This window comes from Echeneis naucrates, chromosome 14 (genome assembly GCF_900963305.1).
Source record: "Echeneis naucrates chromosome 14, fEcheNa1.1, whole genome shotgun sequence".
NCBI lineage: Eukaryota > Metazoa > Chordata > Actinopteri > Carangiformes > Echeneidae > Echeneis > Echeneis naucrates.
Window position 1 is genome coordinate 21,498,910 of NC_042524.1, and position 60,948 is coordinate 21,559,857.

Below are 60,948 nucleotides of genomic sequence, written 5' to 3' on the forward strand. Positions count from 1 at the left end.
ATGGTACAGAAATCCTGCTGATTGCAGGTCTATAATCTGGGGAGGGTTGGTCAACAGCCAAGAGAATGACAGCAAAGAGACGCTGGATCACAAAATTACAAACTCTTGTGCCGGACGGCTTGAATGAAGCTACATAAATCATGTGAATCTTTAAAATCTGAGTTCTAATGTTTCTAATTCCTGCTATGGTGAGAGATTTCTCTAATTTCTGCTGACTCTGGACTGGAGACCATGTGTTGCGGATAGTTGTGTGGACCTGGCCCAGTCTACCATTGATGGTATTCTGGGCCACTTAAAGTTTTTTTACTGTAGATATTTGTGGGAATGAAAGTAAACGAAAAATGTTTAAGCTTTGGGTGCCTGTGCTTTTGTGGTTGATCTGACAGGATAACAGTTTTTAAGAAGTCTCCCATTTTCCCCTTACCTAAACACTGACCATTATATTTTATTACAGAGACTGGAACATGAAATTGGGATTAAACGAACTGCACAACAATGGTTCAAATCCCATTTATCAGATAGACATCAGTTTATCCATGTTAACAATAGCTCTTCCTCATACACTACAGCCAACTATGGCTCAATACTTGGACCAATCCTCTTCACCCAATATCTGCTTGCTTAGGCAACATTATTGGGAAGCACAGCATCAATTTTCACTACTATGCAGATGATTCTTGCGTGATTGCATTTAACAATGAAGCCAAATGAAGTTAGTCAGATAGTCAGACTGCAGATGTGTTTGAAGACATACAAGTCTGGATGACTGTAACTTTTACTTTTAAGGTCAGACAAAACTGTTATTGTACTTGCCCCTAAGCACCTCAGAGAAACCCTATCTGATCATCTAATCAGTCTGGACAACATTACTTTGGCTTCCAGTTCCACTGTAAGAAATGTTGGAGTAACCTTTGACCTGAGAAACATTAGGAAAATCAGAAACATCCTTTCTCAAGATAATGCAGAAAAAGTAGTCCATGTATTTGTTACTCCTAGATTGGACCACTGTAACTCATTACTATATGGATGTCCAAACAAATCTCTGAAAGGCCTTCAGATGATTCCTAATGATTCAGAAACAGTAGAAAAAGGGATCACATTTCTCCTGCTCTTAGCTGCTCTTCATTGGCTGCCGGTAAAATTCAGAATACCATTTAAAATCCTTCTGTCAACATATAAAGCTCTTAATATCAGAGAGCTCATAGTTCCTTACTGTCCTAGTAGGCCTTCACTTTCTAGATGAACGTTTATTTGTGGTTCCTAGATTCTCCAAGGGTAAATCGGTTAAAAAGTTAAAGTTCATGTACTCTTTAGCTATGCTGTTATAGGCCTAGACTGCTTGGGGAAGCACTGAGCACCCTACCAGCCTGCACTGATATACTACTAACCATGTTTCCCCAAAGTCATTGTTTCTCCCAGCTTCCTGTCCTCATCCTGCGGGTAGTGAATCAGCGCTATCCCATGTCCCTCCAATGCCTGCTGCTCCCATATTTTTATGTACTTCATGCATTATCATATGTTCCTGCTTGCATCCGTGTTGAGTATCCCACCCCTCCTCATTCTCATTCTCTACCTACTCTACTTGAAACTTGAAATTGCTCCACAACTTTTGAAATTGCTGACCTTTTGGTTTATATTTATGCAAAAGGAATGGTTTATGAGTCTAAGAAAGTTAAATGTGCCTGCCAATGCTTCTTCCTAGGTGGGTCTAGAGAGCATTTGCATGACCAATTTAGCAACATTAAAACAAATGATTTCACTACTACCAGAATCAGACAGGTGAGACAACTAAATAAAGAGTATAGACAAGTATAAAGACAAGTGTACCTGGTAGGCGTTGCTTCCCCTTCCTCCTTGAACTGCAGTCTCCTCCAGCTGAGAATCTAATTGATTTAGAATGGTGCTCACACTGCAAACAAAAACACAACACATTTTGCTTCATTTTGGATGAATTCGTTGAATTAATTAATTATTTTCAGCTGTGCAGAATCTCACAATACCTTATTTTCCATAGATTTAGCTATAAAATTGAAGCTATAAAAATCTATCTGGTGAATCATATTTATGATCCATGACTCATGAATCATAGTTATGATTCATAAAGGTTTATTCATAAAAATACAACTAAGGAACAAACTAAATAGACGAGTCAAAATTCACTTACACTAAATTATGAACACTTTTGCTTAATATAGGGAATTGGAATGCAGATCATTCAGCAGATTTTTCCAAAGAAAATATTTACCACAGTGTTTTTCTCCAGCACACATAATCATCCCTAAGGGTTACTGGGATTGAATTAGGTCAAGGTCTGAGGTCTGATGGTGAAGGTTCCTTGCAGTTTAGAATGAGATCAAAACTTAATGTGTGCAGAGCTGGTTCAACAATGAAGGAGTTTGTTCCTTCTTATTTAACTTTGATGTGTTAAAACAGAAAAGTGAGGTTTAGGGATAAGAAGGGAGCAAGTGAAGTAAGACATTTTCTTGATTTCTTAATCTGCAGGTACAGGCACTTAAAGACATAAGAGGCTTTACAATAAGTGATTCTTTCAAAGAGAGGGGAAGGGTGACTAAAGGTGCAAAAGATTTGAGATTGGACAATTATGAAGACACTGAGGGAATGCTTATCCACTTGAAGTAAAGCTTATTGTGCAGGTAATAACTGGTAACATGATAACAATATGCCAAACCTTATAATTATGTATAGGCGCATATCAATGAGTGTACAGTATTGTATCTACACACTGAGCTCTTTTGTTTGTAATTTTGTTTGTATTCGATTGTCTTTTGTTACCATTACTTAACTGGGCCTATAGTAGATGTTAAACTGCTGAAACTTGGGCAATAGCAATTGTAATGAAAAGTCCTAATGTATTTTCAAGTATAACAGGCCTTTTAAATACTTTATCCAGTGGAATGTTTGTTGCATTCATTTTTTTACAGTGGTATTTGAGATTATTCTATGACACAGTTACTCTGTAGCTGTGGATGTTTCGAGAGGCAGTTGTATCATTTAAAATATATTTTTAAAGTCTTTAAAGTTTTTTTAGTACTGTAGCTTATCTGTGTGACAAGGACTTCCAAATGCCTTCATTTACATAAATTACTGAACCTGGATTACTCCATCTGAAACCTGGCCACTCTGTGCTGTCAGTCACACGTTCAGCCTCCTTAAGCCTCCAAACCCAAAACCAAATACTCCCTCAGTCCAGGAAAGGACCCTAACCCTAACCCTGCAAGAAGAAAGACAACAAGGAAAGCAGGGCAGAGAGGGTCACAGTCACAATTACCCTCCACAACCTGCCAATCTGCAGGTCACTGCCACAGGAACCACTGAATCTATAGGGAGCACATTTAAGTGAATGCTAAGGTAAAGGGGTAACAAGACAGAAACATACAGGTAACATTAAACTGGAGCCCTCGACAATGCATCCGCCACCACATTACCATGGCCTTTAATGTGTCGGACTGAAGACTGAAGGAACAATAACCACCTAATCAGCCTCTGGTTGGGGAATCACAGGCTGTGCAGAAAGGTCAGTGGATTGTGATCTGTATAGACCACCACTGGTATAGACCCCACATAGACTGCAAAATGCTGCAGGGGTCAGATCAAAGCAAGGGCTTCCTTTTCAATCACTGAGTAATTTCACTGATATCACTGATGTTAGCTTCTCTTCATTGGCTGCCAGTAAAATATAGAGTAGAATTCAAAATCCTTCTTTTAACGTATAAAGCTCTTAATGGCCAAGCTCCATCGTATCTCAGAGAGCTCATAGTTCCTTACTGTCCTAGCAGGCCACTCCGCTCTCTAGATGGAGGTTTACTTGTGGTACCTAGAGTCTCCAAGAGTAAATCTGGAGGCAGATTGTTCAGTTATCAGGCTCCTCTTCTATGGAACCAACTCCCAGCATCGGTCCGGGGGGCGGACTCTTTAGTAACTTTCAAGACCAGGCTTAAAACTTTCCTGTATGACAGAGCTTATAGTTAAAAAGTCCTGTACTCTTTAGGTATGCTGCTATAGGCCTAGGCTTCTGGGGGAAGGACTGAGCTTCTCTCTCTCTCTCTCTCTCTCTGTCTCTCCCTGTCACCCTCTCTCCCCCTCTCCCTCTTTCTCTCTAACTCCCTCCTTGCATGTGCTGATAAAAACCATCCTTCTTAAAAAAAAAAAAAACAGTTTCACCCAGTTCTAAGCATTTATACTGCATTTACTAACCATGTTCTGCCAAAGTCTCTGTCTCTCCCAGTTCCTCTCCTCTCTCCCTGTCCTCATCCTGCAGGTGGTGACTCATCTCCATCCCATGTTCCTGCAACACCTGCTGGTCCCATATAGCATGCATTCTGTATTACAGCTCAACTCCATGAACTTCATGCAACAACATGTTCCTGCCTACACCCCCCCCCTCCAATGCCTGTCTCTCTCTCTCTCTCTCTCTCTCTCTCTCTCCCACTCTCAACCCAACCGGTCGAGGCAGATGGCCGCCCCCCCGAGCCTGGTTCTGCTCGAGGTTTCTGCCTCTTAAAGGAAGTTTTTCCTTGCCACTGTTGCCAAGTGCTTGCTCATTGGGGGATCTGTTGGGTCTCTTTAAATAAATTTATAAAGAGTTTGGTCTAGACCTGCTCTATATGTAAAGTGCCTTGATGTAACTTTGTTATGATTTGGCGCTATACAAATAAATCTGATTTGATTTGATTTGATTCGTCTTGGTTTTATTGTCTTGTCATTTCCTGTTTTATTTTGAAAGTCCTAACTCTCCTCTCGTTTCAGAACGCTTGCCCTTCCTCATGTATCCTGTGTGTCGCCCTGATTACCATTGTTTCCACCTGTTCCCCATTTCCCCTCCACATCTCAAATAGTCTGTCTTCCCCTTGTCTTGTGCCATCGATTCATGTCCCACACCAGCACTACGTCCATGCCACAGTCCTCGATTCCTTGTGTTCTCGATTGAGTGAATTTTGTTTGTAATTTCTATATATCAGTTTAGCCTTTTTCCATAGCCTTTGACTAGCCTTTATATGAGTGACCTTTTGATTGTAGATCTTTTTTTATAGATTAATGTTCATAGCTTTTGTGTTTTTGAGTTTCAGTAACTTTTTATAGAAGTACCTTTTGATCCTCCGCTTAGTAGCGTGAGTGAGTTTTCTTTTGTTCTATTAGTCAGGGTTTTCCTCCTTACGGAGTGTTTTTGTTTCCCCCTTTTGGGTTTTTCTAGTGTAGGATTATCAACCTCCTTCGGGAGCGATTTTTATTTTGTAATATTAACATTTCATAGCCCTGTTTGTTTATCACTTGGTTCTGAGATCTTTACTGCCAAGAATAAAGTCTGTGTCTTGCAAAGCCTCTGCATCTGAGTCTCGGCCTGACAGCAAGGGGGAAACCAATTGGCAAAGACAACCAAACGAAACAAACATAAATAAAGAAAACTAGTCTGCCCCACAGGCAATACCCAGTTCTTTTTGTCCAACACCAGCTCAAGTGTGTGTGTGTGTGTGTGTGTGTGTGTGTGTGTCCCACAGTAATGTATGAACAAAGTAAACAGGATGGACTGTAATCCAGTTTGTGTGTGTGTGTTCTATCTCCAAAAGACATATCTGGACAAAGTGAACAAACTTGATTTTACCTGTGTACGTGGGTCTGTGTGAATATATGCCTGTTGGGGTCTGTGTCTGTTTGTTTGTTTGTGTGAGAGTGTGTGTGTGTGTGTGTCCCACAGTAATGTATGAACAAAGTAAGCAGGATGGACTGTAATCCAGTTTGTGTGTGTGTGTTCTATCTCCAAAAGACATATCTGGACAAAGTGAACAAACTTGATTTTACCTGTGTACGTGGGTCTGTGTGAATATATGCCTGTTGGGGTCTGTGTCTGTTTGTTTGTTTGTGTGAGAGTGTGTGTGTGTGTGTGTCCCACAGTAATGTATGAACAAAGTAAGCAGGATGGACTGTAATCCAGTTTGTGTGTGTGTGTTCTATCTCCAAAAGACATATCTGGACAAAGTGAACAAACTTGATTTTACCTGTGTACGTGGGTCTGTGTGAATATATGCCTGTTGGGGTCTGTGTCTGTTTGTTTGTTTGTGTGAGAGTGTGTGTGTGTGTGTGAATATCTGTCTTTTATTTTATGTCTGGCTTCGGTGCAGTCAGAGCAGTTTGTCATTAAGTCATGGCTTGACCCTGCAGCTCTCACCTGCAGCTCCAGGTTTGCTAGGACAACTGCCTGAGAGCAAAGTAGAGAGCCCAAAACAAGCTGATATCCTGGTTTACAAAGAACGAGTACAGACACTGAATAATTTTCAATCCTTCATTTTTACTTTGTGTTAGTAAACAGCAGAAAACATTAAACTATGAGTCAATGGATATAAGAGTAGTGTTGGTAAAAAAACAAAACAAAAGAGCACAAGCGTAGAAACTCAAGGTAACTAATAAACCCTATTTTCATTTATGAAAAGCTTCTGGTATCTCCAACATACAGTATGGGCCTTACATACAGTATCCAGGGTTTGAGTACAGCAAGTAGGGATTTATTTTATGGTCTGCTGATACAAAGCTCCTGTTCTCATGGGCCTGTCGGCGATAGTACCTGCGCAGAGCAGGACTGCCTGGATGGCATTGTCTCACATGGTAGAAATACTCATCTGGGCGGCTTGAAGTGTAACCGCAGTCTTCACATACAAAGATCTTAGAGCGTCTCTGACGGTAGGCATACTGTTGGTGAATGCCATGAATCTTCCTCATATGAGACTCCAGAGAGCAGCGCTGTGTGAACGCTTTCTCACAAAGCTCACATTTGTAGGGGCGGATGCCTGAAGTAGGCAGAGACAGAAGGTAAGTTATTTTGCAGATGTAGATTCAGATTAGCATTAGTGTCTTTGCAGTTGTGTGACAAAGATTATCTTTTAACAGTGGTGGAAAGTAACAATGCTACTTTACTTAATTGCAATTTTTAGGCATTCTGTACAAACGCTGTAAAGTTTTTTTTTCACTGTATTTCTTTTAAAAGTTACAATTCTACTTAATTTGCATGTTCAATTTATCCAGTAGTTTTAAAGAATGGAGATTCTTTTTTATGGCTCTGTCAACAGCCAGAACCAGGATTTTTTCAGGTTATTCATTCATCTGTCAGTAACACCTTAAGGGAACTTTTTTGTACAGCACAATCATTGGGGCTCAAGGATGATGAGAATTTTAGTGGGCAAAAGTTCAAGGCCATTGTAACCTCTCAAAGCCTATTTTTGGATATAACTCCAAACTCATACACAATTTAACTCTAATGTGTATATATACAGCAAACAGGGAAATGCATGTGAGTGAGAGAGACACAGTGTGTGTGTGATAGTGTGTCTGTAAAAAGTTGGTTCATGACCTGTGTGTGTTCGCATATGCCTTTTGAGGTCGAAGGTATCGTTGAATCCTTTTCCACAGAATTGACAGGGGTGTCTCTTCACCAAGCTGTGACACTTCAGGTGACGGGTCAACATGCGCTGCAGAGGGAATATTTTGTGGCACACTGAGCACACAAAATCACCTGAGCCTGGGGAGGTATGGGGACGGGCCTGGAGAAATTATATGATGTTAAAACAGACTGAAAACTATTTACAAATTAATGTGATGAGGAAAGGGATGGGAATTATATGTACAGAAGAACAGAAGCATTTCTGGCAGCATGAGGCAGCCCAACATCTTGATAAGTAAGTTTTTATTGTTTTTTACTTTGTCATTTGAGTTTAAGGAAGCATAATGGACGCGTATGCTTCCACACAGCATCTGCTCCTCATACAATTAAGCAATTTATATTTAATAATGCACTGTGTCCTTTCCAAATTTTAAAAGATGACATCGTCTAAGAGGCTTTGAACGAGGGTTTTTTGTTGATGCATGGATGCCATTAGTTTGAATTACAAAGATTTTCAATGGCCCAGGGCTTCCACAGGAACAATCACTGACTGAATTTCAACACAAGAACAACCTGTCAGTTAGAACAATGAATTGGAAGTGATCCAGCTCCTGACATCAGGGTACAGTGTATTGTCCCACCCTGCAGTGGTCCCCAACCTTTTTTGTGCCACAGACCGATTTCTCATAAAAACACAATTTTCACGGACTGGAATGGAAACAAATAAATGCAAATCATATGAAAATACATCTCACCATTAAGCTGAATGTATGAAGGGTGAATAAAGTGCTGATAAAACCTATGTCTCCATGAACCAAAGCAGTTTTGAAGGCTTAATTGCCTCATTTGCTAACCTGTTGCAACATATTATGCAGAGCGGGCTTGGTGTGTGAAAATCACCTGTAGCGATAAATCTGTATTTTAAGTAAAACTCCTTATATTGTCTTTGAAATGCAGTTTTCTTTTTCTTGAAATTCTTAGGCTTTTCTTTTTTGTCTCTGTTCTCTTTTGTGCCCAGAAGCACAGATGGAGGTATCTTTTTTTTTTTTTAAATGAAACATTTTTCAGCCTCTGATGATCAATAAAAAATGTTTTATTAATTTTTTTTGTGCAGTCTGGAGCCAAATGACCCATGGACTGTTACCGGTCTGTGACCTGGTGGTTGGGGACCGCTGTCATACAGGATTGGATATTGTTGATTTGGGTAAAAGTAAGAGTATTTGTGTTTCACGAGTTCCAGGAGAACTCTCTTCCCATGCATCCACATACTCAGCAACATGGCATATTTAATTAACTTTTGATGCTTACCACATGCTCAGCGAGCAAACTACACCATGGTGTAGTCAGAGATGTCCAAATCCGGTCCTGGAGGACCACTGTCCTGCATGTTTTAGATGTTACCCTGCTCCAACACACCTGATTCCAATCACTGGCTTCTGATCAGACTTCAGCAGAGCTTGATGGTGAGCTGTGTGTTAGAGCAGGGTAACATCTAAAACATGCAGGACAGTGGCACTCCAGGACCGGATTTGGACATCTCTGGTTTAAGTTAAGCAACATTACCAAACTGAACCAAAAAAATTTTGGTAAACCAAATGTTAAACTAGAACATGTTACTCATGGGTCAGACTGCATCATTTTTCTGTTGGCCTTCATTTTGATCTCCGTTACACAAGAGAAAAAAATAGTTACTGTTGAGTATCTCTTGACTGTGATTACATGGTTTTATGTTGTTGTTATTGCCTCTGCACATGTCGAGAGGTTGAAATTCATTACAGTCATGAAAATGAAGTATTGAAAGTTAACCAACCATTTTTAATTAGCACAGGAAACAATTGTGTGAGTCTTAGATAATTTGAGGTCAGAGTTAAATAAATACTCTTTTGCAGGTTAATGTTAATAATAGCTGTCTTTAAGTGCCACAAGTTACATTGTTGTAAAAAAGTAAAATGTCCTCCTGTTCTTTTCTGGCTGCTATAAATAACTCCTTCAATTTCAAGCCATGTTCCTTCTGCAGTGCTGCTTATAATGTCTTATTATAAGAGACACTATTCTTGACAAGAAATGTCTGATCTTACCTTTGCTCTGCTGACCAGAGCCAGTGTACTGGGATGGTAGAAAGAGCCTGGCAGCATCAGTGTGGACCAGTCCAGTCTACCATCAGCTCCTCGTCCCCCTAATGATTCCAAGGGCACTGGCACACACATTCTAGCTGCTGGCCCATATCCTGAGGTGGCCGTTCCTCGAGGCTCAATGACAGACTGCTGTGTGTCAGGACTGCAAGATATTGGCTCATTGGTGTTTGCACTCTCTAAAAAGGGAAAAAACATGTGTTGACAGTGAGTAACTCAGGTCAAAGTCAGATTAACCACCAGATATAAATTTACAGTTTAACAGGGCGATATCAACTTAAATGCCACTGCTCACTTTTGACACATAAAAGTAAATATAAAGGTGCATACCTACTGTATTATCTTCCCTCCACTCATGCTGTTGTGGTTCTTTCCATTGCCAAGCTCCACATGCCCCTCTTTTCTTTTTAACAAGGAAAGACCTTGGCATACTTCAACTTTGCCCTTTTTCTTCTACTAATCTACTTCTACTCATCAGCTCTGTGCCTCTCTAAGAGGTAGTCTGTGTTTTGAGTACACCTGTGTTGACTGTGCGTGTATGCCATTTTAACTGGTTGACCACTAGTTTTGCATGTCAGGCAGTGAGAATCCGGGGCGCTTCACATTCAAGTAGCCCTTGACATGCAAAATCTGGCCCTAGACAAAGGGCGTGGTCTGAGTAACAGGAGCAAGAACAGAGGACCCACAGCTTTAACTGCTAGGTAAATCAAGTCATTCGTGTTGTTTTTTCTTTTCTTTCATCTTCAATTGTATAGTCTGAGTTCATTGCTTCAAAAATACAAAGGCCTTCCACACAATCTGAAAAGACATCAAAGCACTTTTCTACTGACTGTGTTGTTTACATTATTGCACATAGATGATGGTACTTTCTATTGTGGTGTTTTTCTATGACATGCTAAGCAGAGAAAGATGGTACAAAGAATTAATCGATATTTTAAGATGTGCAAAAAAGTCAAATGTCAAGTGTGTTTCACAATATATTCCTTATTGAGGTATCACTTTCATGTTGAGGATTTTTATTCATGAGCAACAAAAAATTGTAACAGTAATTGCTCAAACTTACCTAATTTTCAGTAATGTCAGTGTAAATTGAAGAGGAAAAGGAAATGCCTCCATCTTCATCTTATTTCACTGGACTCTGCATAGCAAATACAAATTTAGCCTGAGACTAAATCCCATTATGCAAATAGCAATAAAGGTCGTTCCAAGAACATCAGGAGGATAACGTAGTACTACATGGAGTTTGTGCATTTTTGTAGACCATTATTTCACCAGAACCTTTTGAGCATTCAAAAAAACTCCTGATGTTGGCCAACTGAAGAAGAAGGTACAGCAAGGTTGTCACTTTCATATAATTTTAACTCAAATATCTGCACACTTAACTCATCAGTGACTATAATGACATGGTAGAAGTAGAAACAATATATAGAGTTTATTTTTAAAATTCTGATAAGGCTCACTAAAAACCAAAAAAATTTCTTAAATGCTTAGATATTGTCTTATTAGACAGAAATTAAAAGTAATGACTATCTCCTATATGTGGTTCCATTGAAAATTATTTGTTTGTTGATTTACTGGGGGTAGCATGTGGATCAAAATATTCATTACACTTTAATTACTTTGATTTACTATCAATATGAACTCAGTGTCTAGAGACCAGTGGTGTTATACATAAAAATGCCTTAACAGTGATATGGGCTAAAATGTAGTGTTAGCATTTCCAAAAGAGCCTGCCAGAGACTGTTGACTGTACTGTGTGTTGTGGCCCTTCGGAGCTGCTCTCTAACTGTATGCAAATTACCAGTCAGTGTGCTGCAGCATGAAAATCAAATGGTGAGACTCCAACTCCACTCTGTAAAAGACAAAAAAAAACCCTCACATGACTTCTGTCACAGATTTTATTCTTCTCACCAGACACAGTGACCTATGGCTTTAGAAGAGAAGCTTGGCCTTGATTTGGCACTATACACATGAATTTGATTTTTATTTTGATAAATTATCTCAGGTTTTTTATGTTAACACTGACAAATGGAATATTACCTGCTAATGTTCATGTTTCAATTGATATGTAAAGTTTCTTTTTTCAGTCTTAAGAGTATGGTTTTGCTAAACTCTTTAAGCTACCAAGTGCTTTACAGAACCTAGTCCTGTACTTAACCTTGCTTATCAGCAAGGTAAACATCACAGCAGAGGGGATGAGGCCCAAATTTGATCATGAAAAATTACAAATCCCAGAAGCCTTGCCAGATCTGCAGGTGAGAACTCAGGTGGTTCAAATAATCAATCAAATAATGATTCAAATTATTGATCAAATTTTGTATTGATCAGTGTAGCTAGTGTCTTACATTGAAAGACACATAATATTTAGGCAGATGTTATTATGAAATATTTGATGTTATTCTGACAGCAATGTATTTAAACTTTGAATGAGGCTGACAATGTAAACAACCAAGATCTAAAATCTATTCAGATCCTTCAAATAAGATATTATTGTTGAAGTTGGTGGAGGCTTATCTAGTCTGAATTCCTTCAAATAGAGTTTTATATAGAGGAACACCAGATAGGGGTCATCAGGTGATTAATGGGAGAGAGTGTTGGGATCCATACGTTAAATTTGTATGTATTTCCTGTTTTATTTTGTAGTTTGTGTTCTGTTATGTTGCTGTTCTTTACTTCCTGTTTTTCCAGCCTCTGTTACACATGTGTCTCATTGTCTTCCCTCTCCTAGTGTAGTTAAACCATGTTCCCCTTCCCTCCTGTGCCAGATTGTTTTAGTTACCACCGTGTACAAGCTCTCTCACGTTTTGATCTCTGTTTGCTTCCTGTGCATGACTGGTTTTGGTATTTTCAACTTTTTGGATTTTTGCTCGTTCCCTGTTTGATTTTCTGTCTGATTCTGCCTGCCTTTTTGGATCTTGACCATTTGTTACCTCCTAGATTAAAGAGCTCACTGGGAGAGGGAATAACAAGAGAAGAAACAATGTTGTGTTTCACAAATGTTTCCCATTTTTGTATTTTTCTTCAATCTAATACTGAATAGTTTACACTTATGGTGAAGTATTGAAAAAAAAAAAACTGTTTTAGGTGCAGCTTTTAGGGGTCGAAAATCTTTAAAATGTATTGCATTTGTTACAAACTGGTCTTAGGGTTTAGAATATGAAATGATGAGCTTGATGTATGAGTAATCCTATTAACTTGAAGGGTCAAAATGACAAGAAAATTAGGTCTTTACGACATGGCCCAAACAAGGAATAAAACTGGAGGATGGAAAGTACTGAGACAAACTGTGATACTGTAATCAAAATGGCAGATAAATTCAACCCATGTGTATCATATCATTCATCTTCTACCTCTTATCTGTTTCTGGGTTGCAGGAGCCAATTCCAAGCCACAGGCCTGGGAACCGAACCCGTGACCTCCTTATTGTGGGGCAACAGAGCTAACTACTCTGCGGCCGTTCTACCCATTGTACCGTATCATGGGAAGTAATGGCACAGGCAGGAACATGAGAAGGTAGTTGTCTGAATCAAGACAAGAGGTTAGTCTCTTCAAAATAAAACAAGAAATATGTGAAAAGTCTCAAACCACTGATATGACCTTAGACACCAGACCATGATGCGACACTCTGCAGGCACTCATCAACAAGTACAGAGCTATGCTGGGCTTTCCAGCGAGTGGCTACCTTAGTGGCAGCCCGCCATGATATCATCCATTGGCTCCTACAGTCCTGGTTCTCTGAAACCTTACTATGTGGACAAAAAGGTAGATCTGAGGACAAGTGAGGGGATCAGATTGGTTCTGTGCTTTCTCTGACTGGTCATAGTTTCATTGGTCCAGCACAATCTGTTCATGCGCCTCTAGCCATCACCAAGAAAACAATCTCGGTTAACTGGAAAAATAAACAGTTTCTTAACATCTGCCAGTGGTTGAACCTACTGGCCCCTGCAGGTGGGCTCTGGCCTGGTGGGCTGGGGTTGACTCTTCAGTGGCATTCCCCAGTTACTGCCATCGGCTGGGGGATGGAAGCAACCATTCCTCCTTTCTGGTTTCACTGTGTCCTGTGTCCCTGGTATGCTGGGCCGGGGAGGCTTTGGGTGGGTGTACATTGTAGCACCACAGACCCTTGCCCCTGCAGCACTTGCCCCCTTACAGGCGCTTTGGCAGTGTTCACTTGCGATGGCATTGCCTAGGCCCCCAGGTGGGTCTGTTCAGTTGGTGAGGTGCATCTGGCTCATCTGGTGGGTGGGGGGTGAGTTTTGGCTTGTGTGGTGGAGGTGAAGGGGGCTCGCTTTCTCCCACTCCTACGTGCACTTGCTTGGGCTGTTCAGTGGTGCTATCAACTCAGAAAAGATCACGTGTTTTCTCATAGACAAAGGATTCTTTATTTCACTCGAAAAAACTGCCAAAAATGGGTTTATGCTGGGGGGCAAAAACTGCCTGGCAATGGGCCAGTAAACGTCAGGCCGCAGTGCCCAACATGAACAAAAAGTCTAAAAAATGTGTAACTAATGTCTTCAAATCTGATCAAATCAAATCATATTTATTTGTATAGCGCCAAATCTTAACAAAATTACATCAATGCACTTTACATATGGAGCCTAACCCTAACCCTAACCCGCGAGGTATAAACCTGGGGCAGAACCAGGCTCAGGGGGGACAGCCATCTGCCTCGACTGGTTGGGTTGAGAGTGGGGAAGGGGATATTCGAAAGATGGTGATGATAATGCTGTAATATGGAATTCATGAGGATATGGGAGCAGCAGGCATTGCAGGAACATGGGATGGCGAGTCATCACCTGCAGGATGAAGACAGGGAGAGAGAAGAGAGGAGCTGGGAGAGACAGAGACTTGCAGTACACATGCTTAGAACTGGGAGAAATGGGGATTTCTGAGAAGCATGGTTATTGTCAGCGCATGCAAGTGGGGGTGGGGGGGTGGCTCTGTCCTTCCCCCAGCAGCCTAGGCCTATAGCAACATAGCTAAAGAGTAGATGGACTTTAACTTTTTAACTAAAAGCTCTGTCATACAAAAAAGTTTTCAGCCTGTTCTTGAAAATTGAAAGAGTCCGCCCCCCCGGACCGATACTGGAAGTTGGTTCCATAGAAGAGGAGCCTGATAACTGAAAGATCCGCCTCCTGATTTACTCTTGGAGACTCTAGGAACCACAAGTAATCCTCCATCTAGGGAGCAGAGCAGCCTGCTAGGACAATAAGGAACTATGAGCTCTCTGAGATATCATGGAGCTTGGCCATTAAGAGCTTTATATGTTAACACAAGGATTTTAAATTCTACTCTGTATTTCTGAATCATCTGAAGGCCTTTCAGAGATTTGTTTGGACATCCAGATAGTAATGAGTTACAGTAGTCCAACCTAGAAGTTACGAATGCATGGACTAGTTTTCTGACTAGTTTCTGATTTTCCTAATGTTTCTCAGGTGGAAGAAAGCTGCCCTCCTGACTTGTTTTATGTGAGGGACAAAGGACATGTCCTGGCCAAAAATTACTCCAAGGTTTCTTACAGCGGAACTGGAAGCCAAAGTAATGCCGTCCAGACTGATTAGATGGTTAGATAGTGTTTCTCTGAGGTGCTTATGGCCGAGTAAAATGTTTTCAGTTTAGTCTGAATTTAGAATGAAAAAATTTTGGGTCATCCAGACTTTTATGTCTGCAGCCTAACTACCTGGCTGACTTCATTTGGCTTCATTGATAAATACAGCTGAGTGTCGTCTGCATAACAGTGAAAGTTGATGCTGTGTTTCCTGACAATGTTGCCTAGAGGAAGCAGATAAAGAGTGAGTATTCCAAATATTCAGGAGAAAAGGTCTCAGAGTCTGATATGGATGAAAGTTCTTTCAGATTACATCAATTATCCAAACAAAGAATTGAGTGGATCAGACCCCAGGGTCAGAATACACACTGAGTATCACCTGCTTATATATCCCTGAGGCCACAACACATTCTTTATTTTTAATTCCATTTGAGCTGGTCTGACATCATTTAAATTAATCTTTCATGAATTTGTGACTTTTTTGAGCTGGTTTGCCACCATTAAAGCTCGTCTTTTGTGACTATACAACTTTGGGGATTCCATGGTTATCTAATCATGGCAGGTATCCCCTGAACCCTTTCACTCTCTCCCAAGGTACCTACCAAAGTACCAGCAGACCTCTGCAGTTCTGAGTTGTAGCCTCTTTACGTTTCTTTAATCTCCCAGCATATGCTCTTTAGTGTGATACAATGCATAACATACAACATATTGTGCCTTCCGGTATATTTGCTCTCCAGTGTACTACAATGCTTAATCTATGGCAAAATGTTTGCAGTCCCTCTGGACTCTCATAATCTTGAATGAGGTGGCAGGAAAAGCACAGCATCCTTTACTCCACTAGTTCATACCAGCACCATCTGCTTTCCTTTCCCTGTCCATCGTTTCTGCATCTTCTCTGTTCTTTGTTCCCCCCTATATTCACTGTGGTGGAGCACTGCTCTCCCTGAGACACAAAGGTCATTTCACTCAATAAAGATAAAAAAAAATTACCTTCCAGGGAGGGCTGGTGATGGTCGCACACACATACTGAAATAATGAAATACTTAGCTTCAAGAATAAAAGCACATCAATCTCACAAAAAGTTAACAGACCTTGACGTGTTATACTATGTGGACAAATGCAGACAGAGACCAAAAAGAAAAAAAAAAAGAAAGAGAAAAAGCAGCAGCTGTCAAAACAGTTTTGAAGATCTTATGGTGTTCCTTCTCTTGTCAGCTTATGCTTTGACTTTAAGTCTTTCACTTATTCTTATAGCACTTCTTGGCACACCACAATTCCACTTGTCTGACATGCTCGTGGTTTAAGAAGCTGGAAAGCCCTGCAGGTTCTCTGGCATGATTCTTTGCACTGTTGCACTGAGTCACTGATTTACCCTGCTTCAGGGCATAGAGGTGACTTAGAGTGGTCATATATTTAAATGTAAACTTAAAATGTTCTTACTGTTGCTTCACAGCAGGCCTTGGGTTCAATTCTCAAGCCTACAGCCTTTTTGTGTGGAGTTTACATGTTCTCCCTGTGCTTATGTGGGTTTCCTTGGGATACTGCAGTTTTCTCCCAAGTCCAGAGACATGCATGTCTAGGTTGATTGGTGACTGTAAATAACCTGCGGGAATGAGTGCATGTGGATGGTTGTTCGTCTGTTTCTATGTGTTGGCCCTGCAATGAACTGGCGACCTGTCCAGGATGCACCTCACCCTTACCCTGTGTGAGCTGGGATTGGCTCCAATCCCCCTGCAACCCAGAAAGGGATAAGCAGTAGAAGAACAAATATTCATCTCCTTCAGTATAGCTGTTATCACAGCTCTTGTGTGCGGATAGGTCTTGCTCAGGTTTGCACATTTGGGTTCTGTCCAGATGCGAGACCCATCTGTTTCAATTTCAATCCATTCTTGCAAAATTGTCATGCTCAGTCAAGTTCCACTGGGATCAGGCATGAACAGCCTTTTTCAAATCCAACCACAAATACTTGGTTGGATTGAATTTTGGCTTTGACTCAGCAACTTATAATAATATACGCTGTTGTCTTTAGGCCATTTTTGTTTAATTTTCATTGCATGTTCTGGGTCATTGTCTTTCTAGAAAAAAATTCTACCAATTCGTAGTTTTCATGCATGCTGAATCAGATTGCCCTTCAGAATTTCCCTAAATTTCTAGGGGTTTTTACGGAGAAACTTCCCCATAGCATGATGCTACCCCCCATGCTTCACAGCCTTGCGATTAAAGATGTTAACAGTCTGAAGGCTGAAAATGTAGCAGGTGGGGTTGCCCACAATTCTGGTTTCTTTGCAGGTGAAGTGTCCAGGAGAGAGGGGATTTAGACATCAATAATCTCTCCAGCTGTGTGCACTATAGGCCCAGGGTCCTATAGTTCTGCTCCAGTACTACATGGTGATGCTGTGGTCAGGTCAAATTTTGTCTTAATTTCTAAATATGACCTTTGACCACAAGCTTATTCATACCTCTGGCAATTTTTGAGTTCAACTAACATGCTTTTGCTTTCTTTTTTATTTTTTTTGGGGGGGGGGGGCACAAGTGTATCCCAAAAGACAAGACAATATACAAGGGGCATCATTGTGGAAAAAAATAAAATCCTACACAAATACAATTTTAAAATATGTGTCACTTTTCCTTTGTATGTATAGTTATTTTGTTCCTCTAATGTGATTTGCAGTTCTTCTTTCACTGCTACCACAACACTGCAACAGTGAAGTAGTTTTTCATGGTGCTGTAAGAATACCATATGGGAGGACAGCAAGGTATACTTAATTTTACAGTCTTGAATTAAAATGATCACATCTAATAATTATTATGCAATTTATTAATGTACAAAAACATAAACTGCAAATGTACTTGACACTTTTATACCACTATGACTGCTTCTTCTGTAATTCAACTGTTACTACTTTTCAGGTTTTGAGTACATTTTAACACATTTAGTTGATTTCAGCTGAATGTTCCACTGTTGAACAGTGTAGCTACTACAATACTTAGTATAACTATTTTATTATACCATCAACTTACTCTCTCCATGCTATTCGTCTAACTTGCAGCAGATGGAAGACAAGGGCTCATCACTGCTTCAAATAAAATAAAATTAGTTTTTCATCCCCCTAAAACAGACACAGACATCAAGGAGGGAGATGGAGAATGGGGGCGGTTTGAAAGTGAGAATTTAAAAGAACGATTGAAGAGGGCAAGAACAGGAAGAGAGAAAGAAGTGTCTAGGAAATGAGAATACAAAGGCGGAAGTTGAAGCAGTTGTTGTTCGACTACATTATGAGAGAGTAATTGAGGTGTACAGAATGAAATAGCAGCAGGTTTGATTAAGTAGACAGAAAATAAACTTTTAAACGAGAGGAGGAAGTGACTTAGGTTGATGAGGAGAAGCTGCTTGTGAACAAGGAAAGGATCATTTGGATACAGCTGAAATATGGGGTAAGTCACTTCTCTCATCAAAGATAATGATTATAAACCAAAAACAAATTACTTCCAATGGCTCAAGCCTCAATAAATAAAAACATTCAGAACAGGGCCACTTCCTGGTAACTTTAACTTTGTGTTTGTCTGACAAACTCATTCACTCAATGTTTCCTCTTTTCTGCAAGTGTCTGGAGCTTGTAGCAGGTGTTGGGTGTTGGGTTAGGTTTTGTTGGGGTCAGGGCTAGCTGTCACACAGACAATGAAAATACCAGTGTTGGATTATTGGAGTCTTCTGTGCATAAAGCGTAGTGTAAAAGTCTAAGAAAGGATTCTTAAGTTTGTTTATAACAAAGACAGGTTAAACATAATAGGCCATATAAGGCAGGACTATAGTGAGTACAGGAAGTGGTCGAAATATGAAAACTCTAGTGGCAGGAAGTAAAGATTTCCCACAACTGCAGATTTTGCAACTGCACTCACATTGAAAATTACTCAGTGTCAGTGCATATATAATGCACATATGCAACATTTTGTATCCTTTGTTCTGTGTCCTCTCTTCCTACCTCTGTTCCTTTGTCAAACAATCCTCAAAATAATGCAATCTGTGATTAGTTCATTGCTTGAGTTAGACTTTAGTGATCATCCTTATTTTTGAATTAGGTATACATGTGACCAATTAATGTGATCAGTCTTTTCATTGTGATATTACAATATAATTAATTTTAAGTATAAGATGAAGTGATACTTCTATCATGTAAGACTTTTCACAGTTTACCCAACAGAACTTTGTTGGGAACTGAAAATGCATTTCCATATAAAAACCCTTTTATAGGGAAACCCATCTGTAAGATGACATCTCATGCACATGAATGTTTTGCCAAGTGCTGTAATATTTTCTACTGAGAATTCACATAATGAATTATGTGATTACATCATAAATGGCAAATAGTAAGAATGCCTGAGTACCTGTTTGTAAAAGGATTTGATGGTAACTTAAATATATTGAAATGTAGTTTTTAAGGATTTCATGCATTAACTTCATCAGCCACACTAAATACTCAGTATTAGTGACTTGAGCGCACAGAGTCACTCTTGTTATTGCTCTCATTTCTTATTCTTCTTACTTATTATTCCTCTTCCGTAAAAATTTGGTTCGAAGAGCTTTGAATTGACCCACAAAGACCAAACCCCATCATCTGGGGCATAATTGGAATCGCAGTGCTATGGATTTCCTGGGTAGAATACGAGTCATGTATTCATGTTTCTGATATCTTTTATACTTTTTGATCAGCGATTGCTCAAGTCTCATGATTGTCTCACCTCATATCTGCTTAATTTTAGTTTCCTGTGTGTGTATTGCATGGAATGTTTGTGGCTTAGAGTGGAGGAATCTTCAATTAGAGTGTGTCAATGAGGTGATGATTATCGAAAAAATTATCGCCCTGTCTGGCACATAGTTTGAGGTACACTTGTCATTTTCTCCAAAGTAGTTAAGGATTCTTGTCCTCTCTTGAAAAATGTGTCTACTTTAACAGTCAAACAAACCAAATTTGAACTGTGCCCCTCTAAAGGACGTGCTCAACCCTCATCTCTGCTATTTCTCCCCATGTATTTTTCTCAGGCAGGAGGGACAGCTGTCCAAATTTTTCATATGTTTTTAAATCGCTCCTGTGTCGCTTAAATCGCTCCTTTTACATCCTAGAAACACCAAAATAACACATAGCTTCAGACACTTGTGGCGCTCAGCATCTGCTCAGTTTTCTGATAGGAGTTACCATTTTTTCACAAAGTGAAGTGCAGTGGCTGGGGCTGGGGCTTGCACACTCCTAACCAGACTGGCAGAGGCTGGTGTGCAGGGAATGTGCTGGCGCCTTTGAATAAGAGGAGTCACCAATGCTGCCCAGATCTTTATTCCATATTTCCCTGGTTTGCTTGGAATGTACACCTTGAAGGAACAGCGAACTCTGAAAGGAACCAGGCACTCAACCATTGTCATGTCAGGGCCTGGATTGTACATAAGTGGTAGGCGCTCCACCCACCTGTCCCAAATGTTCCTGATGGCAGCCAGTTTGTCATTTCGCCAGCGGACGTATTTCTGTTATCAAATCGAATAATTCTTGAAAGGACATGAATCTGTTGTAAGGACATAGTTGCCCGGAATATAGGCCTCTGCATCCCACAGACTTTTTGTAGCCTCATTGTTTGAGTGATATACTCCAGCTAAAATCAACAGACCTATGTAGGCTTGGAGGTCTACCAGGTTGATTTCTCTCCAGTTGTCCCCAAACACACGCTTCCCCTCCAGGTTTGTCATCGCGAGTATAATTCCCTCAATGGACTCTGGTAAAAAGAGGTGGAAGCTGGACTTGATGTCATCCACATGAGATGTTGCATACCGTGTTGGCCCTGGTGTCATCTTTATGATGTTTTCCACTCCACTGGAATGTCTCCTCAGGTGCCTCTCCCACTGTTGACTGGTCAGTCTCCTCAAAGTCTGGATCAAAATCTAGCTTGTCTTCTATTTCAGAGACATCCTCCTTTATCTCTGGTTCAATTTCAGTGCCCTCTTCATCATGTCCAAAAAGCTGGACCAGAACCTCTTTGACAGAGAACTGCTTGGTCAGTGGCCTACTCATTGTGCTCAGAGTAAAAGGAGTGCAAGGCAAACATCATGCTATATATTTGGGGTCTGTGTGAAGATGATACATTGATTAGTGTGGAAGGTGTGGTTCACGTGGGGGATAGGCACAAAAACGTGGGAAAGAGATGGGTTCACATAACAGACACCTGTCTACTCTGTGTGAAGATATAATACATTGTTTCATCGGGAAGTTGGTTCACACAGGAGGATCAGCACATAAGCGCGGGAAAGAGATGTGTACCCGCAAAAGACATTGTTCAGTCTGAAATGTGTGTGTGAGTGAGTGAGTGAGTTGGGGTGGTGTGCATGGGGATGTTTTCTGTCTGATGGATGAATATAGTCTGGATACCCACTTTTGACCGGGAACAGCACAGGTGTAACAAGGTTGATTAAAACACTCAAAATTCAATGAAAGAGGTAATCATCACTTTTAAATGTTCAAGTGCATAGTGTGGAGGATATCATAAGGCCTTGAGGCAATCAGATGTAAAACACAATATTTATGTGTTTTAAGTTGTAAATTGGTCAGATTTGACCTGAACACAACAGGAGGGTTAAACTGCAGAACACACAAAGACAGATATACAGTTGCATACACATACCTACAGACACACATATGCAGACATACACAGACACACGCACACAAAAACACAGCCAGACACAAATATACAGACAGAGAGCCCTATACATAAGCACATACATACATACAGATACACATATACAGACATATACAGAAAAAAAAAACACACACACACAAACATATACACAAAAACATGCATACAAAAACACAGCCAGACACACAGAGACATAGACACATACACACAGAGAAACACAAACACACACAAAACAGACACCAATATACAGAAAAACATACATACAGAAACACATATACAGACACATAAACACATACAGACACAAAAAAAAATACAAAACAGAGACACAAACACACAGCTGACGAACACTGTAACTATGGTCATTAGTTTGAATGATTTCTTCTCTGACTGGCGAATCAATGTACTCATCCCTGACTCCTCTGACATGAGAATAGTTTATCAACTGTTACTACTGACATTTCTGTTAAACTGAAGAACACACACATAGAGACAAATATACAGACACTCTCACACACATATACAAACACACACAGAGACAAATATACAGACGCTCTCACCCACATATACAGACGCACACACATAGACACACAAATCTACACACAGAAACACACATAAAGAGACATACACAGACACACACACACACACACAACAGACAGACAGCACTTGTCAGTTTTTACAGTGGTACCACAGGGTGTATGTGTGAAATATATTTCTGAAATAAATAGACGTATATGTCTAAAAATATATGTATTTCTGTGTATATTCTCATTCACACAGGTCACAGTAATATCCTGGCAACAATTGAATCAAAAGCAACTGAACTTGGGATTTTGTGGACTTTGTCAAAGACATTTTGCCAAAGGGCTTCATCAATTCGTTATGACTCAGTCTGACTAGTCTGATGCTCACACTCACACACAATATACTACTTCTTGAATTCTGCCAAATCACTGTCCTCCTCCCAGCAGCAGCCCCCCGAGTCACTTGAAATTTCTGCCAAGGAATTTTCTGTTTATGATTGTTGCTATTCCTATCTTACATATCACACTACACTATTTACTTCTCCATGTGGTCTTTTTCTACTCTGCATCCTCTCTCATAATGTCTTCCTCCAACAGCGAGTCCAGTATTTGCCAGGTTAGGGCAACAGTCATGATGTATGCTGACACCAATAAGCGATGGGTGCCCGTGGGATCTGACATACCTTCCTTCAGTCGTGTCCAGATCTTTCACAACTCAGTGGCCAATACCTTTAGAGTGGTGGGCCGCAAACTGCAGGCTGACCAGCAGGTATGAGACAAGGGCAAAACCCAAAGTTTTACACCATCATATAAAGTATTTTAATCACGTCTTAGTACAGCTGTTTAAGAAATTGTGACCTATTATCTTAAGTCTTAAATCCTCCTGTGCATTCTGTGCATGATAGGTGGTGATCAACTGTCCAATTATCAAAGGAATGAAGTACAATCAAGCCACACCAAACTTTCACCAGTGGCGGGATCCCAAACAGGTGTGGGGGCTAAACTTTGGCAGCAAAGAGGATGCTTCCCTATTTGCAAAGTCCATGATTAATGCATTAGAGGCTCTCAATGCACCAATGCCCACAGGTAAATATAACTGGGAAAGAGAGGTTTGTGACGCAAGTCTTGTTCTTTTTATTGTTGTTATTGTGAAATCATGAATAGCCTTTTTTGGCCTTGCTGGTTATCCCACTTTCCTTCACTGCTCCAACAATTATACACCAAAAAACAAAAAGTTTTTTATATATTTTTTTTATATAATCTCAGGACCAGTTCAGCATGGACCATGTGCACAGGAGTTGGAAGAACATAAAAGGTATAGGTTAATAAAGGTTAATAAATAATGACAATCAACAATGAAATGACAGCATATAATGATAGGCAGTTACTCACATTTGAGAAACTTGTGTTTGGATTTCATGGTTCAAAAATAACATTATGATTAATCAGCTATTCCAGATGTAAAAGCTTGGTTGTGATAAAATAAAATTATCTGTTATCTGTTCATGGCAGGCAGGAACAGCAGGAGAAGGAACGTATTGAGAAAGAGAGACAGGCCTCTGCTGCTATCGCTGCCCCGCCTGCTCCTTCTGTCCCTGCTGCACATCTAGTGCCTCCACCACCTCCCGGCCCACCACCTTCTTCTGGATCTTGCCCACCTGCTCCTCCACCACCTCCTCCTGGGGGCATGGCCCCACCTGCACCACCTTCACCATCATCAGGAAAAAGCAGAAGTGGAGGGGGAACTGATCTGGCTGCTGCTCTGGCAGGAGCCAAACTGCGTAAAACTGTCAAGGTGGGTGTACCTATGGATGAGTTTGTTGATTTCAGAAGTTACAGGTGGACTTAGCTGTCTAACTGTCAAAATGTTGATGCACTTTTGTGTACCAAGGATGAGGGAGGAGGAGCAGCCCCAGCCCCTAAACCAACACAATCTGGTGGAGGTGGTGGTGGAGGAGGTAATCTCATGGGAGAAATGAGTGCCATTCTTGCTAGAAGGTAAGTTGTTATTTATGAGATTTACAAGTATATAGTGAGCTGATATTAGGGACTTCTGACTGACCACATCTCTACTGAATCTAAAAGGAGGAAAGCTGCTGATAGTCCTGCTGCTAAAAAAGAACATTGTACCGTAAGTGTCCTGACATTGATCTCATGATTATTGGATTTTCTTTAAATTGCTTTTACAACCTATATTATTACGGATGTAACATTAAAAAGGTAAGTGTATAATCATTTGAATTTGACAGCAGGAAGGGGAGTCAGCAACAGTCAGGAGTCAGGAGTCAGCAACAAAACAGTCAGGACCAACAGGTTGGTAATATTACTGTCGCACACTCTTTTGGATGGTAATATTGCCTCTATCTCACTGTATATTGGACAATTAGACATTGAACAAATAGATTTCACAATCAGTGTGCTTCTTCATCATATTTTCTTTTTCAACAACCAAAACACTATTATACTTTTAAAAATCATAAATTAATATTATATGAACACCTTAAGGGAAGCATGGTATGAAGAAATATTCTAAGATCAAAAACTCACAGAAGTGCTCATGGTGTTATAATAATACAAATAATCATATTTCACCAGAAATCAATGACAAGGCCAAGGAAAAATATGGCTCAATGCCCACTATGCCAAGGTAAGAAACTGATCCATCAACCTTTCATTGACACCTACAACTTAAAAAATCGTCCAGTGGCTAAAGGTATACATCTTTTCATTCTCTTTCTTTTTTTCTTTTTTTCTTTAACAAAAGACCCAAATCTTCAAGCAGTGATCAAAAGGAAATCAGTCTTAGTCCCAACTCCTTCACTTCTCCCAGTTTCAACTCCTCCACTACCACAGTGTCCAGGTACCAGCCCCTTCACTGTCCTCCGCTGTTGCTTCAGTGACCATTCAGAAGTCTTCAGTTGACTTAATTGTATATGGATAAAGGTGCCAGGTTAACCATTCATTTGACAGTTTTTGTCTCATCAGAACAGAGACTTTCCCCACACGCTGTGTCCTTCAAATGCTATTCAAACAAGTTGATATTTGCTTTCTACTCGAAGTGGCTTCTATCCAGCCTCTTTTCTGCAAAGGCCAATTGTCAGAGTGCTACTGTGTGTCCTTCTGAAAAGTGCCCTATTGCTATGGGAGAATTCTGTCCTATTTAACCACACTGTAGGAACACTGAGAAATGAATTAAGTCTTAACTATTTAACTATTTAACTTAACTATTTCTCTTATCAAGACCTCACAAGGTTTTTTTGATAGAGCACTATATATATTATAATTGTTTTTATTAATGACTGGACATGCAATGTGAACTGTGACATCTTATCTACACAGGAACAACAAGAAATAAAGCACTTAATATTTGGTGTTTTCACACAGCCTGTGATTATAGCTGCTGACGTGACATGCAGCCTCCTGCTCCATTGCAACATGTGGCCATGACAGCAGCCTGCATATAAATTTATTATATTTTTGTTTTAATGATGTCAGCATTAACTAGGTGGGTGTTTGCACATGAAATTGCAAGTATCAAAAGTCTGGAGTATTGATATGTTCCTTTAAACTCGAGTCACTGGGCAGAAGTGGACATGGTGAAGGCACAGGAACTTTGCACAAATAGCTCTGTAAAGGTTTGAGGAAGTGGTTGCTCTCACTGAAGTACATGCAATTGTTGGGACAGTAGCAGATGATCCTGTTTAAACACTGATTACATTTACGGTTTGACAGTTTGCTACTCTTCTGATTTCTATTTTCTTTCACTCCCACACAAGCAAATGTAGCTTCTGCAGCTAGCTAAAAAAAGGTCTCCTGGAGCCAAAGGATTTGTGTATGTATTTTTCTATCTTAGGATGAAGCTGGTGAAGAAGAATTCAGATGGTGCAGGAAGTGACATTGATATGGAAGAAATCAAACAGGTTGGTTCCACTATCAGTATTTTAACGTCAACAATAACAACAAAAACAATATCCTACCACTACCCTATTGGTCAAGTTATGTGTTATGAGTTTTAATATCAGAACTTTTAATAACTTCTAAATTTACAAGAAATATAAGTTCCTGCAGGGAAGTTTTGTTGCTTTTGCTTATAATGAAGAGACAAATAAAAGAATAAACAGCATGTTATCTTGCATGTGTGTGCCAGACCACTCTGCAAGTATCAGACAGTAATGACATAAATCCTCAGCCTGTAGTGAAAGATATAACTTTTTTCCCAGGAACCCATACTGTGATTTAATGGAGCTTAGTCAAGAAGGAACATGTTGACATGGAAGCCTTAACTATGCTATTGCATTTTTTGTAGGACATTCTTGAGGAGGTCAAAAAGGAACTTCACAAAGTGAAGGAGGAGATTATTAGTGGTGAGGTTTAGCTTCTTTAACACTTAATGTTTGAAGAATGATGTTGTGTTATACCTGTAGATTGATGTTTTTATTTTCCAGCAGTGATGAAGGAGCTACATGAAGCACAAGTCAAAGGAGAAAAGTCCTGAGTTCCTTAATGGATCTGAAGAATAATTTAATGTTTTACCAGAACTATTTCCAGTCCAAATAGTCAATCTCAACATACCTATCTATAGTCACCATTGTGTGTTTCTCATATTTTTATGTGGTACCATTAAAAACCAGGCTTTTGCGAGATTCTTATTCTTAGGTTAATTTAAAACTTCTGAAATTGTGATGACATCACATTGAGATTCATTTCCTTCCTTTTTTTCGTTCATCTTGTTACATCAGATAGTATATAACAATTCAATTAAGCTTTGATGCCATTTATTGAAATTTGATCTAGACTTTGATTTTCATTGTCAGACTTCCGCTCTACACTGTCCTGTTTCCAATACATTAATAAAATATTCATAACTAAGTAACAAAGTCTCGCATTGGCCCTATCTACCACTCTTTTTGTATTATGCTCATGTGTGTACATCTGCAGGAAAAAAGGAAGTCCTCTTTGTGCGCTCTCCCTTACCAGTAAAATGACCTGCACTGGGTGCTTCGATATGGCTCACCTGATAGGGCATGTACCATGAAGATTTTGTCCCCTTATGGCCTGTGTTTGAGTATAACCTGTTGCCCTTTGTTTCGTGTCATCCTTTTTCTCCACACCTTTTCTTTTACTGTGGCTATCTAAATGAAGGCAAAAATTGGCCACAAAATAACTTGTATAAAAACTTATATTTAAAAAAAAAATTATATCCGGTACAACCATGCAAAATTGGGTCTTAAAAAATAATTGATGCATTAGGAAGTGACCAGCATTTAGTTTAGTTACTACTTGGGTAGTGTAATGTATGATATGTTGAAATTGATAATTTCTATGTAATATAATACATGAAACTGCTGCTCAAATAAATCACTCCAGTTTTGACTAATGCAGAGTACTTGAATAAATATATTAAGTGCTTGTCTGGTTCGGATAAGTTCACATGCATCATTCCATAAACTTGCTAAATAATAATATCTAAATTTTTGAACATGCCAGCCCATCGGCCAGATCTAAACAAAACAAAGGTGATCCAGAAACCTACCAAGTCTACCTACCACCAAGCAAGTAAATTCATTGTTGAATTTCTGCTTAATATAAGTTCTAGAAGAAATTAATAAGAGATGAAGTAGGTACTTGTACTGAAAAAGTGAGATGAAATTAAGTCTGCACATGGGTGTCATAAATAAGCCCTGGGAAGTTACTTTTTTTTTTGGGGAACTTCTTCAGCTGTTTCCTGCAGGCAGCCATCATTAGTTACTCACACGGAATCCCTTTTTTATATTGTTGATGCTGACATCAACATATATGAGTAAATTTGGTCTGGTCTTTGACTGTGTTGACCAGGGGTGGAAAATTAGCTCCACACTAGCACACTAGCTCCACGCAAATATTTCAACGCCCAGACTTGGGCATTGTGCGCTTGCAGATCCGGCTCGCACGATCATTAAAGGCTGAATGAATGTTTATGAAAAAACAAAATCTAAATCAAGCTGTGGCAGAAAGCATTGTGGAATAGACAGCTAACATATACTTTCTGCCTTATCTCTTGATGGAAATCACACTTAAACTGATCAAAAATATCCACATTTTATTTATTTTATTATTTTTTATATTGTTTTTCACTGGTTATTCCCCTGTTTCCGAAGAATGTTGGATCACAGTCTGTGATTTCTGAGTCGGGAACCCATCATAACTGAGTTTGCGCCATCTTGCCTGCAGGTGGTGGTATACATTCAGAGAGCAGCAGCCCTATTTGTAATACCGTGAAGAAGAGAAGCCATGGTGTTTTCCTGGGTGGATGGCCTGCACTGGATCTAGCTTGTCAAAACTGCACTGAACCGAGAGCAACGTGGGATAAAAATCATTGAAATGTGTGTAAAAGCTTGCTATTGAATGATCGTATAACGCAATTAGCTGACGGGCCTGTTGGTCGCAGCTGATAAGAATAGCTGTGTGAAAGCCTCGCAAGAAACGACGATACATCAGTACCCGACAAGCAAGAATATGATCGCTAATGTAAGAAGGTTAACAAAAAATAAACAACTCCAATTATGATAGTCCCGAAGGCGTTAGGATTATTACAATACAGTGATTAAAATCTTGTAAAACGTACGCATTGAAAAGGAGTGTTTTAGCTATAATAAACGAACTAATACGTAACTGTGAGCTTTAATTAGCGTAGTTGAGTCTAACTTGGGTGACATGTATGTCAAAGCGTGAATTGATGATTTGGTACTTGAAGTGCACAATAGAAATAGATTAATTATCAAATACTGTTAGGTTGGCCATTAACTACATTTACAGAAGTAAATCATGTTATCTTCGCACGTACTTCCGTAGAATGTTAATTTATCTTAGGTAGCATACAGCTTTCGCTAACTGCTCTCAGCTTTACATGTGAGCGTTAGCATTAGCTAAGTATTTTGAATAACAGCCGCCCACAATTGCAACACCAATAAATTAGCTTAATAGCGTGTTTCGAAGTCATGAAGATGATAAATTGAACCACTTCATGGCTAATAATTCAATATTTTCTTTCTCTTACTTACTTGAGCAACACGATTTATTGCACGTGATAGTTTAACGTTAGCGTTATTAGTTGTAAACGTTTCACTTCTCAGTTCAGTAGCTTTCCCTGTATAAGGATCAGATCACATTCACGTCCTACAAAGTAGCTTCATAGAAAGGTAGGCAAGGCCCTTGTAATTTGTGTTTCGTGGTCCGTTTTCTCTCCATCTAATTTCAGTACTCACTCACAACTCATTAATTCATTACTTTGTAGCTGTGATTCGCACAGTTAGTCCTCCAGAGATTTTATCTATTCTGAAATTAAATGCAAACCATAACTATAGAGAAATTAGCTAGTTTTAATATGTTCTTTCGATATTGCAGTTAAACAGCATTAAATAATCATACGGAGGAGTAGTTTGAGTCACTCCATAAAAGTAGATAGAATTTTGCAGATATTTCAATCACCCAAACCCTGCTTGATAGATAGTCCAAATTGTATACCCCTAAGTATGTGTTACTGTTCCTGTTTCCATTAAGAATTTGGTTTATCAATTCATAAGATGATTCGAGCTGATTACTTTGCTATCTGATCTCATTTGCCTCAGTAAGGTAGCATCTTATTATCTACTGATGTCACATTAATAGTATGCATTCACAGAAAACACATTTCTGCTTGTTTCATTCATCAGGTACTGTTGGAATTTGAACCTGTGACTGAGACTTGAACAGGAGTGAAAGAGTAATCCACTGTTCCCCTTCCCGACTTCTCGTTCTTGACACTCTTCGAAACTGATCTCTCATCATGAATGAAGTTAATATAGTCAGAGAGGGTTGGCTCCACAAAAGAGGTAAGGTATTGTCATGTTAACCAAGGCTTAGCATAAGTAGGGGAAGAGTTTTGGCTCAGTTTTATAAGCACCTAGAATTATTACCATCTCAGTCAGATAGAAAAAATACCAGTGGGGTTCCTGTTTGAAATTTGTCCTCAAATTCCCTTTCTCTTTCTGGCCAGGTGAATATATCAAAACATGGAGACCCAGGTATTTCATCCTAAAAAGTGATGGTTCCTTCATTGGCTATAAAGAGAAGCCTGATGTAAATGACCAGACTTCGCCACCGCTCAACAACTTCTCAGTAGCAGGTCTGTCCTCCAGATGCTTACTTAACAAATAAGATGGTCTAATGATGAAAAACTATCATTTTCAGTGTGATGTTTTGAGATAGTGACCATTCTGAATCTAGCAGTTTTTTTTCATTGTGTGTTTTATAGAATGCCAATTAATGAAGACAGAAAGACCCCGACCAAACACATTTGTGATTCGTTGCCTACAGTGGACCACCGTCATTGAACGCACCTTTCATGTGGACAGCAATGAAGAGAGGTAAATTATGCAAAAGGATTAAATATTTACATCAAGCTACCATGTCTGTCCAAGATGGCGTGTGATGATGATTATACATCACAGGGCCAACACAGAGACAAATAACCACTCACACTCATACCTATGGGCATTTAAGAGTCCCCAATCAACCTAAACATGCATGTCTCTAGACTACTTTTCTATTCAGCGGTATGCAAAAGAAAATCTAATCTGATGTTTAAGTCAAGAAATGCCTTAGTTTTTCTGGGATTTTCTTTTCAGGGAGGAGTGGATGCGTGCAATCCAGTCTGTGGCAAATAGTCTAAAGATGCGAGAACAGGAGGATGAGGAGCCAATGGACATGTTTGGCTCACCCAGTGAAAGCAGCCTGGAGGAGATGGAAGTGGCTATGTCCAAGGGCCGCACCAAAGTGGTGAGAGGATCAGTTGTTGCTGACCTTACGCTTTGTTGACAGTTGTTTTTTACACTATAATTTTTGTAGTATTGTAGCCCTACCAAACTCCTTATAAAATTATTTAAGCAGACCCAACAGATCCCCTCATGAGCAAACACTTGAAACAAAAAAATAACTATAAGCTCTATCATATAGAAAAGTTTTGCCTGGTCTTGAAAATTGCTAAGGAGTCTGCCCCCAGATCAATACTTGAAGTTGGTTCCATAGAAGAGGAGCCTGATAATTGAAAGATCTGCCTCCCGATTTACTCTTAGAGACTCTAGGAACCAGGAGTAAAGAAAGGAGAGCGGAGTAGCCTATTAGGACAGTAAGGAAGTATGAGCTCTCTGAGATATGATGGGGCTTGGTCATTAAGAGTTTTATGTGTTAACAGAAGGATTTAAATTCTGTTCTGAATTTTACCAGCAGCCAATGAAGAGAAACTAAAACAGGATAAATGTGATCCCTTTTTCTAGTTCCTGCCAAAAATTGAATTGAAAGCAACTGGACTTAGGTTTGTCAAAGAAGACGTTTCCACTTATCCAAGGGGCTTCATCAGTTCATAACGCATCGGTCTGACTAGTCCTCACTAGTCCTAAGTCCAGTTGCTTTCGTTTCAATTGTTGGCCGGATATGACTATAACGTGGATGAATGAGAATATACACAGACATTTTTCTAGTTCCTGTTAATATTTGTGCAGCAGCATTGATCAGCTCTACAATGAATAGCTCAATTAAGTAGAAAATCTCTTTAAAGAGGCTAGTCGATACTGGGTCAATCAGACAGGATGATGATCTGGATGATGAAGCAATAGAAGCTAGTTCTGAAAGATTCAGAAATGAGAATGACTCCAAATGTAAAATAGGCTTTGCAGTTGAATCCAGAGTTGCTGTATTCATTGGAAGATTATTGTCTCATGTAGGTAAGAGCTGATGGATTATTTCTCTGATTGTTATAATTTTATCTGTAAAAAAGCCCATAAAATCATCACTGCTGAGAGCTAAGGGGATCGCTGGTTCAACTGAACTATGACCCTCTGTCAGCCTAGCTACAGTGCTGAAGAGAAACCTGGGGTTGTTCTTGTTTTATTCCATTAGCGCTAAGCATTACAGAGAGCTTTTTTATAAGTTTTTAAGCTTTCTTTCCAGACTAGGTGAAACACTTCTGAGTTGCTGGACCGCCATTTTCTTACACAATAAAACATTTAGAAAAAAAAAAAGGAGGAGATTCACGCTTGTTTTTCATAGCCAGCAAAGCAGTTTCCCATTATCAATATACTTATGACTTAGGTAACACATAACTGGAAGAAACAGTGTCATCACATATATACATGCACAACCCACACAGATGCAGGGGAGAAAGAGTCAGTTGCTAGCTGTCGTGTAAGCTGGTAAACCTGATCTATCATGTCCAATGTCTGAGTCTATGCTCCTAAAACTGTTGGTGCCGCTGCCTAAGGCAGTTTTTTAAATGGGCTATTCTGGTAAACCGCTTCTCTTTTTTCTGTTACATTAGCTCAGATCTGTGTTCAAACTGTTTTTTAAATACCATGTTTCTACCTTATAAATGCCATTTTTATATAAGGAAGCACATTTTATATATACACTTTCAGAGTAGATGTTTACCAGCTTCTGTGTTGGTAACATTGCTGTAACAAAGAACATTTCGATGTTTCCAAATCAGAATTCCTGCCTCAACAAGTAACGTGGAGTCACTAGTCAAATCCATTTAGATAAGGAGCCACAAAATCTTCTCAGTTCATACCTCAATTCTCACAGCTTGATTTATTTTTTTGTCATCTTTCAACACAGTTGTCTCAGACAAATAATCACTCCACAAACTGCTTGCTGGTATGATGTCATTGTGTAATCAACTGGTCTCTTCTCAGAAGAAGTGCCTTTAAAAATAAGGCACAATGTGGAATCTGTAGTTCATGCAACATGGCTTTTATGTGAGAGACACGCATCCACTGCATGCAGTGTGTCTGTTTTGACCTCTTCAGATTAGTGCTAAAATGCACTGACACTGTTATAGGACTAAGGTTAAATTTTGGAAGCTATATGATCTTTGTAGGTACTCCATACCAACATGAAAACCCACAGGTGAAGTGGGGTGGAAGTTTGAATGTCTCTAGGTCTGGATTAGGGATGCAATGATTATAGATTGTGGTTGTACGATTATAGTCTGAGGAATAATCACGTTTTCACGATTATCCTGATGATGATGATGATGATGATTATTATTATTATTATTATTATTACTACTATTATTATGCATTAATTAATTTCACAACACTACTAATGAACTAATGCATAAAATCACATGAAAATTCTTTTGAGATTTTAATTTATCATAATTAATTGCTATCAGAAATAACAGTAATAAAAATAATACAGTGCCACTAACGTAATTCAACTTTGAGGTGTTACCTTTACTTTGATGTGTAAAGCTGGGTGGTGAACCCGCAAATGCTGCATCCAGTTTGATGTGCTTTACCTTTAGCTGCAACTTTTCGGCAGGTTTTGCAGACAGATGATCTATTGTTTTGAATGACTCCCTGGTCATTCTTGCTGTATCCAAAATACTCCCACACTGCCGACTTCCCTTTTTTCTTCGGTGGAAACAAAGCTTTGCTGCTTGGTCCTTCTTTCATTGTTTAACAAAGGTAGTGTAGCCTCCATGCCCCTTGATACGCACGGCAATGTACACTGTGTGCACAATTATTAGGCAAGTGATTATTTTGACCATATCATCTTTTTATCCGTAATTTCCAACTCCAAGCTGTATAAACTTGAATGCTTATTGGATTTAATGCATATCAGGTGATGTGTATTTATGTAATGAGGGACGGTGTGGCCTAAGGAGATCAACACCCATATCAAGGTGTGCAGAATTATTAGGCATCTTCTTCTACTCAGGAAAATGGGCCAAAAAAGAGATTTAACTGACTCTGAAAAGTCAAAAATTGTAAAAAGTCTTTCAGAGAGATGCACCAATATCTAAGATATTGGGGCGTGATCACAGAATCATCAAACGTTTTGTTGCAAATAGTCAACAGGGTCGCAAGAAACGTGTTGAGAAGAAAAGATGCAAATTAACTGCCAATGATTCAAGAAGAATCAAGCATCAAGCTACCAGGAACCCACTATCCTCCAGTGGCGCCATATTCCACGACTGCAACCTACCTAGAGTGTCAAGAAGTACAAGGTTTGCAGTTCTCAGAGACATGGCCAAGGTAAGAAAGGCTGAAACCCGACCACCTCTGAACAAGACACATAAGTTGAAACGTCAAGAATGGGCCAAGAAATATCTGAAGACAGATTTTTCAAAGTTTTTGTGGACTGATGAGATGAGAGTGACTCTTGATGGACCAGATGGATGGGCCCGTGGTTTGGATCAGTAACGGACAGAGCGCTCCACTTCGACTCAGATGCCAGCATGGTAGAGGTGGGGTACTGGTATGAGCAGGTATTATTAAAGATGAGCTAGTTGGACCTTTTTGGGTTGAAAATAGACTCAAAATCAACTCTCAAACCTACTGCCAATTTTTAGAAGACACTTTCTTCAAGCAGTGGTACAGGAAAAAGTCCATCATTCAAGGAGACTTTGATTTTTATGCATCAAAGTACTCCACTGCATGGGTGGCCAGTAAAGCCCTTGAAGATGAAAAACCAATGGCATGGCCCCCTTCTTCACCTGATTTAAACCCTATTGAGAAATGTTGGGTTGGCTATATTGGTCACTGAAGGTTTTTTTTTTTTTTTTTTTTTTTTTTTTTTCAGAAACGTTTATTTGTAAGTTTTGAGTGTATTCTCACTTTAACAGGTGAAAATAAACAAGTGAGATGGGAAAATCTTTGTTTTTCATTTAGTTGCATAATTTTTCTGCACACTAATAGTTGCCTGATAATGGTGTACATAGATATTCTCTTAAGAAAGCCAAAACTTCAGTTTTACTAAAATGTTCAGGTTCGAGGTTTTGTTAACATTTTGGAGTTTGGTTTTTAAATTTGTTTTTACACAGCTATCCAATAAACTATAAAATCCACATTTGTAATGAATTCGCCTTGTGTATTTCACAGAATATGAGTGACTTTGAGTACCTTAAGCTGCTTGGCAAGGGGACATTTGGGAAGGTGATTCTGGTTAAAGAGAAGTCCAGTGGAGTACATTATGCCATGAAAATACTGCGCAAAGAGGTCATAATAGCCAAGGTGAGTGGTGTGTTTGTGTGCCATTGCCTTAAGGTAAAGCATTGTTATACAATATTGTAAGAAGTATTAAATATGTAGACATTTTGCGAGAAGCAAGAAGATTCAGAGACTCTCACTTCTGCTAGAAATGTATCCACATTTTTTTTTTTTTTTTTTAAATCCCTGACAAAGAAGACACCCCTTTACCAAATCTATTTGATGTAGCAAATTGTTTGCAGATATGTTCATTTCCATTCTTTGGAAGCATGCAGGTAGCATAGTGGTTAGTGCTGTTACGCCAAGGTAACAGGTTCGGTTCCTCGGCCTGGGGCCTTTTTGTGCAGTCTGCATGTTCTCTCCTTGCCTATGTGGGTTTCCTCCAGATACTCCAGGTTCCTCCCCGTCTGAAGACATGCATGTCTAGGTTAACTGGTGACTGTAAATTGCCAGAAAGTCTTGAGTGTGAGTGGTTGTTTGTCTCTTTCTGCCTCTGTGTGTTTGGCTACATCATACTTAACTTAAGTAATAGAGGAAGGTGCTCCAGGCTTTAATGATTTGGGTTTTTGGCTTTGAACTCTATATCCAAGTTCTAGGACTTTATTGTGAAACCAATACAGAACAGCTTTAAATCTCCCTTTTTTTTCTTTTTTTCTTTTTTTTTTCTGTAATGGACCTCAAAAGGTGATTCCACTGGTTCTAAAGAAGTCATACTTCCTTGAAGCATATGTGCAAATGGCCCCACTACTCTTCAAGCACTAGATTTTTTTTTTTTTTTTTTTTTTTTTAGCCCAGTAAATGTTTTCCAAATGCATGTTCTTAGTCTGATTTAAATTCTTATTCAGTGTGACATGATGTTAATTTTGAAATTATATGTTCCTTTAGAGGCAAATTCATCTGAAAAATTTGAAAATACATGCTGAGAATCTTAATTCCTTTGCTCATTAACAGTGTATCCTTATTCTGCTTTTCATAACTGAAAATAAAGTCTAGTTTTTCTTTTTTTTACTGTTTGTATTTCACTTTCACTGAAATTCATGTCTTTGTATTACACTGTACCTGCAGTAATCTGTTTGGTTTTGTTTTTTTCCGTCATTTCACATAAAGCACTTCCCTTTTATGCACACAGCCACACACTGTACAAACATTTATTTGCAGAACCTTTGTTTGAAAGAATGTCTATCCGAAAGAAACTTCTAATGAAAAGATATTCATTAGAAGTTGATTTGTTTACTAGACTTCTACAGGTTGAGGTCGGTTGATTTGAGCCTCTTCTGTTTAATGCCCAACATTTTTATTTATTATTACATACAGAGATGGCGTCTATGCTACAAAGTCATGATTCTAATGATGTGTTTGTTGGCAGGATGAGGTGGCCCACACAGTTACAGAGAGCAGAGTGCTACAAAATACGCGACATCCCTTCCTTACGGTGAGAACACTTACCAATGATCCACTTGATAATAGTTTTTACACCACTGTCTCAAGTTCAGGTCAGTATAGTTCAGTTCAAAAAACTTCACATATCCCAAAATGGGGAATTCAGTTAGGTCAGTCTCAAAGCTCGAGGTAAATAGTTCCTGACACACAATTAAAAAGGATGTCAGTATAAAGAAACGTCCTCAATGTTGGGAGGACCACCATTTTGATCCAGATTAAAATGCACAAACAGAGCATAGAATTAGGAAGGCCCTTTATACATGTGACTATTTAATCAACCATACACATGGCAGGAAACAATGCATAAAATTCTGCAGATGGAGGTTAAGAATGTCAGTTAATGTTTACAGTGACTCTGACTTAAGCATGATTTTTGGTGTCTTATGAGCTGGTTTGTGTTTCTGAAACTGGTTTGAGTCTTTCTGAACCATGTATGGAGAGAGAGATAATACTTGGATAATGCTTCCTGTCATCAACATCATCATGACATCTAGGGACTGTCATTGCATCAAAATGCTAACAGTTTGTCCAATACTTTGGTTTATTGCGTAATCTTATTCCCATTAGCCCCCCCTCTAATTGCTGTGTAGTACTAAAGCATGACAATGGTAGTTGGCATACTACAATATTTTAAGCCTTAAGCTCAGAGGAGAGACTGTGTCAGAACTAAATGAGGAACTCATATTTTAAGAAATCACTTATTGAAAGTATTCAATGTCAATACTTAGCACTAATGTTCTCGGTGCCACTCACATAACCTGTAGATGCTCTTGTTTTCTTCTCTCGACTTCAGTTGCAGACATTTAATTTCTATATAAACTTCTTTCAGACTTTTTGTGTCATGCTGTTCTCCTAAATGCCTATGATTTGATTTGACCAACAGCTCTGTTTATCATGCAGACTACTCAACTTTGATTTATGATTAAGATTTGATTTATGAAACCTTGTCAGCCATCCCTGTTTTCTTCACAGCCAGCTTTCAGCATAGTGCCTCTAAATCTGAAATGGTTGGTCCTTCCATCAACATTATATAGTTTTACATCACAAATTTAAACTCTCTATGATTTAAAGTGTGCAGGGATCCACTGTCTTCAACCCCTCAGATATTTTTGTCCTAATTTTCTTCCTGCAGACACTGAAATATGCTTTCCAAACCCATGATCGGCTCTGCTTTGTAATGGAATATGCCAATGGAGGCGAGGTGAGACCTCACATACATGTATCTTAGTCACATGGATAGATACTAATGTCACATGGTATTAACAGTTTATTGTGCGTACACAGATTATTTTCTAACTGACAAGTGCTCTTTTCCTGCCCTCGCCTCTTTCAGCTCTTCTTCCACTTGTCACGGGAACGAGTTTTCACAGAAGACCGGGCACGCTTCTATGGTGCAGAGATTGTGTCAGCACTTGAGTATCTTCATTCACGTGACGTTGTTTACCGTGATCTGAAGGTGAGTAGTAATCATATCTATCAACTTTGAAACTAAACTATAATGTCCACAGAAGTAGTAAATCTGGAATTCAGAGAAGATTATTAGAAAAAGATAATTGGTGGTTTCAACAGGACATTACACAATGCGATCTACTAAAAGGAAGCTATCTTACTCAATCCTCCAGTGATCTTTATACAGAGTGGATCTTCTTCTCTCACAAGCTGTCTTTGGGAAGTGCTAGTAGTGTGCAAAGTACACACAGCCCCAAAAAAAGCATACTTTCATTTAAGCCTGACATTAAGTTAATCAGAATAAGTGATGCCTGAAACGACATGCCACCACTGACAGTCGCACTCAGTAAATCTGCCTCTTCTTTCAAGTAATAGTAGTTTTTCTGGCTATTCAAGCAGAAGCTGCATTATAAGACAAGTAATTATTTGAAGTGATACCATTAATTACAATATACATGGCTTATATCCCTGACGCTGATTCCTAGGAGCAATTAGGAACATCTATACTGTTAAAGGGAATTTAAACAATTTCAAGTACTTAATACTAGGGCTGAAATGATTCCTCGAATAATTCGAGCACTTGATTACAAGAAATGCTCAAAGAATTTCCTCTGCCTCAAGGAATTGTTACATTTTTACAGAGCATGATATTTCCCCCACCACTTTTAATGTGGCACAATGTGCTGATGTCACGCACACAAATGAAGGAGGGGCAGACATATTTGGTTTTAGCAGCAGGAAGAGAGAGACAAAGCGCAATGCGTCATACTCCAAAAGCCATGCCCACAGAGGGGAAAATGATTGACAGCTCTCCATTAGCTTTGTACTGTGTGAAGGTGTCTCTTGACTATTTCACGGGGCATACGAACTGCTAAATGTACACTTACGAAATCTGTACGTTGAATTTTGAGACTGCCCTGACGTTGCAGGTCAACCAACGTCAACATTGGCTGAAAAAACTGTTGATCAAATGTATGTTTCTGATTGACAGATTCATCAGCCAATCAGGCATGTTTGCTTTCAGCCAATCATATGGCTCCTTACATTTCTCCACACTTAAACAGTTAGCCACCGTCATCGTTATGGCAACAATAAACATGTCTCAAATGCGGCATGTAACATACAGTCACATAGGGTTAGGGTTAGGGTAACTTTGCTAAGCTGGACGCTTCAACTAATTCAGTAACACTGCATGGTTTACATTGAGGGGATAGTCAGATAAATGTTACTGACAGGTTGAGGTTGATGAAGTCTCTCCATGCAATTGGTTTTAGTGTCAAAATCAATGGCGAGCTCTTGATTGTTTTCCCCTGTGGTATGAACGTGGCTTAAATGTGCTCTCTCTATGGAGATCAGACGTGACGACAACGAAAACATGTATACTTATAGTTGTTCTTTAACTAATCAAAAGTATGTTTAATCCGATTACCCAATTAATCGATGGCGTTTTCAGTAGAATACTCGATTACTAAAATATTCAATAGCAGCAACCCTACTCAATACACAATGCAATGCTTGGCCTCATTCTTGTGTATTAGTGTATACTCCACCACTTCACTTCTATTTTCCACAACATAGTTTGTAAACCGCCAAACAAACATTTCAGATTGTCACCAAAAATTATGTCACAGTACCAGGAAAAAATGCAATTTCATCAAGCAATTTTATAGAAATTCACATGCATCCAGTAACATCCAAACAGAAGTCACAACACTGCCTGGGCAAAAAATTGTATTTGTTGGGTCAGTTGTGCGCAAATCGTGCACTTAAAAAAAGCATCTCAGTGCGTGATTCCAAGGCTACGTTTTGTCCATGAAACCTACTGCTGAAACTAAATCTTAGAAAGCAAACTATTATTTTCTCTTGATTAAAACCTCTTTGTAACCTGATTTGTCCTATTCGATGATCTTGATAATTAAATTTGATCAGTATTTTGTTTCATTCTCTCTCAGCTGGAGAACCTGATGCTGGACAAGGATGGCCACATCAAAATCACTGATTTCGGTCTTTGTAAGGAGGGCATTACTCCAGATGCTACCATGAAAACCTTTTGCGGGACTCCTGAATATCTAGCACCTGAGGTAAGCCATTGAAATTGACTTAGTGGCGGATTTATTTTCAAACACACTTGCTGGGTACAGAAATTTCCCACAAATTTTACATTTCTTTGTGTGCATGTGTTGTGCAGGATTTTGGAAATTCTCAGTACTTTCTTGCCAATAGCTTATGTCTGTACCAATGTTGAGATATTAATAGTTCAGTATTCGTAGTATAAAACTAAAATCTCTTAAGTTGCAATGCCAAGGTTATATACCATTTATCCATAAAATTATGGCCACTGAAATGTTTAGTGTATGCCATCTAGTTACCATCTCACCTGTAAATTCCTGGGATATTTATATAAAGTATCAAGTTAATTTTTTTTTCCTCAAGTTGCTGTGTTGCTTGGGTACCAAACGCCAAGACACCAGCTGAAATCTATCAGTAGTCAGAAGCAGTCCTGCCCCTTGTCAGTGCAAATTAATATCAGCTGCTTCAGTCCCAACTGATGGCCTATAAAAAGGTGTCTTATTGCTATGGTGTCACACAAGAAATAGCTCATGATGGGTAAAAGCAAGGAACTCTCAAGACCTTCACAACCTTATTGTTGTAAGAAAATGGCCAAGTTTAACTTCATAACCAACTTTGACAGGGACCAAACTAAGATGTCTAGACAGCTGGGTCGGAACATCTCCAACATAGCAATGCTGCTCTATATTACAGCAGGTAAAATAAGTTTTGAACATGTCACCATTTTTCTCAGTAGATATTTCTAAAGCTGCTACTGACATGACATTTTCACCAGATGTCTGTAACAATCCATTCAACTCGCACATGCAAGGAAATCAAACGTTAGATGTGCATAAGTTATGTGATAAAATGGAATGGCACAGGGAAAAAGTATTGAATACATGAAGAAATCGAGGTGCAAAAAGGTACCAAACGCCAAGACACCAGCTGAAATCTATCAGTAGTCAGAAGCAGTCCTGCCCCTTGTCAGTGCAAATTAATATCAGCTGCTTCAGTCCCAACTGATGGCCTATAAAAAGGTGTCTTATTGCTATGGTGTCACACAAGAAACCGCTCGTGATGGGTAAAAGCAAGGAACTCTCAAGACCTTCACAACCTTATTGTTGCAAGACACACTGATGGCATTGATTCCAGAATGATTTCTAAACTTCTCACTGTTCCAGTGAGCACTGTTGGGGCCATAATCAAGAAGTGGAAACATAATTGAGCATAAATTGGCTGTAACCAGGTGCTCCTCACAAGATTTCTGATTTCAGTCAAAGGAATCCAAGAGCCAAGGACTACTTATGGAGAGCTTCAGAAAGACCTGAAATTAGCAGGTACAATTGTTTCAAAGAAAACAATAAGTAACGCACTCAACAGCTATGGCCTGTATACATGCTCACCATGCAAGACTCCATTGCTGAAGAAAAAATATGTTAAGGCTCATTTAGTTTGCTGCACAGCATTTAGACAAGCCTGTGAAATACTGGGAGGATATAGTCCAGTCAGATGAAACCAAAATTGAACTCTTTGGATGCCATAATAAAGATTTTATTGGAGGTCAAATGGCACAGCACCATACCAACTTTGAAATTTTGTGGTGGGAACATCATGGTGTGGGGCTGTTTTTCAACATATGGCACTGGAAAAATGTATGTAACTGAAAGAAGGATGAATGGGAAAATGTACTGCAACATTCTTGATTAAAAATCTGTTGCCATCTACCAGGATGACGAAGATGAACCGAGGATGGACATTTCAGCAAGATGAAATGATCCCAAACACACAGCCAAGGAAACTCTCACTTGGTTTCAGAAAAAGAAAATAAAGCTGCTAGAATGGCCCATCCAATCACCTGACTTGAATCCAATAGAAAATCTATGGACAGAATTAAAGATTAGTTCATAGAAGAGGCCCACAAAACCTTCAGGATTTGAAGACTGCTTGTGTGGAAGAATGGGCCAAAGTCACACCAGAGCAATGCATGCAACTAGTTTCTCCATACAGGAGGCGACTTGAAGCTGTTATTACCAACAAAGGCTTTTGTACGAAGTATTAAATAAATTTAAGTAAGTGTGTTCAATACTCTTTCCCTGTGTCATTCCATTTTATTACACATAATGTAATTTATGGACATCTAAGGTTTGATTTCTTTGCATATGTGGGTTCCATGGCTTGTTACCGACATCTGGTGAGAATTTAATGTCAGTAGCACCTTAAGAAATATATTTACTGAGAAAAATTGTGACGTGTAAAATACTTTTTACCCGCTGTATGTTCTTGGTCTGCAGTGATCCAAACCTACCAAAAGTGGTCCAAGGATGGAAAACCTGTGCACCGGACACACGGTCCTGAATAGTTAGTTACTGTCAGTCAATCCAGGAAAAGTGATCTTGCAATAAATAACACAAATTCAAACAAACGCTCCCATAATTGCAGCAACTTGCAATTTTTCAGATTTCCCATGATTTTTCTGCAAAACATTCAGATGCGTATGGGAGTGCAAAATCTTAAAAAGCAAACTATTTTTTTCATGATTAAAACCCCTTTTGTAACCTCATCTGTCTCATCTCATCTATTTGATTATGACAATCAGCAACTACAGTAGATGGCTGCTCCAGTCACAAGCGTAATCTCAGCAGGGCCTAAGACTCAATACCTTGCTGTTGCCAAAAGAGGGCAATAAATTATATAATAAATGCAAACAGACAACCTATCCTTCATGAGATCAGATTAAAAGACATTAGTTCGCCTTACTACTGCTCTAATTGTCTATGTTCAGCTCATCTGTCAATGAGTCTTTCTAGCCACTAGGTTGAATATTTAAATATTTTTGTACAGTCATTCATATTTAACTGTACAAAACAATTTAATTATGCAAGTTTGAGACTTTGCCCCTACCTTACATTTGTTTACTGAAAGTATTAGTTTTTATGAAATTAAATATCTCTGCATAGTTATAGAATCTGTTGATCAACTCAAACTGTTGTCTGATTGTATCGTGCAATAGACTATATCACAAAACCTGCCTTTAAAAACATCATCTTCTTCAGGTCCTAGAAGATAATGACTACGGCCGGGCAGTGGACTGGTGGGGTCTGGGTGTAGTCATGTATGAGATGATGTGTGGCCGTCTGCCTTTCTACAACCAGGACCATGAGCGCTTGTTTGAGCTCATCCTCATGGAGGAGATCCGCTTCCCCAAAAACCTGTCACCTGAGGCCAAGTCCTTGCTGGCTGGTTTACTTAAGAAGGATCCAAAACAGAGGTGTTTACCCAAACTGATCATGTCTCTGTATCCCTTCTGGAAATGCCTACTTAATTCTGACATTCTTTTTGTACTGACAGGTTAGGTGGAGGGACCAATGATGCCAAAGAAGTAATGGGTCACAAATTTTTCATTATCATTAACTGGCATGATGTGGACCAGAAGAAGGTAGGACATTTTGATAGAACAAGTGAAACAGGTTTGCTTATTCCTCAGCAACACAGGGGTCAGGGCTACTGGCTAACTGTTTCTGTTAACTGCAATCAGCTGTTATATCTCTGATTTCATTCACTTGTTGTGCCTTGACATATTATATTATATTGAGGTTGATTTACTTTTATTATTGCAACTAAATATCTTGTGCGTGACCGTCACATGCCCTCCCTGGAAGCTAGTTTGTTGATTTTTATTGATTGAAATGACATTTGAGTGGCAGGGAGGGCAGTGCTACACCTCAGTGAATATAAGGGGGAATAAAGGACAGACAAAATGTGGAAAGATGGACAGGGGAAGGGAAGCAGGAGGTGCTGGTAGGAACTGGAGAGAACTAGTCATGATAGATTGTCAGTGATTTTCATTCATAAGGAAAATTTTTATTTTTATTTTGGTACAAGACTGAGAAATTTTGAGAATTTGAGTCTGAACACTTTCTGAATGTACTGTACATGGCTAATGTGGCTTTTATCACAGATCCTTTTTCATGTGTAAATATTTCATAAATTCTGTATTTTACCAGTCTTTTCCCTGTCCCACCTCAGCTCACTCCACTCTTCAGACCACAAGTGACATCAGAGACAGACACCCGGTACTTTGATGAAGAGTTCACAGCACAGACCATCACTCTCACTCCTCCAGACAAGTGTAAGTGTCATCTGACAGTGATAGAACCTTCCCGAACAAGTTCTGGTTTCATGACTTGTATGTGGCAACTGAGTTCTGCTCTCTCCTTCTAGATAACAGTCTGGACTGTGAGGATCCTGGCCAGCAAGCACATTTCCCCCAGTTTTCCTATTCTGCTAGCATAAGAGAGTGATAGCATCTCAGACACACACACACACACACAAACACACACACGTGGCCACATCCTTTACAGCTACACAATGAGCAGAATCTCAGTTAGTGAGGAGGTTTGGTAGTGGCAGGATCTAAGTGCCTCAGTGGTGGCCACTTTCTCTTTAGAAACCTCCTCCATCCACACTACAGACAAAGCCTTACAGGCTGTACTGTATCAGGCTGGACTTCAGTACTTCACTTTGTTAACATAACTCAAGAACACAATCAAGCACCCTCAGATGGCCTGTAAACAGCTGCTGCTGCTTTTTCAGACTGTAGACCACCAGTCATTTTTAAACTCTTCCTTCGTGATCTTATAAGAAGCCATCCATAGCTCCTTCAAAGGTTTCAAAGTGCTCTTCTTAACAGCTAGCTGTTACCACTGGCGGTAAGACATACATGAGGGATGAAGAAGCGTGGCAGTTTGGTGTTTATCTATTAGATCTGTGTGGATTTTTTCTTTTTGCTTTGTGTGTGTTTGTTGCTTTTATATATATATATATATATATATATATACATGCGCATCAAAATCAAAAGTTTTATGGAAACCTTGTACAACATGCATTAGCAACAACAGATGGATTGCTAACACTTGGATGATCAAAGTGTCATGGGCAAAAGCTTTCAAAAAGTGAAACACGCAGCAAAGCTGTCCTGCTAAACTGTATGCAATGAAAACAAATGACTTCATCACAGACTGTGATCTTTGTGAACACATCTGTAAAGAGTGACAACAGTTAATGGGAAGTGGGAATACCTTAATGCACAAAGTGTAAATGTTATTTAAACTTTTTTCTTATTCTCATGTCTTGGATTTTCTAGCCCAGCTAAATAAACAGCCGTGTGATTGAAGAGGCTTAAATAGCACTTAATTATTTAACACAGACCTATTTCTTTCAGATGGCCCATGTTCATACGGTAGCCAAAAGCTTCTTGGATTGGCACCAAATTTTTACAAAATGAATAACTGTCAAAAATCTAAATTTGTCACCGAATGGTCAGACAGATTCATTGTCCTGTTGATATATTTTCACTGGGTGGTTTATTATAATATAAACTAATAACTCACTAGTTGTTTTATTTTTATTTTTTTAATAATTGTGACTGATTTCGATGTACTGCTGGCCTCTGACTGTCTGAATGTTCTGGTGCATCCAACTTACTGCTGCTTCTCAAATATCCAGTCAATTTGGATATTTTAAAACATCAACCAGCATGCTGTGTATATCATGAACATGGCCCATTATGAGAGTTTGTTTTTGAGTGCAATCTGGATTTGAAATGTGTTTATTTTTTTTCAGTTGTTCCCACATTTTACTTACAAAATTAAATGATCACCTGCAGAGCTACACTGTTGAGATTTTGCGACACAAAGCGTTATACTGTACATGAAGTTGCACCCAACACTGTGTTGGTGCTCCAGTCTTGTCGCTCTGATAATGACTTGAAGTAATGACTTCTCATTACAGAGCCTATTACAACAAATGCTGTTTTGAAATAATTTCCGTTATTTTTATGTTGTCATGTTTATCTTATAGTTTTACATCTTAACTTGCTGTTTTCTTCTTCATCCTTCCCCTACCTAAACATACTTCATAAATGGTCTCAAATTAAGGAACTTTATAATGGTTGAAAGAAATTTGTTTTTCAGTTACATTATTCATTAAACATTTGGATCAGAACAATGATCCAATACACATTTTTAATTGTCTTTGATACATTGTGATGTCTGGATTCTTTTTCATCCCCTGCCTGTAAGTTGCAGTAGCTTCGTTCCTCTACCACTCACATTGCACTCTTAAGTACTCCTTTTAGTGTAAAGCATACAGAAGTGATGGCAGGTAAGTGACTAGTTTCCTTAAGACAAGAAAGTCCAGCCCTCAATTTGGCAGGTTTCCCTCCTTCAGTCTTGGAGCTGTGTCCGAAAAGCACAGGACAGATGTTACCAGCAGTCAGAGATACAGACTGCTAAACTGATAAACTGGTTGTATTCAGCTTTGCAGATGCTTGTGACCACAGGCTGACTACACAAAGGCTGTTGAGGTTTTTTTTATTTATTTTTTTTCAAAGCTGTTTTGTGGTGATATCAGAACACAGTTACTGTTATATTAACTAGACAGAAAATGTAATCAATTTTGTAAATCATAGAATGCGTAAATATTTCAGCATAATCATGTGCTTCCTAATGAGGATAACAACTGTTCTGTTTTCACTCACTCTGGAAGAATTTGTAACTGGTCACCCGATGTTTGACATCAGCTGTGTTGGAAGGGGGTTTTAATTAAAAGTGGATTGACTATTAATTTCATCAGCTTCTGCGCACAAGTAGCATTGATCTACAATAAAATACAGCAGCTTTGGAATGAACTGCAGTGGCTGTATTGTATTTGGAATCATTTTTACTATTAAATCTCTCCAAGGTCTCATCATGTAAACCAACAACTTGACCTTTAGACCCAATAGCAACCAGGCTATTTAAAAAATGTTTCTTCCATTATTTAACACATACATTCTGGATCTGATCTATATGACAATGTAGATGTTCAACAATTATGTGAACATCTCACTCAAGTGACTCAGGTTTATCAGTGTCACTCACTAGTGTCTTTGAACTCTATATGGGCACCTCGACAATGTGGTTTCTGAAAAAGAATAGTATGAGACTTAAGACCGCTGGACTGATGTAAATGAGAGGGAAGATATGGTTTTTGGATCTGTGAATCACGACAGAGAAAATCTATGCCAGGAAACAAGCCCCTTTGAAACTATCAGACCTGTGCATTAAACCAGGACTGTTGATCAATCTTATCCAAGCTCCAGTGTTATCCCCTGATTAACATCCAGGATAATCATTGTGAAAATCTGCTGTTTTGTAACCAGTTTTCTGATAATTTATCGCCACGTGAAGATTAGTTTCAAACTGTAGGCCTCACACATAGTGTATTACTTTTAAATGAATAAACAATAACTTCACACAAGGAGAGCATGAGGCCGAAAGTGGGATGCTCGGGATTTGCGAAATAGATTGTTACGTAAGTAGGTGACCCTGTGCTCTCTCTGTATCTGTTGTCCAGACACGGTGGAGATGCCGTGTGCTCTGGCCCATTTAGGGGAGCCTCACGGCACCCTTCCCAACCGCCCCAGCAAGGAACATGTGCTGCCGGGTAGCGACCACGCCTCCAGCGTCCATCTCACATGCCGCCGCACACAACCGCTGACTACTTCAAGGTGCTCGGGCGCAAGCAAATAGTCCAGAGTAAAGGATGTCTCCAGACGGCGTTGTGGTCTGTGAGAGGCACCATGAAGACGCGCATTTGAAAACAAATAAATACAGGAACATGCACAATACAATAACAAATCCATAGAAGAATAAAACTAGGCTTTGTGAGTAAGGGCAATATATCAGTACCAGAAAGCAGTAGTCAGTGAAATAAACCCGCGAATTTGGGGTATATCAGTACATCTTCCGGGGCTGTGGATAACAAATATTTTCTCCTTTCACATTTTATCTGACACATGAAAGCAGCAATTGGAATAAAAACTGGTGTGGTGTGGTTCTCTTTGGTGGAAGCGGTGTACAGTAAAAGTTTATTTTTTCCTTCTGTCCCTGAATGCAGCGGGTTGTCTACAGCTCGGGTTCAAGAGCTCTGATGATGCAAAGTATAAAGGCTGCACTTTGTTGTTATGCTATATTGAATAAATTGTCATTTTAAACCAACTGGTCGTTTAGTGTTGGCAGGCCAATCCAAGTGGACTCCAGATAATCATGAGAATGGCCGGCTTTGGACCCAAGGACCAACTCGTGTCATCACAGCTTATTCAGAATGTGCGGCGTTTGAAATGAGTAGCTTGGCTGAACCAGTGCCACCTTCTGGTGCTTCCTTTAATTCTGAGTTCCGTACTTCCGTGTACTCGTTCACAGACACTGGGTAGGTAGTTCACGCCTTTTATGTCGTCATGTAGAATTCAAAACTGAAACATAGGTCTACTGAACAAGTATACAAGAAATACAGGAATGTAATGTCTGCTATAACCAATGTTTGTTAGTGAGACAGCACAACAGCTAATTTGTGGTTGGTATCGTATCTTCTATACGTGTAAAAAATGCAAAACTTACAACAGCAAATAAAAGCGATCATACTACACTTCTCACGTGGACTGTGAGACAGCGCCATTTAGACACAAGGCGCAGCACGAGAATAGCCAACCCACCTCCGTTACGTCACCGAAGAGTTATCCAGCGCACAGACACACTCGTTATTATTTAGAGACGGGGCGTGGTTACACAAATTAACATCATGGATACTTTGAATGCATGATCAGAGTGGCTACGTCTCTAGGACCGGGGTGTCGCGGTGTCACGACAGCTTCACACTGTGTCGTTGTAGCACAGTCTAAACTCATGCTGGGGAAGGTGTTACCTCCCGCGGTGAAGAGATGCTGTTTTCCCCTGCTGGCGACCGTGAACCGTTTTTTTCTCATAGCCTGGATAAAACACTGACAGGTGTGTAAACTGTTCATCCCGACTTATTGAAGTATTTGCATTTTGTCTAACTAGCTAATGTCCATCATGAGTCTGTTCTGCATGAAGTTTAACACCATGACCGGTCAGATATTTTGTTGAACTCTTGGATCTATGGATTTATAGCAGGCTTGTGCTTTTTCACTCGGCAGTGGCAGCAGTGTATTACATAACAGTGTTGGGGGTGGGACTGTGAAGTCTGCCAGCGAATGATTAATCAACTTCCTCCTGCTTACATTACATGACAGCCTCTGCAGCTCACTTCAGAGACCTATACTGCAAGTGCTAAGGAGAGTTTGAGTATTTTTAACCTGTATTTTTAAACTTTTAACCTGCATCACTATTACTGAAATAATTTGTGCTCATTAATTTTCCTCAATTTCTGAGTTAATAGTATTTTTTTTTTTTTTTTACTTTAATTTGTTAGTGTCATGTCACTATTTGTTGGGCCACACATGAACTGATTTTGGATCATTAAGATGTAACAGACCAATGTGTAAAATAGAAGGAAAAGCACAGATCTGTCATTTAATTTTGCATTTTCATAGTTGTTCACATATTTCACTAACAATGGACATTTGATCACAAATCACCAGTTTTTCAAAAATACACAAATCCTCACTTGTCATTTTTCTTTGAAAGGTATTTTGGAACTCAACTGCATTTATCTGTCTTTATTCTAGAGGTCACACTGATGTCAAAACTCCTTCTCATGACCAACAAGTGAATAGTTTTTAACTTTGTTTCTGTTGTGTTTCATCTTTTTTTGACAAATGTGTTTGACTATTTTGCCACCACACTGTTACTATAGGCAATGACTATACAACACTGACACTCAGGCCTTGTGATGCTTTCATTATCTGGGTCGACTAATATTTGACACCATCAGATTATCATGTGTAATTGCAACAGGATGTCAATCATGGGAATTCGTCAACCTAACTGGTGAACAGGAGACAGGGTCATGGTGTGCTGATGGTCCTTGGGAGTGAAGACTGCCTTGTGTGGTCTGAGCCAACAGAAGAGAAACTGTTCAGGGCATTAACTTGGCTTCTAATTCCCCAGATCTTAATTTGGGCTGTTTTAGTGGAAAAGTGGGATTTACACAATATAGTAATATAATATATAGATGGGTGGATAGATTCAACCCTGCTGAAAACTGGAGCAGCTTTTTACTTCAATCACCAAAACACCAGATGAGGCAAAACATTTGGTTCCTCCTCCTCCAAGACAGTTCAGAGACTCGGAGAATTAATATAAAGCAGGACTGGGGTTTGAGGGATAATTGAATTGAAGAGTCAATTATGTAGTTATGTGTTTCCAGTTTAATCGACCTGTTGTGTTTAATGTTGCATTACATGCCTAAATCCTCAGTCTTAATTTAATTTAGTTTTCAAACTTGTCCAATAATCTAATATTTGTAATATCCACTGCTGTTTCATCTCACCCACTCATTCATGTTCTACCACTCATCTGTTTTCGGGTTGCACTTGGGGTGGGGGGCTAGAGCCAATCCCAGCCAATGCTCCAGAGACGGGGTAGCCAGTCTATTGCAGGGAAAGCACATAGACACAATTGAACCAGGAAGAACAAGCAAACTCCACACAGAGAGGCCCCTGGCCTGGGAACCAAACCCACACATTTCTGGCTGTGAGGCATCAGTGCTAACCACTATGCCACCATGCTGCCCACTGTTTCATCTCAAAGGTAAAAACATGCATTGTTTGTTTTACTATTCAGAGTTTTTGAATGCCAAAGGAACAGGGGCATTTTGAGGAGCGGGCTGCCCATAGCACTTCCAAGAATGCCAAGGATAAGAGTAACAGTGCCACTCTGCGGGCATACCAGAATAGGGCCCACATACAGCCATCTGGAGCAGGTGACATGAACAACTGCACGTTGCACTGTGACTCAGAGAAGGACTCTGGATACTCAGGTGAGCAAACCCTTTACAAAGCTTTACAGATTTGTTTACATTTTTTGCAGAAAAATTGTTAGTAGGTGTTTGGGGAGAAAGGGCTTTTGAATCAAGTTGACCAACAATCTGCTGGTTTGTCTGACTGAGAACTTGATAATCTCTGTGACCAAGCCCTTTCTTCTTTGAGTGCTTAATTCGGCCCAGCAGCCATCTCTGCAGGTGCCCTGGTTGTTTCAAAAAGCTTCGATTTAAGAATTATAGGGGGGACTGTGATATTTGGTATCTTCAATGCTGCAGATATTTTTTAGCCTTCACTGGCAAAAGATTTTGTCTTCACAGGTCTGAATACTTTCAACTGAGTTTGTCTTTCCCTTGTGTCCCTTCTCTATCCACTCTAACACTGGATCCCCCACTTCAGAGGCTGGCTCAGATGCTGTGCACACTGACGTAGAGGACCAGCGCAGCGGTGTGAGCAAACCTCACAGGGAAAGCAGCAAAAACTTAAATAACAACAGTGTGAATGCTGCAGGCCATAACACGCCTCCTTATGAGGAGCTTGTCCCGATTTACATAATCAAAAACCTGGTCGTTAAACCGGTGAGAAAATTCAGTTACAGACATACTTTGTCAGACAATCTGCTTTGTCATGTCATAACCTGAGACCGAAGTACAGGGTTAGTTGTCAAAATATCCACACAAAAATGAATAACATTGATTTAATGACTAAAAAACAGCCAACAAGCAGCTGCTGGCTGTGGACAAACACCTATTGACTGTATAGTATCTTAAGGCTTAAGCTAGAGCTTGTTTCATTGCAGATTCATCTGACAAATATTTTGCAATTTAACCTTTGTTTTATTTTATTCTTTCATCACAAAAAAGTGAAGTAACTCTAAAGTGACATTTTCAAATGTCTTGATTTATTTGACTAACTAGTCCAAAGCCAAAAGATAATTTAAGTTCGATGTTATATGATGACAGCAGATTTTCACATTGAAGACACTGTGTGGTGTTTGTTTGATGTCTTCTTGAAAAAAAAATTGCCTTTACACTAAAAAGGGCAGTCTGTTGCTCCTCAAAACACAAAATAAAAAAGTAACGTGGCCCATTTTTAATACAAAATTGTTGATTAATGTTCATAGCTTGGACATGTCATAGTAATTTATAAGAAGTATAGCTGAAGTTAAAACAAATGATGTTTTTACCTTTACTTGGTCTGGCCTTAAACCTCAGTGATCTTTAAAAAAAAAAAAAAAATAACGTTGCAGCATTGTGCAGGAAATGGTAGTCAGGTTGTGCTGTCAATTATTTGTGTGTCCTGCTGCTTCATTGCCTTGTGACTAAAGTTCTTCACATCTTTTGCCCTCTCTATCACTCTATGCTCTAATTGCTGCTCACATATAACCCTGCTCACAACCTCCTTGTGGTACAGTCTAGACAAGAACAGCTTCTGCATGGGCCCCTGGCATGGGGTAGGGCTTGGCACGCCCTTTCCAGTGCCAAAGCACCCACCCAGCTCGTCCTGATCCAGCAGCCAGCAATGCCTGTTTCCTCCACTACTACTCCAACTCCATCATCTGATCAAGCTGCACCAGATCGTGTTAAGACAGAAGGCAACCGCAGGAACCAGAACCACAGTATCAAGAACTCATACCTCCCAATTCTGAATTCCTACCCTCGTATTGCCCCGCATCCAAGGAAAGAGAGCCATGAGGGAAAGGCTACACTATGGGTGGAAGGGGTTAAGGAGACTGGCAGTGAAGGCCAGAGTCACAGTAAGAGAGCATGCATTGCGGAAGAGAAGAATGAAGCTCTATCTACCACTAGCCATCTCCTGAAGCCACAGCAGCATCAGAAGGAGGGTAGAGTCCATTCCTCTTCCCAATACAAAGGCAGAGGACGGTATAGCTCCTTTCCCATATCATCTCACTCTCCACTGCCAAGCAACGCATCCTCTCCCAAGCAACACAAGTCCCACCACTGCCAACAAAGCTCAAGTTCCAACAGAATGGGTTCATCCTCTGTGTCCAGCTCCCAAACACCCTCACCTCCTTCTTCATCTAACTCACCATCATCCTCCTCTCCATCTCCCTCCTCCTCAACAGCTCACAGCCCGTATCGCCTGGCTCCGGACAGCTATTCCATACGCCAGCGCCGTTTCCTCAACACAGCTGAGATCCTGAACCAGTCAGGCCTCTTGGCCATCACACTCCGCACCAAGGAGCTGCTGGAACAAAACGCGGCCACAGAGAGAGAAATTGCCCAACTCCGTCAGCACACCCATCTCCTGTGTCAGGTGGCAGAGGCCAACCAGAGAGGGTTCAACAATGGCTCAGACAGTCTAGACAAACTACTCCAAGTCATGAGTGAGTCAGCTTCTTACCCCAACTTAGACATAGACCAACTTAAAGTGCTCAGCAACAGCCATCAACAGAGTCAAACTAGAACTGAGAAAGACAAGGAGAAAGATAACAATAAAAGAATGACTATGACACTCATCAACCCACTGCAGGTGGTGTCTTTACATAAAATAGATCATGGAACATCACCTCCCTCACCGCTGTTTGCCCCCTCACCATATCCAGAAGACACACATCATGATAAATATTCTCTGGATATCATGTCCACCTCTGTATCTTATCTCAGGTCTGCTCTTGAACGGGGAAGCAGACAAGAAATCAAGGAAGTAAGTGATCTTAACTAGTTCAACACAGTAATTTTCTCCTTTAGCTTCTTGGAAACGAGGACATGGCATGGAATTGTGTAGCTAGCAATACAGGAGAGCATGGCTTTTGATAAATTTATGTCATGTCTGGAAGCATTTGTTGAACTTCTTGAGAAACCATGATTACACATTTTAAAGTTTAGAATGAACAATCATTTTGCTTATGGCAGAGAATTTTTTTTTCTGTCCGTCAGGTGGTGACATACAAAGTCAGTCTGACATGTAACAAGAAGCAGTGACTTTAACATGTCAACAGGGAACTAGAAAACATAAATCATATACAGTACTGTTGTGATCATTAATCAAACCTGTTGGGGAATTTCCAGCATTTATGACCTGATAACCCTCTGCTGACATGTTCGTCCTGCAGAACCCAGAAATCTCAGCGCTTGTTTTAAGTGAACAGATTACTGAAACAATTCATAATCTGCATCATTTGCAAAAATTGACTTACAACATATTTGTTGCTTTTCTTTTCCGACTTGTTATTTGAATAATCTGAATAAATGTTCATTATTTTCGAGAAAATATGTTATTTTTTGGTGTAATTTGAAAAAAGCTTTTTTTAAAATCACAAAGGATCAAATTCAGTGATGAACATATGATTTGTAAAAATTCTTGAGTAAACTCTGATGTTAAACTGTGTAAGCAATCATAACAGTTTGGTTGAGATGATACAGTACCAATTTGGAACTAATGATTTTTTTCACAAAAATCTAGTCAAGTAAGGTTTGTTTTGTTTTGTGTGTTCCATCCTGTTCAGATACTAAGTGCATAGGCAGGTTTAAACCCCTCGAGCACTGGAGACATGGGAATGACTGCTAGGTCTCTGTAGATCATTATCATCGCTTGATTTTTCTTGGCATTATTAAATTACTAGCATTCTTTCTAATCAGTCATTTTGGAATGTTGTGTGTGTGTGTGCGTGCGCCTGCGTGCATACAGGTCTGTGATTTGGTTTTCTCATACATATTTACTTATAAATGTAGTTAAATATATGGCTATTGGATGTAGATATGGGACAATGATTTCACCGTCTGATACATCCTAATCAGGTATATGGCAAAAGGACTCTCATGTTTTTAGACACAACCTGAAACAATAAATCTTCTCTCATTAAAGAGCATATCTTCTGAGATGTTGTCATTCATCCTATTGTGGTTAACCCTTAAATGTTAAAGCAACAACATCAATTAAGGAGAGTCACAAATCTGAAGTTACTAAACTACAGTCAGTCATTTCATCCAAACAAGGCTATTCCCTACCTCATACTACAGATTATGTTGGATACCTAGCCATAAACCTGAGCCTAACTAAACCTTTTTTTACAAAAATTTTTAAGAATGATTTATACTATCCTCCCTTGGCACCTAATGCTCTCCCTAAACTTGCCATTAAAAGGGCCACTGATGTAAGAATAGAAGAAGAACAGGTCAGCTGCACTTATGACCTATGACAGCCTGTGTGTTGACACTTATTGAACAAAAGAATACAGAGTAACTGATTGAGAAAGGATAGATATCATAACATTAGAAATAATGTTCACAAAGATTTTCATGCCAGGGACTTAAAGTTAAAATAAAATATATAAGTGAAGGAATACTATGTTTTACGTCTGTTTTCAGTTTTATTTTTTTATTTTTTATTAGGTGTCATTGCTTACCTAATGACCCCACGACCTGGAAAGGGATAAGTGGTAGAAAAGGAATGAATGAAATTGAATGCTTACTTAATCAAGAACATATTGTCATGATGTTGCACATACACATACACAAATGACAAGAGGAAGCCATTCCGGTAAAAAACGGCGAAGAGACGGCACATCTTTTTATGTATCAATGACGGGACCAGGTGAAATCCAGCAGGAAGCCCAACCCCTGATGACCCTGATCCTCAACACCAAGGCCAACACCAGAGTAGGCACCTGGAACGTGCACACACTGTTCCAGTGTGGTTGCATGGACCAGGTGCTGAAAGACTATCACCTGGACATCTTAGGTGGTAGTGAAATGAGGTGGACTGGGTGGGGCGCCTCATGTTTGATGGAGCAACTGTTCTTTACTCTGGGAAACAAGACCACCATGTCCGTGGAGTTGGCATCATCCTCTCCAGCTGTGTGACAGAAGCATTAGTTGGATGGAAGCTGATGAACGATCACATCATCATCACTCCACACCAGACATGCCAAAGTAACCATCGTGCAAGTCTATGCCCCAACCGAAGTTGCCCCAAGGGAAGACAAGGACACCTTTTAGTCCTTTTAGCTCCAAACTGTCCTCGAAGAGACCACCAGCTATGACATCAAGATGTGGATTGGAGACTTCAGTGCAAAACTGGATAGCAACAAAAGGGGCCTGAACACCACAGTGGGACCACACGGGTCTGCAAGCTCCACTAATGACAACGGGGAGGGGCTAATATTGCTAAACACCACCAATGGTCTCAGGATCGGCAACACCTTCTTCAGGCACAAGCGAATCCATAAGATGACCTGGGTTTCACCAGATGGCGAAACCCAAAACGAACTGAACTACATCTGCATCAATACAAGGTGGTGCTTGTTATTGCTAGTTGTCCGTTCCTGCAGAGGTGCAGATGTAGGATCAAATCACGTCCTTGTGGTGGGTAAAATCAGGCTGAAGCTGAAGAAGGTGCAAAAGGTGTGGCCATACGCGGTGGACAAGTTGAAAAACACCAACATATCAAGAAGCTACTGTGAGGATCTGAGTTCGAGGTGTTACAACATCCATCAACCATCAAGGAGCAGCGGAAGGCGTTCTCCCATGCCGTCTCTGAGGCTGCAGAGTCAGTTTTAGGCAGAAGAAGAGGTAGCAACAAAGAAAGATGGAAACAAAGAACAGACAAGACATGGGAATTGATAGATGAAAGGGAGATGGCCAAGCTAAAAAAGAGAACAGGAGTGGAGGCACTGGAGTTGGAAGGTGGAAAATGAAGAGTACAGGCACCTAGACAGGGAAGTGAAGAAGAGCAGCAGAAATTACAAAAGAAGGTGGCTGGAGGAGAAAGCAAGAGAGGCAGCAGAGAAGAACAACATGAAAACCCTGTACAGGATTGTGCGGGAGCTAACCAGCTCAAGGAGCAGCTCCGGTGTGTCCATCAAAAGCAGGGATGCCAGGGCACTTCTGAGTGGCAAAGAACAGGAGGTGTTCTTAATCAGTCACCACCTCCCACACTCTCTCAGTTTTGACCGGGAAACACCAGCTCCAACTCTGAACGTTAGTACAGCTTGCCAGGGCAATCAAAAGCTTAATGAGGGACTTAATGAGGTATCTGCCAAGCTGTTGAAGCACAGCCAGGAGATCATTGTGGAGAGCCTTACCCACTTGTTCTACAGGATTTGGCATACTGAAGAAGTTACGACCGATTGGAGACGAGGGGTCATTGTGACTCTGTCTAAGAAGGGAAACCTCGCGGACTGTAACAACTGACAGGCATCACACTGCTGTCTACACCGGCAAGGTATTCTGCAGTGTGCTCCTCCAAAACCTAAAGGATGAGGTTCATATCAACTTGAGGGAAAAGCAAGCTGGCTTCCGGAAGGGAAGGTCCTGCTCCGAACAGATGTTCATTCTTCACAGACAGCTGCCCTTTGACAGCATCCATCGGGAATCACTGTGGCTGATTGTCCAGCTATATGGAATACCATGCAAATCTGGCAATATCTCCAGGGCCCTGTACCACAACTCCACTTGTCAAGTCAAAACCACCAACGGCACTACCGATGACTGTGAAATTGTGACCGGTGTAAGACAGGGCTCTGATTAGTCATGAACACCTTGCACTCCAAACGATGATCAACAATCTCCATGAGCAAGGGGAAAAAGTTGGCCTACGGATAAGCTAAGAAAAGACCAAGGCTATGACCGTTGGACAAGACCAACATCTTCCACCACTCATTTTAGACACACGTGATATAGGGTACGTTGAGAACTTCACTTATCTCGGGAGCGACATCTTAAGTACAGGAGATGTGGAGAAAGATTTACAAATCAGGATCAGCAAAGCTGCAGGAGTGTTCCAACAGCTGAATATCTGGAACATCTGGCCGTCTAAAGCCGTCAGTACGGCCACCAAGCTGCGCCTTTATATGTCAGTGGTCATCCCAACAGTGACTGACGCCTGTGAGACATAGAGGAAGACAGCCAGCATCACCAACAAGCTGGATGTCTTTCACTGACGTTGCCTCAGATTCATCTTGAGGATCTCCTGGAGAGACCACATTACCAATGAGGAGGTGACAAGAAGGGCAGGAGTGCCATCTCTGTCTGACATTGTCATCATCAGGAGGAAAAGAATGATTGGGCACATACTCTGGCTACCAAGAGAGCGACTGGCAAGTGTGGCAATGGACTGGATGCCAGAGGGTGGAAAGAGGAAGATAGGGAGGCCAAAGAAGGCATTGAGACAGACAGCCAAGGAAGATCTAAGTGAAATGGGTGTCAGCTGGCATGGAGCAAGAAGGATCACCAGGGATCAGAGCAAATGGAGGGAACTTGTCGCCCAATGTCCCAATAGGAACAGGAGGAACTAAGTACGAAGTAAGTAAGTTGCACATATTAGTAGTTAACTAGTTCTTAGATTTCTCCAACAGATGGCAATGCTATCCAGAAGTTGTTTTTTATCAAAACAAACTACTAGTAAGGGAAAGAGAGGTACAACATAGTCAACCTTTTCACAAACATATTTAAACTAATTCCAGTAGCACAACACCACCAAGAGGAAAGATAAAAAAATTACTGGTTTCAAATCCTGGGGTGTTTGTGGGTAAGGATTATATGGTCTCGCTCAGATTGTGTGTGTCTCAGGTCTCTGGCCCTGAATGGAGTAGCAGTGTACATAATGAGTGGGTGGATAGAGATCTAAGTATGTTTTCATCTGGTCTTTGTCCAAGTCCAAGAAATTGATTGTCTCTCTTAACAAGGATGAACGTGTGTTTTAGCGTATTGAGGTTTTAAACTCAGAAGGAGATAAAGCTTAACTATGTTCCTTACCCTTATTAGTTGCTCTTCATTGGCTGCCGGTAAAATACAGAGTAGAATTTAAAATCCTTCTGTTAACATATAAAGCTCTTAATGGCCAAGCTCCATCATATCTCAGAGACCTCATGGAGCCCTTGGATGGAGGTTTACTTGTGGTTCCTAGAGTCTTCAAGAGTAAATCAGGAGGCAGATCTTTCAGTTACCAGGCTCCTCTTCCATGGAACCAACTTCCAGTATTGGTCCGGGGGGCAGAATCTTTAGCAATTTTCAAGAAAATGCTTAAAACTTTTTTGTATGACAGAGCTTATAGTTAAAAAGTTAAAGTCCACATACTCTTTAGCTATGCTGCTATAGGCTTAGGTTGTTGGGGGAAGGACTGAGCAGCTTTCTCTCTCCCTCCCCCTTGCATGCGCTGACAATAACCACGTTTCTTAAAAATCACTGTTTCTCCCAGTTCTAAGCATGTGTACTGCATTTATATCCATGTTTTCCTTAAGTCTCTGTCTCTCCCAGTTCCTCTCCTCTCTCTCCCTGTCCTCATCCTGCAGGTGGTGTCTCATCGCCATCCCATGTTCCTGCAACGCCTGCAGCTCCCACATCTTCATGAATTCTGTACTTCACCTCATCTCCATTAACTTCATGCAGTATCATGTTCCTGCCTACAGCTGTTTTGAATATCCCCCTCTCCTGCTCTCATTCTCACCCAACACTACACCCCCCCCATGCCTCTCGCTCTTGCTTTCTCTCCCTCTCTCTGTCTCTCTCTCCCACTCTCAACCCAACTGGTCGAGGCAGATGGCCACCCCACCTTAGCCTGGTTCTGCCCAAGGTTTCTGCCTCTTAAAGGAAGTCTTTCCTTTCCACTGTCACCAAGTGCTTGCTCATCGGGGGATCTGTTTAGTCTCTTTAAATCATTTTATAAAGAGTTTGGTCTAGACCTGCTCTATATGTAAAGTGCCTTGATGTAACTTTGTTACAATTTGGTGCTATACAAATAAATCTGATTTAATTTGATTTGACTTACCCAGAGAATGTATTGTCGATAATCAAATACCAGTAGAAGCAGGATGATGTGCTGTTACCAGGGCTTGCTTAATGCCTAACTGTTAATTGTAGTTTTTGTTGCCACTACACTACTTTTATAAAATTTGTTGTCACTTTGAGTGTCTCTTCACTAGGACTAGAAAGTGACAGTGAAAGTGATTTTTCCTGTCACAAAATTGAACATATATTAATTGCCACACACATTAGTTGGTGGGGCCACCACTGGTAGTTGTCTCAATGATGTACACTACATTTCAGTCTCTCTATCTGGGTTTTTTCTGTCCACCACAAGAGAGTAATATGTACACCTTCTCGTCAAATTTGACAGGTCTTTTGATCTTAGTTGACCTTTTGACCCCTCCGGTCTCCACCAATGAGATCGTTTCCCGCTCGTAACCACTCCCCCTTTGTTTTCCATGCCCCAGGCGATGAGGTCACAACCAATCAGATCATTCGAGGGCGGGGCCGAGTAAAATAGTGGCAAATTCATTTCGAGGTTGACGGTCAAAGAGGGAGGACGTGTTTTGCTAGAGTGAAAGTGTGAGTATGTATTTAAAAAAATATTCAGACATAGTGTTTCTTTACAAAGAGGGAGTACAAAACAATCATCATGTGTTTTCTCCGTGTGAAGGGGTTACTTACTAGGGTCTTTTGCAATTTTCGTCCGTTGTTCAAACTTCGGTTGTAATGAAAGGAGAGGAGGATACAGAGTGTTTCTCTTTCTGTACTCAGGGTTGACTGGAGAGGAGGTCAGTTTTCACCCACTGATCGGTCCGTAACCAGCCCCCTAGTGTGTCCACACCCCTGAGGTTACAACCAATCAGATAATTCGAGGGCGGGGCCGAGCAGAACAGCACTCGATTCATATTGAGGTTGACGGGGTAAGAGGGAAGGACGTGTGTTGCACTGAAAGGAAAAAGAAAAGTGTTGTGAATAGTTTTTTGCGAGGGTAAGAAAAAAAAAATGGCTGAAAACAACTTGAGATCAGAATCTGCCGCCCCGAACGTGGTGATCTGCGAGACTCCTGTATCGAGTTATCACAAATTACGAGGAGCTCCGAAGAAGCGGGTGACGTATTTGTGTCTGATTCAGACTCCGGCACCCGAGGCAGAGAGTGGAGACTGTCGGATGGAGGTATGTTCAACTATACCTCTCCAGAGATGTGTTTTTACCAGTTGGAAAAAGATGAGGTTTACAGCCCGGC

General features: G+C 40.0%; 4 protein-coding genes across 9 annotated transcripts; 3 read left to right on the top strand and 1 right to left on the bottom strand.

The window, feature by feature from the left end:
• Positions 1 to 6,284: 6,284 nt before the first annotated feature.
• LOC115054518 (putative transcription factor ovo-like protein 3) lies at positions 6,285 to 10,001 on the bottom strand. Of its 2 annotated transcripts, none has more exons than XM_029519767.1 (4): positions 9,853 to 10,001; positions 9,469 to 9,701; positions 7,361 to 7,550; positions 6,285 to 6,800 (listed from the first exon to the last, which is right to left on the bottom strand). In XM_029519767.1, exons 1-4 carry the CDS (start codon positions 9,950 to 9,952, stop codon positions 6,478 to 6,480), a joined length of 846 nt encoding a protein of 281 aa, XP_029375627.1. In that variant the 5' UTR covers positions 9,953 to 10,001; the 3' UTR covers positions 6,285 to 6,477. The 2 variants fall into 2 exon arrangements, with proteins under 2 accessions (XP_029375627.1, XP_029375628.1); XM_029519768.1 differs by having other exon boundaries at positions 9,857 to 9,984.
• An 8,277-nt stretch (positions 10,002 to 18,278) lies between these two features.
• Positions 18,279 to 27,634, top strand: LOC115054768 (vasodilator-stimulated phosphoprotein-like). Its single transcript, XM_029520146.1, has 13 exons — positions 18,279 to 18,505; positions 22,864 to 23,035; positions 23,172 to 23,352; positions 23,533 to 23,581; positions 23,779 to 24,061; positions 24,158 to 24,264; positions 24,352 to 24,397; positions 24,516 to 24,579; positions 24,862 to 24,913; positions 25,031 to 25,126; positions 26,120 to 26,186; positions 26,573 to 26,630; positions 26,712 to 27,634. Exons 1-13 carry the CDS (start codon positions 18,501 to 18,503, stop codon positions 26,759 to 26,761), a joined length of 1,230 nt encoding a protein of 409 aa, XP_029376006.1. The 5' UTR covers positions 18,279 to 18,500; the 3' UTR covers positions 26,762 to 27,634.
• Positions 27,635 to 28,524: 890 nt separating this feature from the next.
• Positions 28,525 to 46,886, top strand: LOC115053901 (RAC-beta serine/threonine-protein kinase-like). Of its 2 annotated transcripts, none has more exons than XM_029518773.1 (14): positions 28,525 to 28,628; positions 29,958 to 30,116; positions 30,281 to 30,409; positions 30,539 to 30,650; positions 30,912 to 31,062; positions 35,166 to 35,297; positions 36,640 to 36,705; positions 37,846 to 37,914; positions 38,047 to 38,169; positions 40,115 to 40,243; positions 43,268 to 43,482; positions 43,563 to 43,650; positions 44,241 to 44,343; positions 44,436 to 46,886. In XM_029518773.1, the coding sequence occupies exons 2-14, from the start codon at positions 30,071 to 30,073 to the stop codon at positions 44,513 to 44,515; spliced, it is 1,443 nt and encodes a 480-aa protein (XP_029374633.1). In that variant the 5' UTR covers positions 28,525 to 28,628; positions 29,958 to 30,070; the 3' UTR covers positions 44,516 to 46,886. The 2 variants fall into 2 exon arrangements, with proteins under 2 accessions (XP_029374633.1, XP_029374634.1); XM_029518774.1 differs by lacking the exon at positions 28,525 to 28,628 and adding an exon at positions 28,641 to 28,773.
• A 1,909-nt stretch (positions 46,887 to 48,795) lies between these two features.
• LOC115054540 (CLOCK-interacting pacemaker-like) lies at positions 48,796 to 58,831 on the top strand. Of its 4 annotated transcripts, none has more exons than XM_029519802.1 (4): positions 48,796 to 49,039; positions 50,798 to 50,993; positions 51,427 to 51,572; positions 52,408 to 58,831. In XM_029519802.1, the coding sequence occupies exons 2-4, from the start codon at positions 50,807 to 50,809 to the stop codon at positions 53,677 to 53,679; spliced, it is 1,605 nt and encodes a 534-aa protein (XP_029375662.1). In that variant the 5' UTR covers positions 48,796 to 49,039; positions 50,798 to 50,806; the 3' UTR covers positions 53,680 to 58,831. The 4 variants fall into 4 exon arrangements, with proteins under 4 accessions (XP_029375662.1, XP_029375660.1, XP_029375661.1 ...); XM_029519800.1 differs by having other exon boundaries at positions 48,797 to 49,039; positions 49,210 to 50,993; positions 51,394 to 51,572; positions 52,408 to 58,829; XM_029519801.1 differs by having other exon boundaries at positions 48,797 to 49,039; positions 49,306 to 50,993; positions 51,394 to 51,572; positions 52,408 to 58,829.
• The last annotated feature ends 2,117 nt before the right edge of the window (positions 58,832 to 60,948 follow it).

What these genes read in the sequence shown, in the direction of transcription:
- LOC115054518 (XM_029519767.1), bottom strand. Translation starts at nt 9,952, where the DNA reads ATGCCAAGGTCTTTCCTTGTTAAAAAGAAAAGAGGGGCATGTGGAGCT. An exon ending in GAGGGAAGATAATACAGTAG is followed by an intron (nt 9,702 to 9,852) that starts GTATGCACCTTT and finishes TTCCCTTTTTAG; the next exon opens with AGAGTGCAAACACCAATGAG. An exon ending in CTCTGGTCAGCAGAGCAAAG is followed by an intron (nt 7,551 to 9,468) that starts GTAAGATCAGAC and finishes TAATTTCTCCAG; the next exon opens with GCCCGTCCCCATACCTCCCC.
- LOC115054768 (XM_029520146.1), top strand. An exon ending in AACTGCAGGCTGACCAGCAG is followed by an intron (nt 23,036 to 23,171) that starts GTATGAGACAAG and finishes TGTGCATGATAG; the next exon opens with GTGGTGATCAACTGTCCAAT. An exon ending in CAATGCACCAATGCCCACAG is followed by an intron (nt 23,353 to 23,532) that starts GTAAATATAACT and finishes ATATAATCTCAG; the next exon opens with GACCAGTTCAGCATGGACCA.
- LOC115053901 (XM_029518773.1), top strand. Translation starts at nt 30,071, where the DNA reads ATGAATGAAGTTAATATAGTCAGAGAGGGTTGGCTCCACAAAAGAG. An exon ending in CAACAACTTCTCAGTAGCAG is followed by an intron (nt 30,410 to 30,538) that starts GTCTGTCCTCCA and finishes TGTGTTTTATAG; the next exon opens with AATGCCAATTAATGAAGACA. An exon ending in TTGTTTACCGTGATCTGAAG is followed by an intron (nt 38,170 to 40,114) that starts GTGAGTAGTAAT and finishes ATTCTCTCTCAG; the next exon opens with CTGGAGAACCTGATGCTGGA.
- LOC115054540 (XM_029519800.1), top strand. Translation starts at nt 50,807, where the DNA reads ATGCCAAAGGAACAGGGGCATTTTGAGGAGCGGGCTGCCCATAGCACT. An exon ending in GAAGGACTCTGGATACTCAG is followed by an intron (nt 50,994 to 51,393) that starts GTGAGCAAACCC and finishes CCCCCACTTCAG; the next exon opens with AGGCTGGCTCAGATGCTGTG. An exon ending in AAAACCTGGTCGTTAAACCG is followed by an intron (nt 51,573 to 52,407) that starts GTGAGAAAATTC and finishes CTTGTGGTACAG; the next exon opens with TCTAGACAAGAACAGCTTCT.